This window comes from Anser brachyrhynchus, assembly GCF_964034855.1.
Source record: "Anser brachyrhynchus genome assembly, chromosome: 2".
NCBI lineage: Eukaryota > Metazoa > Chordata > Aves > Anseriformes > Anatidae > Anser > Anser brachyrhynchus.
In genome coordinates, this window is record NC_137695.1 from 105,215,053 (window position 1) to 105,287,141 (window position 72,089).

Here is a 72,089-nt window from a genome sequence, read left to right on the forward strand (position 1 = left end):
AAAAACAATGTGTTTTTCAAAACAACAAATTCTACCCAGGCAGCAGCTAATTGGAATTTAGGAAAAGATTATCAGCTTGTGAAGACTAATTCATAAAAATGAATACAACAAGGATGATACAAAGCCATTTGGAGTTCAGAGGTAAACAGCTGAGAGAGACAGTACCCTTTGGGTACAATATGTAAATTTTAATCTTACATTCTGGTGGAAGGGGATGGGGAGCAGGATGTGGCCTTCGCTATCCATGAGGAAATGGTTGACGACCTGCTACGGAGCTTGGATGTGCGCAAGTCGATGGGGCCGGATGGGATGCACCCGAGGGTACTGAAAGAACTGGCGGAGGAGCTGGCCAAGCCGCTTTCCATCATTTATCGGCAGTCCTGGCTATTGGGGGAGGTCCCAGTCGACTGGCGGCTAGCCAATGTGACGCCCATCTATAAGAAGGGCCGCAGGGCAAATCCGGGGAACTATAGGCCTGTCAGTTTGACCTCAGTGCCAGGAAAGCTCATGGAGCAGATTATCTTGAGGGTCATCACGCGGCACTTGCAGGGCAAGCAGGCGATCAGGCCCAGTCAGCATGGGTTTATGAAAGGCAGGTCCTGCTTGACGAACCTGATCTCCTTCTATGACAAAGTGACGCGCTTGGTGGATGAGGGAAAGGCTGTGGATGTGGTTTACCTTGACCTCAGTAAGGCTTTTGACACAGTTCCCCACAACATTCTCCTCAAGAAACTGGCTGCTCGGGGCTTGGACTGGCGTACGCTTCACTGGGTTAGAAACTGGCTGGATAGCCGGGCCCAGAGAGTTGTGGTGAATGGAGTCAAATCTGGTTGGAGGCTGGTCACTAGTGGTATCCCCCAGGGCTCGATACTGGGGCCGGTCCTCTTTAATATCTTTATCAATGATCTGGATGAGGGCGTCCAGTGCACCCTCAGTAAGTTTGCAGATGACACCAACCTAAGTGGGTGTGGCGATCTGCTCGAGGACAGGAAGGCTCTGCAGGAGGATCTGGATAGGCTGGAGCGATGGGCTGAGGTCAACTGTATGAAGTTCAACAAGGCCGAGTGCCGGGTCCTGCACCTGGGGCGCAACAACCCCAAGCAGAGCTACAGGCTGGGAGATGAGTGGCTGGAAAGCTGCCTGGCCGAGAAGGACCTGGGAGTATTGGTTGATAGTTGGCTGAATATGAGCCAGCAGTGTGCTCAGGTGGCCAAGAAGACCAACAGCATCCTGGCCTGTATAAGAAGCAGTGTGGCCAGCAGGTCTAGGGAAGTGATTGTCCCCCTGTACTCGGCTCTGGTGAGGCCGCACCTCGAGTACTGTGTTCAGTTTTGGGCCCCTCGCTACAGGAAGGACATGGACGTGCTCGAGCGAGTCCAGAGAAGGGCGACCAAGCTGGTGAGGGGTCTGGAGAACAAGTCTTACGAGGAGCGGCTGAAGGAGCTGGGATTGTTCAGCCTGGAGAAGAGGAGGCTCAGGGGCGACCTTATCACTCTCTACAGGTACCTTAAAGGAGGCCGTAGAGAGGTGGGGGTTGGTCTGTTCTCCTACGTGCCTGGTGACAGGACGAGGGGGAATGGGCGAAAGTTGCGACAGGGGAGTTTTAGGTTGGATGTTAGGAAGTACTTCTTTACCGAAAGGGTTATTAAGCATTGGAACGGGCTGCCCAGGGAGGTGGTGGAGTCACCATCCGTGGAGGTCTTTAAAAGACGTTTAGATGTAGAGCTTAGCGATATGGTTTAGTGGAGTACTCAGTGTTAGGTCGGAGGTTGGACTCTATGATCTTGAGGTCTCTTCCAACCTAGAAATCTGTGATACTGTGTGATACTGTGATTCTTTTTGTGCCAAGAGATATGCAGACTTTTGCTAGATACATGGAATGTATTAAATGGGAAGAACTAGATTCCAGTTTTCAGCAGTTTCCATTATCACCTTCATGAAGGAAAGCATGGTTTGTGAACAACATAGATTTCTTTCTTCTTACTCTGTGCATCTTCCCTTGTTTGAGAAATATCCAAGGCCAAATTACCCAGCAGCATAGACTAGCTGTTGTGGCAACCATAGCCTGTGCCCAGATGTCTGTGTCCAACATTTTGTGGCCATATGTATGTATCCAACAGAATGACTATACAAGTTTCTGGTGGTTGTTTCTTTTCCTCTCCATTGCTGTTGACAGGTAGTATGTAAGAGTTATGGGTTTTACTGGAGACCAAACTGGAGCCCTAAACAGAAGTAGAACAGTATTTATATAATACTCGTGTGCTATCCTTAAAAGAACCAAGGAAAGTACTCTGGCCCTGCTCATGAAGTACTGTCTAAGGGATCTAATCAGTGAAGGCTGAGGGAAGAAGTGCAGGCTATTACCCAGAAAAAGGTTTATCTCCAAGTCGTACTTCTCCAATAGTATGCTGAGTTTGGAAAGGTTCTTCCAGAACTTATTAAACCTGTAAAAGGTTATTCCTTTTTGCTGAATATATCATGAAGGTCTTTTCTAAATAACAGTAAGTGATTCTTTTTTCAAATTTGACAGCTAAGAAAAGCATATGATTTTAAAGCATTGAATCTCTTTTCTGCAACTCAGGGGGTTCTGGTACAGTGCGAACAGTTTTGAATACAAATGTGCAATAAACTGCCAATTATGAAAAGAATCCAATTAGCTTGTTCTTGAACACTGAATATTTGCTTTGCATACACATTCTTTATTATGCATTTGAAGAATAAGAAAAAGGTAATTGTGGAGATCACAGGAGGGAGGATTTTTTTCTTGCTTTCAAAAGCAAAGGAGATCCAAAAGCTTTGGGATATATTTGGTTCACAGTGATGGGGGTGGGGGAAAGAATGAAAAAGAGAAAGATAGTAGGAAAGCAATGCTATTATTAGAAATGTCTGAAAGGGCTGCTGGTTTTGATTTAGGTTTAGGATTAAGTTTATATTAGAATCCAAGTTATTTCTGCTCCTTGGTGGACCTGCAGAATTGGGAACAGAGCTAGGGTCCTTATTCAGATGTTGAAATTAATGTTTGTTTGTTCTTTGCTAGATGTGATCCTTGTTAGATGAAAATTACGATATTATGAAAAGCTAGTTTGAATATTCCCTTTTATTGATGCATGGTTTTGCACAAGAACATTATAAAACTTTTCCTCTTATAGTTTACCTGCAACATTCCTGTTCTCATCAGTTTCTTACCTAAGACCCACTTCTTTTTTAACACAGTGCATTGAATAACTTTCTATCAACGTTGCCTATTTCATTTCTTCTTTTATTTAGGTTTGTTTGAGAGGTCTTTCAGTAAAGCTGGACTTAATGTACATTCTGAAATCTACTGTAGGTATTTGGAGTAGCTTATGAGTAGTTTATGAAAAAGAGAGAGCAAAATTAAGCAGTCACATTACTTATTTGCATGCCTGGACCATTGATACTACTGTATCTGTCAATGCTCTTGCTTACTTTGTTGGGGAAATAGGAACCATTTACTTTATTTACCAGTGCTACTAAGCAAGCAACCACTAAAAACTCAATAGTGCTTGCACAAAAAAAAAAAAAAATAGAGAAAAACCACTGCTCTTAATGTCTTAATGTCTGACAACTTCAGTGGGAGAAAAGGGATATGTTGTTTATCCCAACTTTATATATACCTGTGTATTTTTTCTCTAAGTGAAGCCACAAATATTCTATCATCTCTGTTTTCAGTAAGACTTCTATGCCAAAACAACCTGTTTTTCTGCCTCCAGAGGGACTAGCTAAGCTCACTAAATTCTTTTAAGAGGTAATTAAGTTAGCATTAGGAGCATTAGGAGCTGCATGTAATACTGCGTTTACTCAGCTTCTATAAAATATTCATAGCAAGGAACTGACCATTTTTGATTTAATGGTATAGGGGCCAAACTTTCAAACTGAGCTCTAAAATTAGTGGCGGTAAATTTTAGTGCCTGCCTGCCTCTCTTTTCCAAACAGGAAAAAGCACACATGGTAGGAGAACTAAGCTGAATTCTGCTCTACACCTGGATAAATCCGTTTAACTCTGAATGATTCATTGTGATGCATGTCAATGTAGCTTTTGACCTGTGAAGCCGAGGAGTGAAAGGGAAGCATGCCCTGCTGTTAAAAGCAAGCTGTATCTGCCAGAGACAGACTCCCTTTCCTTGTTGCTTACCATCCTTGCGTGCAAATTAGGATGGTCATTTCTAACACAGTCCACACAGCCTGCAGAGCTGCAAGGCAGTTGAGATTCAAAACTACAATGATATAGTGTTTTAGAATGTGGCAAAAGGCAACAAGATGAAAACTCACAAACAAAAGCCACAGCGAATGAATTATACTCCTAAAAAATAAACTTAACTTGTTGCTTGACAGGTGAGTATGAAAATAAAACTGCCTCGTAGATCTGCCCAGTAACAGGACAGATAGGAATTCCATGCTGGTGTGTTCTCCAGATCCTGCTGGATTACTCAAAACTAGACCAGATATGCAGATTGAAGCATCTCTTGTATTATTTTGTAGGTGAATTAATAAATGCAGAGGGACAGGATTCCTCATTAGAGGTTAAGTTAGTGCCAGTGCAAATGGATGAACTGATAATAACAGCCATGAAAGCGATGAAAGAGTGATACAGGAATATCCATATCATTAGAGTGATACAGGAAATTAAAGGAAATGAGTGATATATGAAATTATATAGGAATAGGAAATGAACAGAAAAGAAAAAGATCTGATTGAAATCAAATATATTTTTCAAAATGTATTCTGTACATGCAAACTGTATGTAAAAATACAAAATTTATTTTTAATGTTGTAACATGATAGAATAAGATAACAAAGATAGATAAAGTTTTATAAATTCATTCATTTTTTAAGTACCTCATAGCAATGAAAAACAGAGGAAGGCAGCACAGTTATATACAGCAGTGTCAATATGATGTTAAGCATTATAAAGGAGATAAATAAGAGTCTTAAATGCAAATAAATATCCCCTTAAAAATAGTAAAGAGTTGTCAAATTCTTGCCTGAATTCTTCAAATTCTGCATGACAGTCAAAGCAGAAAGGTTTCTGGTTTACCAGAAACCATACTCTCATCTTTTTATTCTGCCTTCTACCTACTTGGTCACCGTGCTGATTTTTCTTTTTTCAACACACTTTATCATGGTTATTAAAGTCTGCCTTTAGCAGTTCTCTGCTGAATCTCAGTTCCCTCACCAGGGCCAGCATTCAGTGTAGGCAGCACACAGGCAGCACCTAGAAGTATGGTCCCCAGCCACTAGGCAGTACAAGCACCAATCAAGTATTTCCTTGCATTATTTTTCTGACCATAAGTTCTTAAATTCCATTTCCATCAGTTGTCTGTTTATTTAGCAATATAAGCTCAGTTAAAGGATTTGGTCCATTGTTTTTCCTTGGAAATTAAACCATTAGAAATTTTACCTGTAAAGGCTTTCTGTCCTCTTTGGTATATCTTTTATAAGCAAGTTCCGTAAGGCTAAAAACAAAACAGTACAATTGCTTAAGTACTTTTCACCCATACAAGTTTCATACAAAAGTTCTGTAGAGAGCTTCTACCCCTCTCCCTGCGTCTTTTATTTTACTGTTAAAACTGTGAAATCTGTTGTTGTCTGTTACAGGTGCACTTTCTAAAAAGGAGATCCTCTATAATCTCAATCATTTTTACCTAATGGCGTTTCACAATGTCAGGAGAATGTCTGACCCGTTATTATAAAATCAGACATTCAAAAAATGTAATAATCAGTCAATTTCTTCCAGGGAAAAATAGGATTTCTGTGGACAACAGCAGGATTTCTGTGGAGTATAAAATAACAATGAATAAATAAATAAAATATTTAAATATTAAAAAAAAAAAGCTTACAATTGTTTAGATTACAGAGGAGGCATACAAAGAAATGATACAGTCATACAGAATAAGCACTAGAAATAGAAAGGTAGATCAGAGCCTTCTTCAGAGATCAAAAAAAAAAAGATACATAGGTAGGTATATGTTTTTATGTACTATGCAGTTTAAACAGTAGAGCATTAAACATATATATGCAAAATAAGAATGTGAAAATGCATAGAGTTCGTGTGTTTGATTCAAATTCCCACTGAAAGCGATTAAAAATCTCTGAGTTTGAGTCATCAGTCACATTTAAGACCTTGCCTCCCTTCTCCTCTTCTTATTTCACCTATGTCAAAAAGCAAGCAAAAATTGCTACCTTTTCAAAGCTAATGATAAAGCCTCTTGAGAGCAAGTTTTTATCTAATTGCCATTTGAAGATTTGTGTTTCTTATGCTTAGATCTCTAGCATCAGCCTCTGTCATGGACAGAATACAGGACTGGTCTGATATAAGAGACAATTTTTTCCTAAAAATGCCTCTCTGGACCTGCTATCTACACATCTTTTGATGCAGCCCAGGATACAGTTGGCTTTCTGAGCTGCAAGTGCACACTGCTGATTCCTGTTCAGTTTTTCACCAAAACCCCCAAGTTTTTCTCCACAGGGCTGCTGAGAAAATTCTTTTCTCAGCTTGCATTCATGTTTGGGACTGCCCCAAGCCAAATGCAGGACCTTGCACTGGTCTTGTAGAACTTCATGAGATTCACATGGGCCCACCTCCTGAGCCTGTTCGTGTCCCTCTGGATGGCATCCTTTCTTTCCAGTGTGTCAACTGCACCACTCAGCTTGTGTCATCTGCAAACTTGCTGAGGGAATATATCATACAAGAACATAAAATGTCACTCCGTAGACAGGACTGGATCATGGAGATGAAGAAGTGCTTACCCTCAGGCTGAGGAAGATTACAGCAGTAATGACAATGGGGTACTGCTTTAACAAGGCACCCAATAAAATATTCAGTTCTTATTCATTGTCTAGGCATTTTTACGGCCATCACCGTAAAGATAGACACCATCTCTGTCTCTAAGGAGTAGACAAAACTTTAAAAAAATGCATTCCTTCTGAACAGGAATGAATTCTACAGGACTGCAGAGCTCCTTTTGATGTCCGAGTAGCAACACTGGATTCATTTCTCACTAAAAGGAAAATGCTAGAAGAGGGAAAACCTCCCATGTCAAGGAAACTAGGAGATCTACTCCAAACCTATATCTCCAAAATGCTTTTCCTGCTTCTGTCACCAGGACATTCAGAATACTGCAGAGTAGCCCAAGACCTCCAGTTTCTGAGTTAACGCTAAATCCTTTTGAGATGTCTGTTTTATCATGCTCATGCTACTTCCCTTCAGCTGGTTTTAGGGGTGGGTTTCCAAAGTGAAACCCTTAAAGCTTGCAGAAGATTAAACCTTTAAAGGTTTCCGTTTGTCCAGGATACAGTTGATACAGTTAATCACTACTGAAGAAAAAATTACCATATATAAAAATTTCCCTGCTCAAATGAAAGATTGCACCAAAGATTCATAGTAGCCTTTCTCGTCCCACGTTTTTTGAAATGTGGGGGGAGGACAGAAGCATGTGAAAGCAGCCTTAGGACTAGCAGCTTCAAAACAAAGACTTTCAGCAAAAATGTATACTGAATACAATTGCTATTATCTATGTATATTTCACCTTTATACACTTCTAATCTTTTGGGTGTTTTTTAGGCAGAACTGAATTCCATTCCATACTGCAACTTAAATACCCCCCACATAATGACATTCAATTCCTAGCAGTTTTCTTATTTGATTGCAATTAGCACAGACAAATGAATGTAAACAGGAGTGCTTTTAACAATAAAAGTAGGCTTTACATAATACACCACCTGAGAAGCTAGTAATGTGCAATTACACACAGAGAAAAATGTAATTTATTTGGAATAAATATCTGAGGTGTAAGATTAATCCTGTCAAAGAAAAAAATTGTCAACTAAATTGCACCTTTTTATGTGCTGCTGCCTTGAGACTGATATATTATATTAAAAAAAAAAAAAAAAGTAACAAAAAAAAACAATGTTGCTCAAATGACAAGAACTGCAAAATCCAGAGGGCCACAATTTCAGTGCTCACAACTGAGACAGTTCTTGAAATCTTGACTCTTGAAATCTGGCACTTAAACCGTAAAGGCTTGGGAAGATTTGTGGACTTTAGACCTGGACCAGAAGATGTAAAAATACATGGTACTACAGAAAGTTTAAACGGGAGTGTCAGTGATTGCACTGCCTTTAAGTACTTACATAAAATAGAAGCAAAACAAAGTTACTTCTATATGCATAAACAAAGAAAGGCAAGAAACTCAGATGCAACTGAATCATCTACACCGTTATTAATATTACTATAGTCTTTGGTAGACTTTGGACTGTGCAAATTAGTACTGTCCCAAATAGTTCTTAGGCATGATTTGGGTCAAAACTGCTTGCCAGGCATTGACCCTTGTTACAGGGTTAAAAATCTTTATTAATTATGTTAATTAGTGAAGGGGCATACTCTGTCAATCGATGTTAGAACCAGAGGACAGTTCTGCAACTACTTCATTTACTTGTGTACACACAGACTGACAGAGAAGACAGAAGAATGAAGCACTTCGGGAAGGGACTTAATTGACACCATGTGGTAAATCCTGAATGGGGATTCAAGCCACAACATATTCTGAGTTCAAATCAATCAGGGTCTAATCAGGGTCCTGTATCAGCCCCCAACACAGAGCACAAAACCTTCCAGCTTGCGTTAGTCAGGGCAGGAGGCAGCCTTGCCCGGCTGCCAGACCACACACAGCCACCCTCTCACTCCCGTTCCTCAAAAGGATAAGGCTCCCTCCACATCTCCGCCTCTGGTCTTGCTATCTGCAGGGCTGTTTCTCCCATTTTTTCCCCTTTTCATCTTTTTTTTCATCTTTTTGCTTAGGCTTTCCAGTGGCAGCGTAGGGTGCAACGGGTGTTAACATCAGTACAATCTATTAGTGCACAGTGGTTGATTTAAAAGGCTAATTTTCTTACCTTGTTTTCTCATAGTACAACAAATCATTCCCAAGATGTATAATTATTATTAATAATGCCATTAGTATTAGGAATCTCCTGGGCTAGCTGCCACTGTTTGAGCAAACACTGAATAAACATTAGCATGTCCTATCCAGAGTTTCCTACCAGCCCAGAGAGTTCAAATCTGTTAGCAGAAAATACAAAGCTTGAGTCAGTCCAGATTACCTTTAATCCATGCAAAAAATCTCACTGTGAAATACTGAGCATCTGTAACATTTTTAATGAGAGAAAATGGGATAACTTGGTCTGTCATTGAAATTAGATGGAAAAGTAAAATACATGTTTGCTTTCGATGCAATGAAAAAACATTTCACTTCAAGCTTCTTTACTGAAATATTCCAATACTGTACAGACATAAAAACTTCGGACTAAATAAGGTTTAATCTTTATTAAAGCTTTATCTTTATTTCAGTTTTTAAATGAAATAAGCTCGTAGAAATAAAGCTATGAAAAAAATTATATTTAGCAAATGTTTTCAGAGAAATAGGAATAACATTTGGTATTATCTGTAGATAAAAATGAATGCTCGGTTTAAAAGTAGCTTTTGAAGAAAGAAAAGAAAGAATGAGAATGATGATTTAGGCTTTTCTATTACACTGTTTTAAATTGATTTATGAAAAAATGGGCAAGAGTAATTAGTAAACCTTTTTTTCCTAAAAAAGAGATTTTCTTTTAAAAGTATGTCTTGAAACAGCAGGATATTACACAAACTGATCATCAGACTCACGCTTAACATTATAGCCTGGTAAATATGATTTTGCCATTGCTAATAAAGACCACATGTCTCTTAGTGACTTGATGCTTGCAAGGTCTTAGGACTTGTTTGGGCTAGTTTTGGACCTGAGAAAGTTAAATTTGTTTAGATGTGATAGCGATTGTCTATCAGACAAGTAACCCTTGCCTGAATTTGTTTTAGTTTAGGTTTAATCTACAGCAATAAAAAACAGAGATTCTGTGTGATTGTAACTAAGATTATAGAAGACAAGGTGGTGGGGAAGGGTGCAGATAGATGGCAGGAGGTACCAGACAGCAAACACTAATCACAGTGGTCACACCACAGTCATTACAGGAGGGCAGCCTTGTGAATTAGCTGCAACTGGTTTTAGAGAAAAGGAGATCAGAAAACAGATTAACTGGGAAACAGTGAAAATAGACAGCATGTAGGTGCCAGTGTTAAGAAAAAATAATAATAAAAAAAAAAATTAAAAAGTAGAGTTGAGACTGAGAAGAAAGAAAATCAATCCAGGAATATCATATTTATCCCTTAGACGTCAGGATGCTTCTAGCTCTTGGTAAAACATCCCTCCTGATCTTCCTGGGGAAGGCTGAAGCATCAGCCTTGGGACCCAGAGCAATGTTGGAAGGCAAGCATGACTTCAGCCAAATTGAAGGGTATGATGTTAGGAAGTTTTGGAATAACATTTTATGGTGTATTACTAATGATACCTTTCTGGTTTAATTTGGATTTTAAGTATTAGAAACATTATAACTGTTTTAATGATAACTCTGCATTCTATCTTGATTACGCTGCTAGGATTGTAGTTACACTAACATAATATCTCAGCTCCACATAATAGTTTTATTCATTTTTTCCCCTGCCCTGTTTGGAAATGGGGAGATCATTGTGCTGATGTGATTTCTGTTCCTGTTCCTGCTACATGTTGGTGTGACTTTTTTGTACAAATTGTATGAATATATGAAGATTTTCAGTGTAACAGTATCAAGATGGACTTGATATTGAATATATAAGATTGCTGAAAACTACTTTTGGAAAGTTACATGGGCTGTGAAACTGACAGAGAAACATGAGAAATATATACACTAAAAAGATCTCAAAAAAGAGATAATTTAGCTTCCACCGTTTTCCAATGAAGTAGTAGGAGACATAACTGGAAAATTATGTCCAACCTCAATCACTTGGTGATTCTGTAATATGCATAAACATCGAAGTGATAATCAGATCATGTTCATTAAAAGAAACAATGATGGAAATTCTTTATCACTGTTAATTGTGTATTTCTAGAGACAAAGACCAGTGGATATGTGATTGACAGGGCAAACTGTTCTTATATAAAATACCTGAAATAATATAACACAACAGCCACAATTTACCTATTTTATAACAGAGCTGATGACTGAGCTTGGCCCACAGTATCTCAAAACCAGTAAACAATGACACATATTGACTCACTCTATCTAAAAACATTATATTTATATTGCTCTTCTACAAGACCTGCCAAATGGACTGAACTGTAGTTCAGAACTGCAAACATATACTGATGCTTCAGTAAATCAGTGAATCATTTAACTGGAAATGCCTCAGGGACTACAGGTAAACTGAGTTTGATTTAACATTATAACCAGTGAAAAAAGGGGGAAACAGCAAATTAAATGAAAAATAAATAAATAGATAAATAAATAAATAAATAAGAATTGAAACCTGTGCTTACATTCAGCTTATTTCAGTTTGAAACCACGAAGGGAAAACAAACGAGTACAAGAAGCTTTCCTCTATCTCATCATATTATGCAAAGATCACATGTGGTCATAATCTTTGCACTTCTACGGCCAATTCAGAAATTTCTGAAGTTAGGTGGAGTCCCTGCAGTGGACAGAGCCAGTCTCTGTTTGCAGAATAATGAGGCTACAAAGGCACTAGCTACCCAGTCCCAGGCTTCTGTGTCGAGATCTTCCTCAGATTTCTCTGTACGGTCCTAGAATGTTGCTTTTGGACATACCTGAAAAATGTCTTATTTTCCTAGTAAATGCATATACTTCTCTGAAAATCTGTTTTTCATTAGAAAGCATGTTATGAATCTTTTAGTTGTCCTTTGTAAGAGAATGCAGCAGGTAAAGGTTATTCTGAATTTTATCCAAGCTCAACTAAGAAAAATCATTATGATGTCACTCAACAGTGTTGAATAAGCAAGTAAAAAGGCTCTATATATTTTCATTTTATTTAAGTGAATGCTTTTCAGGCATCACTTGAATCTCTGAAGTATTCTAGGACATACCGGAAAAGACTCTATACTCAATCAATTGCAAACACAAAAACATTGCCTGTGTTCTACCTTGTTCTACCTCTCATGATTTCTAACTTTTCAGTGGATTTCTGTCTTTTGGGTTCTGCACTCCTTTTGAGCTAACTTTGTGCTACACTGTTCCTGTTAAAAAGCTTGGGAAATTTTGCAATAATTTAAGAGGTTATTTTAAATTTCTGTAGAGTATCCCCAACCAGCAACAATGGAAGAGTCATTTTCATCCCAAGATTGGGGGCTATGACCAGGGGTTCTGCTCACAGCTTAGCCACAAATCTGTTGAGAAATACTGTGCTCCTTTGCAGTACTTTTCTTCCCCTACAGTCCCTCCAAGAGAAATGTCTTCCCTTATTTTGTGATACATGACATTGGACTTATCACAAAACTTTACACTTAGGAGACTTAAAACATATGTTCAGCTGGTGCAAATAAATTAAACTAAATCTGGGAAGTTTTGAGATTTTACATGAACTTAAAATTTAGTTGAAAATTAAACTTTAAGATGCCCACTACAGCTAAAGTCAGAAAGTGAGTCCATTGTGAGGCGAGTTCAGAATCAAAGACACCTAGGCCTGACATCAGTGTAGTTTGCAAGGATACCCTGCAGACACAAATATTCTCAGTGTGATAGCGACACATCAGTCAACTGAAATGGTAAGAAATCAAATAACAAACTACAGAGTTTTTCAGCTCCAACTGCTCAGCAGCTGCCTTAATGAAACCTCCAACTTGCAGTTCTCTCCAGAATGCAGAGAAATAACTAACTAACTAAATAATAAATAAATAATAAAAAATAAAAGGTAAAAAATAAAAAATAAAGAATAAAAAATAAAAGAGAGAGAGTATTTCACATAAATTTCCCAATTGAGTTGATATTACACTTGGGAAATAATATATATTAACATTATGTTACGAATATTGAATGTTTATAGCAACATGGTATATGCAGGAATGATATACAGGAAAATAATGCCTTTCAAGAATATTATTAAGGCTTTACCTAGGGACTCGGCACTTTTGAAAGATACTATAAAACTATAACTTCACATACAAGGACATGATCCCTGCCCCAAGCAACAGTTTACATTGAAAGAGAATTGATATGCAAAATGTGAGTGGAGGTAGAAAAAATCAGCATTAAACAAAAGATGAGCTAGTTGTGGGTGCTGTTATTCTAGTTCTTGAGAGGTCCTTACTGTCCCTTCTTTTTATCCTTAAACCATAAATATTGTTGGATAACTTTGTGCAGCAATGTGAAGTCCTGAGAAGAAAGCCTTAAAGAGAGGGTAGCATTAGTCTTCTGTATGGATTGCTATCTGATGAATCAAGATTAAGCTGGAAGAAGATGCTAAGATTTTTATCTGAAAGGCAATGGGTAGATAAGAAAGGAGTTTGGAGCCAAAATAGAAAGTTAGCATATTAAAGAAAGTAAATGCTCAGACAGAAACAGAGTAAAGAAAGTTCTTGAAAATTCACTTGACTTTGTTCTGCTGAAACAAAATGAAACAACTGTAGGATTCACAGTGGCTGTAGGACAGAAATAAGCTGGTTAAAATAATGCATAAGAAAATGTGCCTGGTGTCAGTGAAAGTTAGAGCCAGAAAGGTAATGAAAATAAAAAGGTCTTGAGACCTGGTAATGAGGGTTAGACTGTTTGGCTCACAGTACAGAAAGAAAATGATGAAGGCTAGTAATAGGGAAAAAATGTGCAGCTAGCACTCGTTACATGGTAGAAGGCATAGAGGAACTGTCAGCCCTTGTTTAGATCCAGTAACAAGAACTACATTGTTGACAATGGCAAAGAATTAATGTAGAATGAAAAGTATAGTTTCAAACTAGAAATAGATTAGGAAAGATATGGTCAGCTCATGGACTTCATTGAATGGAATAGGAAAATTCATCCTACCAACGATGCATCCCATGCTTGCAGCATTCAAGTTATTGTTCACCTTAGTTCTTAATCCATTTGTAGTATTATAGCATTCATTCAAAGGTGTATTTTCAAAAGTTTTGTTCACTTCTTCATTTCTCTGAAAACTTAGATAGAAACTTTGTTTATCAGTAAAAGAAAATAACATAAATGTGTTTTGTAATCTAATGTATTAAATCAGATGGCAAACTGTTAATCTTTCTTCTTTCATTGCTTTTTTACACTTGAAATCTACTTTAGGTTTTTAGAATTAATAACTTTAATAATTCAACGCCATTCACATAATATGTCAATGAATTCAAATATATATTTTGTCATCAGCTGGGGTAGGGGTTAAATTAGAGACCTAGTCTAAGTAATTAAATTAGTTCTCTACATCAGGAAGAAATTCCTCCAAACAAATATTGATCCACCATTAAAAAAGTGGTTGTGAACCAGTTATTTTAACAAAGGGCATATTATCAACTGTGCAAGTCTTCATAATTAGGAGACTACAATGCTTCTTTTTTAGAAACAATTGCCAAATTCAACAAAAAAAAAAGGAAGAGTTTAAATATTTCTCAGCCAAAAAAATCTTTATGAAAAAGTTCGTGACTAAGATCATTCCAAAATATACATCTCAGGTAGCAAAGATAAGACGTTAGAGAAGGTAAACACTATGAAAAAGAAGCATGAAGATGTTCATTCACCCACAATGAAGCTTGAAGAATGAATCTCTGAAGGCAATATTTCTCATGTCACTGAAAAACAGAATAAGCGAGGTCATGTTTTTCTCCAGTCTGTGGTCTGTAGCTCAAGAAGAAAGTCTCCTGCAGGAAATAATTGCAGCTGAATCACCAGTTTACCAAGCTGTTACCATCTTGACAGTGTTAATAATAAATTCCAAAATTTCTTATTCTTTCAAAGCACAAATTTTTATACATTAGTTGTTCTGTAAATTCCTGTTTTATGGGCTAGTTGTCTACCCATACTCTATACCTTTTGAAATACATATTTTTTAATAAATTTTGTCTGGATATAAACAATTTTTTTTTACTACCACTATTCAGCAAATGTAACTTTACCTGTTTTAGCAGGGCAACCATTTTAGAGTACTTAATGCCATGAGTGATATTATAAAAAAATCCTTGGAATTTAAGAGTGTAGGAGTAAACTTTTCTCTATAATCCATTAACTTTTAGTGAGAATTTAGAAAACTCATTTAATAATGATATATTACTCTGGATGTGGGTGTGAGTACATATGACAACTTGGAATTGGGGGGATTCAGATGTGCAATTCTACATGAAGAAAAGGAAAAACTGCTATGACGAATCACAGCGCGTTATGTCAGAGTGCTTTGAAGGCTTGATAAGTTGTTTTGTTCCTTATAGGCTTCAGCTCACTAATGACTGTGTTCCATAGATTACAGAAAGAGTAGTTCTACTTGTAGGGTTAAGATTTTGTGTCAGTTAATACTGTGTTAGGCTTTTTTGGAAGACGTATTCCCTGAATTTTCTCTTGAACTGAAATTTTCTAATAAATACAGGAGTGAAGATATTTGATGTCATAATTTCTATGGTAGCTCTAAAACTCCTAAGAATTTTTCTACAGAAGGGAAGAAAGTGATCATTTTCATATTACTGAAATGTGGTTGAGGTTGCTGCTTATCTTAGCACATAATATGTGCCCCACTTTGGAACATGATTACCTCATGAATAATGTTCAGATACCTTGGGATGTGTCACCAGAACAAAAATGCTAGTTCATTTGTCCAGCTGATGTAGCTTAGATGGGGTAAAAATGCAGGATGTTTGATGCTGGTGAAATTAAAGTCCTATAATTTCAAATGAGAGCTATGTAATGACATATTACTTGAACAATTGATCTGAAAAACAGTAACAGGAAGGTTCACACCTGAGCCTTCACCACATTAGCCAATTGATGCACCCTTTCTTCTCATGACTATATTAAACAAAAGAGAGAAAAAAAACAGTATTTCTGTAAATAAAGCAACAACATTTAAATCCTGTCAGCTTGTAATATTGCACAATACAACTTTGGGGAAGATAAAATTCCCAGTGGTATTGAACGTAGTAATACCATATTCAAATTAGCTAGACATAATTCTTACACGGATTAATAGGTAGGTAGGTAGATGAATAGATTTACTTTAGCTCAAGTTTGCTGTCATTTCAAAAGATAAAAGAGTCAAACTGACTTGAGCAAATACTTACAGCTATTTTGGAGTTACATAGGCTTTTTTTTCTTTTCTCTTTTTTAAGTAAAAGTGCTTTAATGATTGGCTTTCCCCTCATGTTTGAATTAATCAGTATACAATTGAGCCTATTCATGCAGATGAAGCTTGTGAAAGCTTCATAGTTACTAGGTGGATGAAAGTAGTATTTTCATGTTTTAATATTTATAAGTACTAAATGCACTACCAAGAAGACAAATTATAATACCCGATGAAAATACCTGATTTACATTCTATCGTATATTTCACAATACCTTCGTGCTGTCTATTTTGAAGATGTTATTGTTGTTGCGAGAGTATCTAAGAACTAAGTTCAAAACTTGGCACTCCATTAGACTGCGTATTGTGTATTTCTGTCACTCAGAGTTGCAATTTAGCACCTAATTTCTGCATTTATGTTATGTGACTGATAACAAAAAACAAGATAAGAAAAGGTAAATTTTCTTCACTGTAATCACAATTTGTAGACTTATATCTATTTTTCTAATGTTTTGTTATACCCTGAAAGGGAAATCTAGTAAAGCCAAGCCTTAAAATTTGTTCCTAAAGTGAGCAAGGAGCATTACCCTATGTTCATCCAATTTCTTAGCAGAACCAGAGCTAAGTGACTTTTAGTAATAAATAATCTATAAGAGCCCTGAGACATTGAAAAAGATTTGTCTTTCTCAATTTATGTCTCAGTTGACAAAAATCCCAGAATGTCCCACATTGAATATCCCTCCACATTGAATATCTCACCAGAATATCCCTCTTGCCCAGGGAAAATACAGAGCGCCACACAGGGAAACACTCCCAATGATCTTCCCATGTCAAAGGATTCTTCTGGCTGCTGATGTGGTTTTCAGTCCATGTTGCAAAAGTGCAAGCACTACTATTAATAGGAATGTATATAGAGTTGATAATGAATCGTTTTAAAAAAAAAAAATCTCTAATAACTACAGATAACATATTACGTAGCAAAGTCACAGCCTAAAAACACCATGCTTGTCATACTTTCTTTACAGAGGCATAATTTCTAAGCATGTAAATAGTGTCTCTTAAAACAGCATATAAGTATTTTGAGGGACGGCTTGACAATGAGGCAACGGGCTGAGTATTAAATGATTTTTGGTGCTATCAGGTTGGATAGTTGCATCTAAAAGAACAGGCCTGAGTGATGATTGCATTGCCTGAAAAACACAACTGAGATTCAAGCAAGATGAAGTGAATTGCCCATAACACTTCTACTAAAAGAAGCCAGCCAGGCATCTTGTAAAAAGATATCCGATGCTCCAGACTTACAAGAAGAACCACAACAACAAAGTTATCTTCTGCTGACCTTTCCTCCATAGAAGCATTAAAATTGCCACACTGCACAGGAAAGGAATCCAAAATTTCCTGGTTCTGATCTTCGTTCTCTCTCTAACATTGTCTCTTCATTCTCTCTCCTCATTTTCTCTCTGTTACCACTACAATACATCTACTTTTGTTGTTAGTATGTATATATATATATATATATATATATATGGTATTAGAGGCAGCTTCTGAATTCATTCAGAGCCAAACCATTAATTTACAGTAACCCCTGAGCAGCCTTAGGACAAAAGAGGCTTACTACCATGCGATGTACTGAAATGTCTTTTTTTTTTTTTTTATCTTCCTTGATTCTGTATCTCTACTTCTGCAGAAATCAGGCCTTAAACAGGTGTTTTCTTCAGAGTAAGAAAATGTAAATTGCCCATAAATTGCCATATTAATTAGCCTGGACAAATAAAGAAAGCGGAGTGGTGAAAGATGGTCCATCTTTAATCCTTTAATTTACAGCTAAATCCCTGATTTCCAGTTCAAGCAAAAAAATGCAAGAAACAGATGGCATAATCAGCAATAATATGGAGTATTAGTTGCAGCAAAGGAGCTAGGCAGTCTTAATCTTCATGGTCAGTGTTGTGTTCTGTGTTCTAGTTGTGTTCTCAGTGAATGAGTAGTATCTCCAAGCTACTGACGTGAAATTTGCTTTGCTTCCACATGCCATTATTTATGTATTGGCTGTATCATATACGTATAAAAATGTTTCTTTTCTCATGAGCAGAGAGAGAAGTAGGCACTGGTAAGGGGAACCTGGAGCAAAATATAGAGAAGAGAAAAAGAAGAGAGAAAAATAATTAGCAGAACGTTTGGAGCTAAACAGAGTGCTGGAATGATAAATTCATTGGAGAAGGGCTAGGCTTGATCATCTCAAGGTGAATGCACATTCACTCAATGTCAGCAGTCAACAGCAGAAGCTCTGGGAGAGCTTTGCGCCAAGGCAATACAAACTGAATAAAGGAATGGAAACTGTATCTGAGATTTAATCCGTGGCATAACAGTAAAAATGAGCTTGCTTCCCACGTCTGTTTCTGTTCTGTTATTTAGAAATATTGCTACAGTATTTCTAAATATATATAAATAAATAAATAAAATTTGAATGGAATGTGATTCACTTGGAAACTTCCGTATGCTTGTTGCAGATATTCATGAAATCAAAATATGCATCAACTAAAACATAGGAGTTAGTAAAATTGGCTATGTATTTATTTCAATTGTATCATATAATTAAAATAGCAAGATGCTGTTTGGAGAAAATCACTAACGTAAATCCCAGAAAGGCTAGAAATACTTTGCTTGGCTGATACTCCAAATATACTTACAGATGTACTTCACGACCCTGAAAACAAACAACTGCATTTGAACAGTTTCATTACATGACAGATAGATAACGGGATCTTTCCTTGAACAGATAAACTTTATAAAATTTATTCTTGAGGTGATCACAGTAAAAATTAAAAGCATCTTTAGAACTCATAAAATAACATCTCATGGAAATTGGCTTGCCTGAGACAAAATCCTGTGGGATCCAACAAATTCTTGTTTATTTGTTTTACAGAAAATGATGTCTTATCACATTTTCAGCAGTTTTCATTTAATTTTGTGAAGAGCCTCCCAGCCACAAGCTGTGAGGTAGTATACTCAGATAATTAGAGAAGCACTTTTACATCCATTTGATTTAAATGAAGTGACAGAAACTCTTTAAGATTGATGTGTTTGTCAACAAAAACAAATGAAGTGGGAAAGAGAGAGAGAGAGAGAGAGAGAGAGAGAGAGAGAGAGAATCTTGGCGGGGCTCAAGTGAAAACATGATTTGAGAGTACCTGTAGGATAATATTTCACTGTACATGTTAGGTTGCAAAGACTTGTTAAGTCTACATTTGCCCAGAGCAGAAGTGCCCAACACCCTCAAGAACAAGCTGGAGATACAGAATTAGCACTGCACAGTACTGCCATCACGGCAGGGATAACATTAGTAGGTCCTGCTGTTCACACAGAAATAACTTGGCCAGGCTGTAAAGCTTTGTTCTCCCATATTCCAGCATGCATTTCCATGTTTGTGTTCCAATGAGATTAATCAAATTATCACAATTCCATTATTTTTCTGAAAAAGAAAAAAAAAAAAAACATTTTTCAGCTTTTGCTTTTTCTCCATTGCTGTACTTGCACTTATTTTTGCCAGCAGCTGTACATCTGCAATTGTTATTGATGTTAATGCTGGACGTCTGCAACATAAATGAGAAAGAGTTTCTCAGAAGACCTAAGACGCCTTTGTGAAATACTAATCCACTATATTTTATACCTGTTTCATTTAAACTTGCTGGAAGGATAAATATTGCCCAGAGACATAGCCTGGTTTCTTCTCCTGCTAGTACAGCATTTCTAGCTATATCTTTGAAAAATATTCACAGAGAAGATTAATAGAATTTCCTGCTAGTCCTAGCTAAAGAAAGTATACCCCAAAATATATTGCATCCAAGATGCTGATTTCCATTTCTGTCACAGCAAAAGTACAGAATAGATCTGGATTTCCAGGGGATTTTTTCTTTTTTCTCTTTTTTTTTATTTTTATTTTATTTTTATTTTTTTAATAATGACAGATTTCCTCTTCTGTGTGTGAAATTAGTTCAGCTGTAGATGTCATTTTAGTGGAAGTCCTGCAGAGAGTGTTAATGTGATGTTAAATCACAGAGAATCTTTGTATGGAAAGGATGTGTTCATTTTATGTTGCTGAGCAGAACAGAAGTTTTTGATGAACATGTTTGATTCAATATTAATAAGAGCAGTCTGTGTCTTTGTCCCTTGAAGAGTAAGAAACTGGTCTTATTGTTGTACTGTGTGAAAAATTTTACTCATACCAATACCCTACACTCAAGATTTCTGATTGAGTAAGGCATTGTTCCTTTGAATAGGGCCAATCAGTTTTGCTGTTAAAGCTATATGAATGTACCTCAGGGGGAAACTACCCTCTGTAGACTCAGTTTGTACCTGACATGTTCTCTCGTTCTGTGAGATAATTTAATTATTCCGTAGAAAGGATTCCTTTAATGGGTACAAGCAGCTGCTCTATTAAACATATAACAATTCTAGTGTAACTATAAATCAGAGACTTTAAAGCATAAGTAAGCACTGTGTTCTTAAACAATAATATTTGAAATAATAAATATATAGATCAAAGAGAGAGCATAGACACTAATGGAAAATAATTTTCCTTTTTAAAAAAATAATAATTCTATGCTTGCAATTTTTAACAAAATTAAAAGCTTTTTTTGTTTCACAACACCACTCCTGAATATTTTTAGTTAACATTTTCATATTTATTATTTAGTTAACTTATTAAATATAGCTCCAAAATTGTTTTCCTATGGAATAAAAACACTACATCTGCAGATGAACCTCCCTAATTTCTACGGAAAGTAGGGTCTTTCTTCTTTTTTTGGGGGGGTGGGGAGGATGGGGAGAGGAAGGTGGGGGGGCAATATGCATACTGGGAAGGCTTTTCACTCCATTTTTTGTTCACATTTTAAATAAGCAACTTTGGCATCATTTTATTCCCACTTACAAAGAAATTAACTTCTTATTGTGTTCTTACATATATTTCCTGCACATAAAGATAATACCTTTTCCCACCATACAGATAACCTCTGTCATATCACCTTACCCTCTTAACATGAAATGTCATTTACTATGACATTTATAATATCAGCATTTCATTTCTCTGTCACTTCCAGTAAGTGCACGCAAACAGGGACAGCATCATAGCAGAGGGAGTCATAACAGGAACCTTGGTACTGAGATAAAGAATAAGTAACTTTAACTAGAAAAAATGCACGTTAGCTATTCTAATTAGCAACCAGCTAAAATTAACTAGAATAAAACGAATCCAGTGGAGTCCCTGGGGAGAGGTAGGACACAACAGCCCATCTGCCTCCTATTTCATCCCAAACCCCTGGCCCTTCCTCGTAGCCATATAGGGGGCCCACTCACCTCCTCGCACAGCACTGGCTCTGGTGCTGAGTGGGAGTTTTCTCAGTAGAGTCAGCCCCATAATGTGGCATAAATATATGCATTTTTAATCATCAAGTTTGTCTTCTGACAGCATGGTTAGCTGAAGCACTTTGGCACAGCAGAGTAGCGTCAGGACCAGTAGAAGGCATAAGGAGGCACTGAGGCCAGATGAGGGATTAATTAGCTCAGACTGCCAGGTATTATTTCACCGCTAAGTGCACTGCCTGCAGAACACACTCATACAGAGTTACCATCATTTCAGATGAATCATTCCCTGAAAATGAGCCACTGATAATCTGCTATGAACATGGAAAGTAAGTGCATTGTTAAGGGTACTGCTCTGGCTTCTGGCTGAGAAAACCTAAGCTTAATCCTTACATCTTCTCTCTCTGCCTCTGCTCTGTCTTAGGTCCTCCTGAAGAGATCTATGACAGCAATGTTAAGGTCGGTATCAATGAAATATGAATGGAATGAGTGGCATATAGGCACCAAAATTAATAGCAGAAAAAAAGAAATACAAAACAACACTGTGAGGATGATACAGATCCTCGGGCCCAGAGCATTAGTACCAGCAGCAAACTGAGGGCCTATCTTTTCTTGGCAGCCCATATGGCTTCACTCTGACAAGACCCTGTTACAAACTACCCTTAGTGGAAGACCCTAAGGCCAGCAGCAGGAGGGTGGCAGCAAGTTTGCAGCATGTCACACACCCTTCTTTTCCCTGTGCAATAGGAAAAGCAGCTGTGAGCTTACACTTGAAACTCACATTCCAAACAAGGAAACTAAAGAGGAAATGGGTAGTAACATAGCTTCAGATTTTTGGAAACCAAGACAAGCAATATTCTGAAGCAAAAGACCACCCTATAATAGCTAATGATTTCCGCAGGGTATATATAATAAATAAATAAATAAATAAATAAATAATAATAATAATAATAAATCTGTTCAAAAACTAGCTTGTCATCACCAATCAAAAGGAGCCCAAGGAACATAGTGAGGACTTAACAGCCAGTATCCCATCTTCCACAGCTGATCCAGGCCAGAGTGCTTCAACACAAATGTCTTGGGCCATGCAAGTATGCAGGTACGAGGGTGTGCAGGTTCAAAATTGTCATGGAGAGTTTATATATTCTGGCAATCCCCTTCTACAAGGTCTCACACCAAATCTTATTATATTAAAATCCCCAAAGATCCCAATTTCACAAAGAGGTAGAGAAGGTTCAGTGTGTTGAAAATGCTCTTGCTACACAGAGCCCTGCTATGGATTTACTGGTTGCCATGCCTAAGCTAGTCAATTTTAATTTCCAAAAGGATTGCTACAAGCAATATCTAACTCTGATATAATTGAGAAGACTCAAATGGCCTTAAAGGCTTTTGGGAAAAAAAGTTAGTAAATGAAATATGTCTTCAGTTTGGTTACGTATAAAACCCAAAAGTGTTACTCTATTTTTAGCAACACCCACCAATTCACTCACATTGTTGGAACTACATTGCTTCACTAGACTTTGCTCAAGCCATTTCTTCTGTTAATACTAGTACAACAGGCTCTTCATGTCACAAATGCCAACATAAGTTATCTCAGGAATAATAGCAGGGGGGTCCAATTCTCAGCTGTTGAGCCAGCAAGAGTGGAAGTGTTAGACTAAGTCACGCATAGAATGCTGAGGGTCTGTGCGTGCAGCACATTGACACGGCCAACACTGAAAGCAGAAGATGTGTGCTGTCCTTTCCAAGGGATGGGTGAAAGGCAACCCAGCCAAAGTGATTGCAACAGGAGACAGGAAGGGACCCTGTCTGTGTACTCACCATAGCTGGGCTTCAGCTCCATTAGGCAGACTTCAGTTGCAGAGTCAGACATTTCAGTTTCAGCGTTTGCAACACCAGTATTCATATAAGTGTCTCCATTTTCACTACAGTCAGTGGCTAGCCTAGTGTATCCTAGCATGCTGTTCAGCAGTCCACTGGCAGCTGTTTGTTACTGTGAACTAAATACCTCTTTAGGTCCCACTGTGAGGACTTAAGAGCCTTAGGGCAGGACCTAGCTGCCTCAACATGGGTGCTTGTACCGTCAGGTATGCTTATCATCCATGTAGAACTGATGGATGTGACACAGGGCCTGCAGCAGTCTGCTTTCTCCTGGACTCATACTGGGGGACTTGAAATAATGCTTTACACCACCACCTGGAGTAACACTAGGCACCTTTGTTTAGGTGATTGTTTCCCTTTTTCCCTTTCCCAAGCCTGAGATTGATCCTGATTCTTGCCAAACCTGCTCTATCTTATATTTTAAGGGCTATTCTGAAAACAGATACCAGTGGAATGAATAGTTTGTAGAGTTAGGATACATGCTACTGGTTCATAACTATTGATTGCTCACTAGGAACATCTTCAAAACAGTAAGGCACAGCAGCCATTGTCGAACATGTTTTTCCTCTCTCTTACAGCTACCTCTGCCTGGTAAGAGAATATTGAAAAATGCTAAGTTGTCTTTCAGACTTAAAGCAGAGTAACAGGTCTCGAACTTCAAAAAACTGCCTAGTCAGTTGACAGCTTCTGCCTCCTTAAGCCAGGAACAGCTGGAGAATGACAACCAGCAAGACCTTGCAATAAAGCAGTGATATCAAAGCTCAGCTTTTTTCCTAGGGGAAGGAAAAAGGCATCTAGGGACTTGGGCTAGCAGTTAATTTATTCTATCCCTCTCTTTTTTTTTTTTTTTCCACCTGATGGGTTGAATGGATAACATTCTTATGTAAAACAAAAGCCAAAACAATGCATTATAAATCATACTGAAAGTTCTTGCTTAGTTAGTAATTTCTGGCCAGGCAGTTGACATTGCAATAATTCCACAAGCATTTAATCATCAATTTATGGAATTAACAATATATTTAGAAATGATTGTAAGGTTTTCAGGATCAAGACCCAATGCAATTAGATTCAGCACTGTCTTGTGTAACTTCTGCCTGACACAGCCTTCAGTGCAGTGATAATAACTTATAGCAGGCATCTTCAGCAACCAGTGGAGCAGGATTTAGCAGTTCAGCTAACCAGCAGTAAAGTTCACAGGAAATGACAGGGATTAATTGGCACAACAAAGCTAGATATTTTTCAGGTGGGATATATGAGAGCTGCTTCCACATATCAACAGCACTTTGACAACCAGTGGTGCTTCCCAGGGAAAATTATTCCCCAATTCAGTCATTGCATATTTGGAAAAGGGAGATGGATATTTGCTGGATTCCCTTCTGTTTTTCTTCAGCTTCTTTAGTTCTTTCTGTTTTTATTTACTTATATTTTTCTTCATTTTTCTCTGGAACAAAGATCAGACCTCTGTGCCACTATAAAGTAATAGACAGAGCCTGAAATGTCTTTTTTTTTTTTCCTTATCTCTAATTCTGATGTTACCATAAATTGCCCCAATAGATCACTACATTGTTTAGGAGTTCATAAACCCTGATCTTAGTATTTAATCTAGTTTTCATCCATTGAAGTTTAACATTAAACACTCACTTCTGCTGCTTAATTGAGTCACAATGGGAGATAATGGATTTCTGTCTTGGATATGACAACTGTGGACAAGCATCTCTTCTTTATGATTATGTTGCTAGTTAGAAAACCTTCATATTTTTTAACATTTTCTTATAAATTATGGCTTTTAAGTGTTTCAAGGGGCTTGATGCTTTCCTATGAATTTTGAATCATTAATTAGTTTACCTTGAAACGTAGATTAAAAAAATGAATAATGGACTTTTTCTGGTGCCAAAACTATACGAACCCTAGCAAATTTCCCAATAATGATTTTACATTTTATAAACAGTCAAAAAAAAAAAAAAAGTGAAGGCTTTTATACAGGGCAGAATATAATGTACCCTGGCAAATTTAGCAATCATTACCATCTAAAGAAATATTTTAGCATCATACTGCATTAACAGGCAGAAGATGAAACAATATTCCTTTTCTCTTTACCCTGATATACACTTATGACACATACAAGTCCATTGACAAACTCTGAAATTAGTAGGCTCAAATTAATCCTTTGCAACATCAAGTAGCAGATAAATGATATGCCATCTGTCATTCTTTCAGAGGTTCTTTTTAGAGTATCATTGTTCAGGAATGAATCATAGAATGAATCATAGAATGGCTTGGGTTGCAAGGATCATCTAGTTTCAACGCCCCTGCCATAGGCAGCGATGCCACCAACTAGATGAGGTTGCCCAGGGCCTCATCTAAGCTGGTCTTGAACACCTCCAGGGATGGGGCATCCACAGCTTCTCTGGGCAACTTGTTCCAGTGCCTCACCATTATCTGAGTATCGAATTTCCTTCTAACCACTAATCTAAATTTCCCCTCTTTTAGTTTAAAACCATTCCCCCTTGTCCTATCATTATCCACCCGAGTAAAGAGTCTCTCTCCATCATTTTATAAGACCCTTTTAATTACTGAAAGGCTGTGATAAGGTCACACTGGAGTCTTCTCTTCTCCAGGCTGTACAGCCCCAGCTCTCTCAGCCTTTCTTCATAGGAGAGGTGCTCCAGCCCTCTGATCATCTTTGTGGCTCTCCTTCAGACCTGCTCTAACAGCTCCACCTCCTTCTTGCACTGGAAGCCCCAGACCTGGATGCAGGACTCCAGGTGGGGCCTCGAAAGGGCACAGTAGAGGGGAACAATCACCTCCCTCTCCCTGCTGGCCACTCCTATGTTGATGCAGCCCAGGATGCAGTTGGCCTTCTGGGCTGCAAGTGTGCGCTGCTGGCTCATGTCAAGCTTTTCATCCACCAGAACCCCCAAGTCCTTCTCCACAGGGCTGCTCTCAGTGAGTTCTTCTCCCAGTCTGTACTCAAGGCCAGGAATGCCCTGGCCCAGGTGCAGTACCCTGCATTTAGACTTGTAACCCCAGTGTTCTCTGAATGAGGTATTGTTTAGTCCTAGAGATTTCTGACTTCCCACTAGGTGGACTGAGCAAAGCTATATGGGAGCCAACACCACTTCACAGAGGAAAAAAAAAACACACAGAGAAAAACAAACTCCAAAATAACCTGATAGTTTTTGCCACTCAAAATAAGCTGCCTGGACAGAATGATGTCCATAATTAATGAGAGGCCAATTTTATATTATGTTTTCAGCTAAACAAAATACGTACAAACATCACCGTAATTTCAGAGGAGCACACCTCCCATTTTCCATATCCCAGAATAATTATATGAATAGGTTTGCAGGAGTAACATGGCTAGAAACAGTGTGTGGTATCCAGAGTTACAGAATTATTATATGGCAAAAGAACTAGTCCCATACAAAAAATAGAATCAGTGAAAGGGTGCATTTACAGGGTGCTGCAACAGTCTCTCCAAAGCAAAATAGTTCATTGTCCTGTGTTTGCACTTATTTTTTTCTATTTTTTTCTTTTATGAAAGGAAAAAGTAGAGTTACTATAAAAAAAAAAAAAAAAATTGTTCTGTTAGAACCCTAACCTGTCAAAACACAATTTCAACAGAGAATTTTCAACTCATGTTATTTTCCATATCACTCTGACTTTAATTGCAACAAAGGAAATTTAATTTACATATGAGGAAACACCTTCATCTTGCATTAGGGAAAAGCAACACTGAAAGGAAAGTTGGCACATATCCAGAAGCAAAGGTTTCTTACGAACCTCCTTAGAAGAGCACCTGTGTAAAACAAAATAGGTGCAAGTATTTCTGCCCTAAAGTCAGGGAATAGCCTAGCTTACCCCTATTTTCTGTAGTTTTATTGAGCTAATCAAACCAACTGCCAATGCAACTCAGAAGCCTTAATTCTAGCCTTAATACAGCAGACTTCACAAAAGATGGCTATGAAAGGCCTATGGCTATAAGAACTGTAAGAGACATATAATCTGTCATTCTCTTACAATACAGAATGAATGTAGTGTTAGGGCAAATTACAGAGGACTTATGCAAATGAAAAAGTCAGCAATTATCTAATTATATTAATTTGCTAGAGGATTGGTGTTCTCCATATTTAACTATTGTGACATTGCTTCAAAGAGCTTTTTTTCTTCTTTTGAACTATTTATATATGTTTACAAAGGCACTTTTTATGTATCACATCTAGACTACCAGATCTGAGAAAGGTCAGGAAAAAAAGGTGATTTTCATTATATTCCATGTACCTCTCAGGTATTCTGAACTGATTTACCATAATTACACTTAAAGGAAAAAAAAAAAAAAAAAAGACATTCTATAAACAAAGAAACAGCCTATGATTTTGATTAAAGGCAATCAATTCACCATAAGCTAATGACAGGTTTCAGCAGGTGAAAGAAGCAAACAGAAGAAGCAGTAGCTTTCTGTTTGTACATTCCACTTTGATTTCATTTGTGCTCCACAGCTGTAACTTCCATACCCTGATTTCAGCAGGATCCTACCCTGTGTATAATTGAATGTTTATAATGTATAAAACTAGAAAAGAGCAAGTCATTCCCCATCACTTAGAAACACGGATTTGTGTTGTTTGTTTTTTTAATTAAGCCTGGATATCTTTCTAAAATACAAGCTTTAACCTATCAAGGATAAACAGATCTTGTTTCAGGAATCATGGTGAATATGTCTGCACAACCTCTTGCAGACAGACTCAAGTCAGTTCTGCCTGTTCTTCCATTCAGCCAGATGTAAATCAACTGCAGACTGAGGCTATCAGCTTAAATCCAGCATCCAGCTAATACATCACTAGCTAATGCATCACTAATACGTCACTTCCAACTGAGAACCAGTTCTGAATGCAGACAGAAGGTGAGCTTGTTTCTGCCTACGATCTTATCTCACGTACCAGCTACAGCCTCATACAGGAGGTTGGACCATTGTGGCTTTCGGATTCTGAAGAGAAAATGGGATAGGAGAAGGTAAAAGTGACACGAAACAAAAACTTGGACTGAAAGCTAAAAGGGTGGCAACAAAAGGAAAAATTTCATTCAGTGTCGTGTCTCCTCTGTCCATGTTGCAGATACTGTAGCATTGCACACATTTCTTCCCCACCCCGCAACAACAGAAGGCAATCAAAGCTTGTCTCTTTAATCAACACATAAATCTGTTTAGATATTATGGTTTGATTAAACAAATACTGCAATTCCATGACACAATCCAGCAGGGAATCTGACATCTGTAACAAAAATCTGGTTGGCAAAGAACAAGAGTGTAGTGGAGGAGAAAGAAAACTGGTATTATCAGTAACTGCTCCCCATGCAGTAATTGTTCACATTTACTACAGCTCAGAGAAATTCCCCAGCTCACCAGATCTGCATAAGAACAACTAGTGTGTGAAATGTAAATCTCTTCCCTTTCTGAATCTTCCAGAGTTTACACATACAGTCTTCCATTAATGGTACTGTCACTCTGTGTCAAAGCAATTAATAGAGCAATCAAGCCCAAGAAACGCAGGAGGTAGTTTATGTCAGCAGAAATGCTTAAAAATCTCATTTCACACACCAAATGCTACATAAATGCATCTGAGTCTGTGAGAGGATAAAGTTATTGAAATTTACTATTTATTTCAGTTGCAATCCAGTCTTGCCACTGTGCACAAGTGCTACCAAAATGCTTGAGAAAAAATTTAGACACAAACTAAGTCAAAATAAGTCATTTAATGTAATAAAATAGTACACAACTGTTCATCAAAGTATCAACTCAGAAGTAAAAATTATTACACATTTGCAGGCTAGTACCTTGGGGAACTGTGGTTTTTGCAAAAGCAGGCATCAACAGAACATTAAAAAAAAATCCCTCAGAAATCCACCATCAAAAGTCTTTTTGCAGACAGTTAAGAATAATAGTAAAAACTCGCCCAACTTCATAAATGGGCATTGAAAATATCTAGAATAATTTTAAAGTAAATATTAATATTATTTGACAGCCTGAACCTTAAATAGAGACTTAGGGAATGATCAGAATAGTAATAAGCTTTTTCTTAACAATAATTTAAGTGAAATTTGTAAAACTGACTATAGTGGTAGAAGTAGTCAATTGAAATGTATTTATTTCACGTAAAGAGCCCAGTGCTGCAAACACTGTTCATGTAAACTAAACTTTTTCCCATACTTGAGGGGGAGGAAAAAAAAATCAGAATTGCTATACCAATGGAATTGCCCTGAGAAACCCAGAAGATTCATCCCAGCATGTGGTCATTACAAACTGTACCTGTAAAGTATCTGTTTTTCTATATCCTATTAAAAAGCTCCCAGAAGGTTTGGAAAACAAATTTTTAAAATACTGTGCAACTGTAGGTGGTTCCTAGAGGTGACTGCTGCAGAGCAATACCTGCTAGATTTGCATGTTGCTTAAGCAGTAGGTCTTGGAGAAATGCCCATTGCAAAAATGCCTGCAGAACACTCTGACTCTGGACTCTTCTCTGTGCTGAGTGGGATGAACACAGGTTCATATTCCCATTGAAATCAGTAGCTAAATACACTTATGAATATGGTGTTTATGGTTAACAGTGGTTGGAAGAATAGCTAGTAATTAATCTGGGTTGCAGTGGCCATGCATCCTGGCACCCTGCACAATACAGGCCATAGACCCGCTATGCATTAGTTGTTCCAAGTCCAATATTTGTGCTCAAACAAGAATTTTTGTTTTCAAATCCACTGTCCATATTTTTATCTTTAAAATAAATAAATAAATAAATAGGGTCTGAATATGTCCATCTTCAACTTTCAACATTTGTACCTTGGTGAGACGTTTAAAACCCTCTATTTTGAAGCTCCTACTTGGATTTTCCTATAGGCTGTGTTCAGATCACTCCTTAACTGTCTGTCTTGTAGTCAGAGTGAATGAACTAGCATCTGGTGTTACACTGTGCTAATAGGCTCAACTCTTTGTAGGTAAGGTAAAGTTAAAAAATATTTTGCACATAACTTTACAAGTTGCATATTTCAACATATACTTGACACATAAAACGGATTAGAAAGCAATGCCCATGTGTAGCATTGTGGATTGAATTTCAAAAATATTTGCAAAGCACTGGTGTATTCAGGCTTCTTGAGCAAGCTCTCCACCAGTGCTGGTGGGTATCTAATCCAAGGACAGTATGTGTTCTGCTTTTGTACAAGAACCTAACTGTTCCTGGAGGACAGTCTGCAGGTGTGACATATCTCCCTGTTTTTCAGTATAGTACTTGTAATGCCTTAGAGTTTGCATGCCCTTTACAATGCTGCTATTAAAAAGTAAGTTTATAAATAGAAAACAAAATGGCATAATGTATAGAAATCCTTTTTTTTTTCTTAAGACCCTTCATTCTGTTAACATAATGAATGGCTATTTCACTTCTTTTTTTCTAGCTATTTCTTTCTGAGCTTCCTGTATTTCCCCATTTAACACAGAAGCCTCTTAGTGGGAAAATATAATAGTTCCCTTGAATCCAGTTGTTAGCAAGTACCACTATTACACACAGATGGTTTTTTTTGTAGCTGTGCATAAGCATTTCCAGGAGCATGGATCTCTCAAAGATAGTAAAATGCAGTCACTCTTCTTTTTACTATATCATTATCCTAAAAGGTGATAATTAAAGTGATTTCAAAGTTCAGATTTAAATAACATTTTTATTAATTATGGACTGCTTATAATTGCCATATTTTGAAATATCTCATTAGCCTTATATTACATAAGCAAATTATTATGACTGCATTATCATTAATAACTAAATAGAAGTAATTTTCATAGTCTATACACTGAATATGTCAAACTGTAGAAATCTTTTTTTTTTTCTTTTACTTTCTGAACTATCCCATCTTTTCAGGCTTAAGGTAATTACACCCCTTCTTTCAGAATAAAAAGCCAGCTATTTTGAGCTCTGTTTAGAGCAAAAATAGCTGGTAAGTGACCCTGAACTATATAACAGAATAAGATGAAAAGTTAAAGCACACAAAGCTTGCTGAATAAAAACATTTTCTGATTAAAATGGGGAAGGAGGTAGCCTTCTTTAATTGTAATACATAACATTAGAGATGAAGAATTACAGTCAATGTGCAAGAATTCTGTATTAGCTCTCCAGATCAATGTGATCAATACAGATGTTTTCACTCTTTCATTTATGATTAGGAGTATATCAAACTGTTTCTAATTTAGCTTTTGCTTATAATACCAGTAGGAAAAATCTTTTCTCAGCTGATTTCTAAAAGATGTGTTCAATTCAACAACTTTAAGATCACAGTCAAAACTGTGCCAATGTTTCCCTACCATAATTGGTGTCTGTGGCATACCCATCTCATAGACACATCCTTGTTCCTACTGCCTACAAATCGTATCGCAATGAACAAACCAAGGAGAAAGCCCAAAGAGCTCTTATGTTTCTTTAGGGTGATTCAGTTGCACTGCCCATTGCTGGAAAAGAGAGGGAGGACGAGAATGGTCTGGTGTCCCTTTTGGATCAGGAACTGCCCCAAATGTGGATGCGTGTCTTGTCTGTTAGGGAATGGGTATGAGAGAATCTCTCCTGGAGCAAGGTGTCTCCAAAACCATGCTTCTTGATTCATGGAAAATTCAGGTAGTTTGGGGTACAAAAGAGAAATTAAATAAATTCCATTTCCAGAGCAGTTATTTCTGGAAGAACTGTGAGGTATCTGCATGTAAGGAGTTTGACTGGAGCAGGCTTCAGCAAAAGTTTTTCAGGGCAGTTTTTCTTTCTCACCCTGCCTTACAATCTGCCTAGAACCCCAACAAGCAAGTTAACAGAAGTTGTACAGACTGCTGTGGCCCTATGCAATGGCAGCCTTGATCAAGAATCATTCCTTGAGACATCCTCACCAACTGCAGCGATCATTCCTTTTACAGGATCCTCATCATCCTCTGTAGTTTATAGATAAATAAATACCTGTAAAAATTATGATTTTTTTTCATTTGCTACCCATAAATTGTTTTAGTATTGATGACTCATTACGTGTAACTGAGGGAGATTAAAAACCAAGAATCACCGCGTTTCCAATCTTAGGTTTCTTTGTTGCTTTTTAGTTACATTTGGAATGGAGTTCCAAGGGCTGACGAGAGACCATAAACAACAATATTCATTAAACCTCAACAATCTTGCATTTAAATGGAAGCAGCCCCTTAAGCAACAAAAAACACCAATGCCACCAAATCACATCAAAGTATCTGCTAGTTACAAGACCACTGCATACGAAGGTGAGACCCTTGACAAAAAATACACAGCAAGGAGGTCATTTGGCAAGAAAGAGACAAATCCAAAAGCAATCAGCTTTTTGCAAGAACGAGTGGGAGAATTAGAGATGAAAGGAAGGAAGGAAGGAAAAGAAAGAGTGCACAGAGATACAAAGATCCCACACTCCATAACTGGGCGTGACAGAAATTCAAAGACTACTCGAGTGGTAGGTGTGGAAGAGGCCAGAATATATTGCCCACATTACTGAGTGTCTAAAAGAGATCTATGCATCAGTATACAAACAAGGATATTTATATTAGAAACTATTTATAGACTCTATATTTGTTTAAGCTTCAGTTTTCTTTATTCCTGGATGTTTAAAAAGTACAAAATTCCTGGAGGTTCAAACAGCTATAAATATGAAACCCTTGCAAATGTTATGCTGAAGTTACAGAAGGTATTCAGAAATACAGAAGGTATTCCAAAACTCAGCAGAAATCCCAAATAAGAGGAAAGGCCTAACCTATGAGCTCTCAGAAAAAAAAAAAATATGTAATAATAATAATAAATAATATATATATACATTTTATATAGATAGACAGATAAAAAGATAAAAATAAAAAGGAACCCCAATGCATTGTAACCTCTTAAAAATAATAATAATCTCCTTGTCGAGCAGAGGAAGAGAATTTACCCAAGCTGAGACATCATCAAAAAGGAAAAAAAATGGCTATATTTTTCAATATGTTATTATCCTTGTCTTCCTTCCCCACCAACATCCAACTTGTCCTTCACAAGTGAAAAGAAGATCCATATTCTACACAATAAAAGCAGTTTGTCTTTCTCACAGGAATAACTCCCACAGGTGATAAACCTGCAGAACTCATGGTAAAAGAAAGCACTGAAGACTAGAAGATTATATGAACACCAAGGAAGACCAGACAACTCCATTAAAAAAAAGAAAAAAAAAAAAGGTCCTCTACTGAAGCTTACAAAATACCCAGAAGCGAAATCCTGTGAACTGAAACAATTGGAGTATTGCTCTTGGGGCATCCCCCAGCGTTTACTGCTACGAACAAAATATTTCACCAGCTGGACCTTTGGTTTGACCCGAGCTCACTGTGCCTATGTCCTTACATGCCCTCAAGGAGCTTGGTGCCACCTCTGAGGTGATTGGTCTCTGCCAGCCGATAGTCACCACCAGAAAAACCTGTGGTTGGTACTGAAAACTCCTATTTCATCATTATCCTCCCGTCCCCTTCCCGCTGTGCTCCCTGTTGTAGTCTTTGACGGGGAAGCAGCCCAATAAGCTCCAGAAGCTGGTGTGGTCTCATGCAAGTCCTTTTTAAATGAGCAACAGCAGGTTGCAGCGAAGCAGCCTTAAGGCTCAGGTGCCTGTGCAAGCCCAGTTTCCAGCACAATCCTGTGCAGCCTTTGCTGTTCATAGCAGCTGTGCTAATATTGATAGTCTAAAACTAGCCCTGAGGGGGATCTATTTCACTGTTAATGGGCCCTAAAAAGGGCTAAAAAGCTGCTGTGTGATTCACCCTTTTGCGCAACTCAAAGAAAAAAAATGAGTTAAGACCCTTTTTTTTTACCTCAAAGGCACTGTGCAGATAAACACATTGAAGATGACTGTGTGCAGGCACCGCAGCAGTAGATGCCAAGCTGATGTCTGCTTCTTCATTTGCTTTACATTGTCTTCTTCTATCACCTTCTTATCTTGAAGCTTTGTGCTACAAACCCATTCATTACTGGATTTGTTTTGTTATGTGAACACATTACAGAAATTAAACTATCTATACGAAATAGTAAAAGTCAAGCTTCCACAAGATCCACTGCTTCCACCTCCTGCCAAGACGAAATAGTAAAAGGCAAGCTTCCACAAGATCCACTGCTTCCACCTCCTGCCAAGACAACCACCCTCTGGCTTTGGACATAAATTGAGATTTTTTTAAAGGCGGGGGGGAGGGGGTGGGGGGGAGAGTCACTCCCTTCTTCTTTCTTTTATTGCTTACTGAGTCCAAATGACACTTGCAAAGATTAGTATGGATGCAAAAAAAAATCAATTTACTGATGCAAAGACTTTCAAGTATTTGCTCCAAGACTTAATTCTTATGCATGGCTGAGAATGACAAATAAATACAAATAAATATAAGAATCTTTTCAATTATACATAACAGATAACCAAACATTGCTTATGGGAAATGCGCTTAGTTGGAATAATAGACAGGTAGATAAGGTACAAACTAGATTGAGAGCAAAGTGTGAGTCGTTGTTGATTTTCTGTCACACTAAACTAATAAAGTATTCAATAAAAGCATACTATAGATTAATTAATAGTCAAAGGAAAAAAATAAAAATGCCTCAAGAAATGCTCTTTTCCTTCAGTTTCTATCCTGAGCTTAAACCAAAATCTCAGTATTAATGTCTTAAAAGAGAAAAAGCAATAGACAAATATGTTATGATAGTTATCTCTGTTGGGTTTTTTTGTTTGTTTTTTTTGGGTTTTTTTGCACATGAAATATGGTAAGTCATAGAATCATAGAATATCCCGAGTTGGAAGGGACCCATAAGGATCATCAAGTCCAACTCCTGCAGTATGTTACTTCAGATAGCAATCTTTCCACGCTAAACTGAATAAGAAAGGTATATAAAACAGCACCTAAAAAATTGCCTGTCTTTAACATTTCAGGGAATCTTCCCCTACTTACACAGGCACTGTATTAGAGGCATTTTAACACTGAGATGTTCATACTCCAAATTTCAGTCTTCCTCTCTCCAGTACAGTACCTCCCATTCAGCTTAACTCTATTGTCAAAGCTTCCAGCATAAAGATAAATCAGCATTTTAAATAACAAATGGCAATATAGGTGGTCAGGTTAATTCCAGCTACAAACCAGGTATTGTAGGGATGCTGTTTCAGCCTGACATGAAGTCTTCACATACACCATTACCAGCACTCTTCACAAAAGGAAAAGGAAGTAGGAAAAATAAAAGAAGAACTTCAACTGGCATTATCAAAGGATTACACTCTTCCCCCTTCACGCCTCCTTCTCAGTACCAGCAAAAGACAGGCTGCTGCTCTTGCCCCCACATGGTCCCACTGAGGGCCCTGGGGCTCCAGTTTTTCTGAGAAAGAAGAAAAGTGAAACAGCTGAAACAACATCTCAATCTCTGATTCATCAGCTAGAGTTTTCAATAAACTGACTAATGATTTTACTGTGTAAAGTCTTTTAGTAATACCTATCCCTGTCATTACACATATTCATCTGCATGTTTTCATTTCCTAGCTTAGAGACACTCAATAGAATATTCCCTTACATGAAACATATTTTTGTTAACCTTAGTGTGATGCATGTTTTGCAATTAAGCAATAAAATACAGCTTTTCATCAGACAACAAAAGATGTTTTCAATAATGGAAAATTGTATGGAAACCATTTATCAAATGCCTCCTCTAGGTTTTCTTTGGCTACAATTTCCCCCAGAAGTTCCATAAAGGGAGAAAGCAGGGAAAGCAAACAGTAATTAGGAGAGAAAAAAGGTAGGGTGAGCCTAGACAGCCAATCACACTTAGAACATATACTCTTTTTGATGACTTTTATTGGCACTTTTGCAATATTATTTTATTGATTTCTTCAAGAAATAATCTTGCAATATGACTAAATTCTCCTGGCATACTATTGATTGAATGTACTGAACATCCACAGAAAATACTTCATTCATCTTGCATACCAGTATTTGAGGAGTGGTGTCTGACCATTCCACTATCTGTGTGAAAACTGTCTTTCAATGCAGAAGCAATGCCAGCTTTACATTTTAAAGCTGTTCTAATCTTTCACATGAAATATTATACATAAGCAATATTATACATAAAACATTTACTACAATATAACACAAATATAAAAAATTCAAGTATTTAAAAAATTGGTATATGTTAACAGTAAAATAGACCACGCATCTGTAATTAACCCCTATGTGTGCTGAGTCTAATGCAGTCCATAATTATGTCATTGTCAGTTTTAACAAAATGTTATACAAAATTCCTTTTAGAAACATTGAAATGGACAAAAAAAAAAGAAAAACAAAAAGAAAAGTTATATTGCATGAATTTGCATTAATACACACAGGAGGCATTTGAAATGAAAATCCCTTTTTAGACACTTAGATCCACAGTGCACTCTTGTGACATTTGAGCTGACAAAATTAGCTGCCACTCTAAATGCAGGCTGACCCCAGGAGTGGACTGCTCTTTACCTCAGAGGGAGGTAAGAGGATCAGGAAACTAGGTCTCATTTTCAGTCTGAAGGAGAGCACGATCACATATCCACCCTTACCTCCTCTCACCTTCTTTTATTACTCTTTCCACCATGGAGATGGTGTTGTTCCCTCACCTTCAGGCTCCTGGTTCCCAACTTTGCCCTCTCCCATGCCTCATCAAGCAAGGGCACACAAGCTAGGAGGTCTCCTCCTTCTTTTACTCTCACTCCAGTACACTAAGTACAGCTACTTAGTGCAAGAAAATAACACCACCATATTTGATATTGCTGCATGTATTTATGATTAATGACAAATCAAGCTTCCCAGAGTGTTCAGCTGTGAGGTGCTGTGAACCAAGCAAGAGGTGATGGCTGGAGGCAGAAGTACACCAGTACTGCACCTCAGGCTTCTTTTTCTAACCCAAATTCATCCAAAAAATCCCTACTGGCATTTTAATACCACCTGTTATAAATAAACAAAATAAAACATGCTAACATCTGAAAAAAATTGGCTGAAATCTTTCCTGTTGAAGATTTGTTTGACCATATGGCACTGCCTCAGGGATAAATTCACTACCAGCGTGCCTCCAGAAATTCCCTAAAACTTAATGTTTTAAATGTAAAAATGTAAAAAAATATTTGCCAAGTCACGGAAAAAAAAGAACAAGTAACATCTTTTTGCAAATATTAGATTATCAACAATAAAAATGCAAATATTCACATATCCTTGATTTACAAGCCAATGACAATTAAGCTGTCTTCTGCTTAAGAAAAATCTGTTTTCCTGCTAATGTCTTCTCTAGCAATCTGTCCTCAAAAAGATTATTTTTTTTTCTGATGATGGAGTAACTTAATAGTTTCCTTTCCTCCAAAGCTCCAAGTGATAAGACATTTTGCATGGCATGCTGAGAATGTTGTAGAATGCCGTAGTTGATCTGTTGCCTTTCTACTGGATGGAAAAATTGTGTAGACTGTGGAAATAGCATTTGTGCATTTCTTTGCACATCTGAGGTCCCAGTTTTCATGTACTCCTCTTCCGGTCAGCATCACTGATGATGTCTTCTCCTTGAAAGCTCAGTTTATTGACAGAGCTATTAATTGCTACAATTTCTGTATCTCTTTGTCTCTTCACATGTGAAAACATTCTGTTTCCTTGTGTGCTCTCCAGAATTAAAACACAGTGGGATGAAAACAAACACATTATGAGTATTAAATTGGCTATAGTTTTGTAAGTGCGGAACTGATGAAATCATTGTGAGATGATTTTCAGGTGATGATGTCTTTAATTACTTTGCATTGTCAGCCTTCAAACTAGAACTGTCTGATTTCATAGCTCAATAGATAGAAATAATATATTTTATGGAGCGTGATAACACAGATTCATTTTTTATTACCTGAAATTCTAGCTGTTTTTATTGTAATTCATCATAGTACATTTGTTTTACATAATAATATTTTATAGGAAAAAACATTGAAAAACTCTTAACCCCTCTCTGATATGTTCTTTACTTTTTACACACTTTCCCAACACAAAACAAAACAGAATTAACATTAGAAAAATTGATCTTCCTAAAATCATAGTGTATTGTGTTAAGGTAGATGTTTTTTTAAGGAGTATTTCAATTTATTTCTCAACTCGGAGCCTCTGTGGATCTGATCCCCTCCCTAAATGCTCACAGTACCCTCCAGAATCAATCTCTGAATACAAACCTTACTATTATCATTAGTGCTTGTAGAAACATTCACTGTAAATTTAACCATAACATCATACATTTCTGCTGAGCAGCAGAGAGCCTATACAGACAGGTTAAAAGTACAGTAAATCCAGATTAATCTCTTTACTGCTGCAGCTTTGTACTCGATGTGCCTCCCGGAGGCTGAAAATATTATTAGCTGCAGCTGGAACCAAAGGCACAATGTTGTCTCTCGCACACCCATGACCCCAGCTCTGTTGGGCTGGTAGGAATACCATTCTCATTACATCTGAACACAGATATATGAAATATTAGTAGAGGCATACTACAGTGTTAGCATAATGTAATCTGAAGAAGACTTCTCTGAGAGCCTTCTGCTCTTCTAAAAAGCTTTACAATAATAACACAATCATAGGTTGTAGCATGTTCCCAATTCTTTTTAATAACCTGGTAAAACTCCAGAATACAATTAAATCAATGTAGAGCTGTCTTTGTTGACAGCAAGTACCTTCTGACTTTCTAGACTTAAAGTAAAAATTGAATTTCTGTATTGTACATGGCCATAAACATAATTATTATGAATTCTGACTCTTCACTTTCAAAGTGGACACGATCCAAACTAACTTGTTGCATAGGGCTGAGTGAAGAGGCTCTGTGCCTCCAGTGTGTATCTTTTCTCTGCAGCTGAAATAAAATGTAAGCACAAATTTACAGACTTTTTTTTTATTAGTTGTTTACTACACTTTATGTTGTCAACATTTTTGTGCATACAATACACTGCTAGATTGCATATTGAACTTTTAGTCTAGGAAAGAAATTCACAGCACAAGAAGAAGTGAAGACTTTCCACAGCTAACTTCCAAGGCACTAACAAGTGTCTTCAGGTGCAAATAGTGCAAAGAACCTGAATGTGGGCCACCTGACATGATACAGAATGAATGTTTTTGAAGCTGGTTCTCAGGAGCAAACAGCACAGGTGTGTTTGGAGGAAGCTATTCAAATGATAGGCAGAGCAGGGGAAAAGAAATCAAAGAAAATATTCTGTACTCCTGTTACACAGTTGTGTTGACTGTGTCTTATTCTTCCATGCCATGCACACTTTCACTAATAATTTTCTTCATGTATCACAATTGCACTCAATAGGTCTAAATGTTCTAAAGAAATGGAATATAAAAAGCAAAGATGAAAACTGTGTGCCATTGAGGGTGGAAAATGGGAGTGAGGTTTTTCTTTCTTCCTCCTTGGAAAAATGGAAGATGCTGGAGTACGGTGATGTATTCTATTTGTTAAAGTTTTTGGTTTCGTTTGGTTTGGTTTGTTTTTCTTCATGTTCCCTCCCCTTGGATGTGATGCTAAAGTTTTTCACCTCCAATTTTTATGTGCTAGGGACCCACATGACTCTCACTGAAGCTGTCAGACTGCCAATTACAGACAGGTTGAATTTTCACCAGTCCTGCACAGAGGTGAATGAAAACCTCTGTTCCTAAGAATGAATTTACCTTTTCTATAAGCTTTGAGCTTTTGTTCACTTCCCTGGCAGCAATCAAATTTTTGTTTATACTGTTAAGAATGTGATTCTGCTTTTGGGCATTGCTATCTCCAATCTCTATTTAATAGATCCAAATATGAAGTCTTTCCCTAAGGAAAAAATGGAATAGTAACTTACTTATGTTAATCTCCCCACAACCAGTTTGTTTCAGTAGCAGGGACTGCCACCTCTTTAGGAAATATTGTTAAAGCTCAGTACTTTTTTTTTTTACCTTTATGACCTCAGTTACAGTTCTCTGTCATGATCTCTTAATTTTGTCCAGTCTGGCACAGCTGGATGTGGGTGCTTTCAAGCAACACTTTCTCTACCTTGTTAACTTGTCATCTGTGCTACCAGTCATGTCTTTGGTAGAGGTCTTAGACTGAAAAGCAAACACAGTGACAATCTTCTTGATTTTTTTTTTTTTGTATAAAAATTCTCTGAGAAAGTGGATGATTTATTTTTAAATGACCCTAATTCAAGGTTATGCCAATGAGATAACTGTCTTTCGCTTTGATTTAGATGTTCCAGGCTTTCCTTTACGCAAATACTATGTTGGCTTCATTTCCTTTATAAGTAATCTTGCTCCCAGCATTACCAGCACACTGGCTCTCAAGTTGTTTCACAAGCAGGTAAGTGGGAGCTTACTAAATCTACTAAATCTATCTAAAACTCAGGAAGCCTGCTTGGATAAAGTAATGAAAGATGCGATATTATTCATTTAATGAAGTTCCATATTTGTAATGATCCCTAACATCATTCATTTTGCAATATTATTCTCTAACATAAAATTTCAGAAGTGGTTTTCTTTTTTTTTTTTTTCTCTTTTGTGAAGCTTGAGTAAGATTTTCCTCTTTACAACTTGAGGTTAAGCTATACAGTAGGAAAGCTTCCATTGGCATGTTTCTTATCTTTTGGATACTGCTTTTCCCCAATTCAACTCATTTTTTTCACTGCATCAACCAGAAGTCACACATCTCTTTCTAACTGGTCATCAATGAGTCTTCTTGGATCTGGACTGGAAATAACACAAGGAGTGCTACTCCTGCCAGTTACTGCTTTCCAACATTCACTCTGCTGCAGCAAGACCAAATTCTGTTTTCACTTAGTCTCGTGCAGATATTGAGCAATTCCAACAATCTACCTGATATTATTACAGATTTTCAGCACTATAACTGACAGAAGACTGAACTTCAGTGCACTCTGACTGCCAAAACTCTTAGATACTTAACCCTGTGTTAGTCTGCAGCACGCAGCTGAGGAAGGCAGAGCATAGCATAAGGAGCTTTGAAGGAAAACCTGGGCAGAGTAAATATTTAACACACATTATTGCAGATATCTGAGTTAACAGTTATTCTTCTGCTATCCTTGTTAATTTTTTTTTTAGACTATAAGCAGAAGCCAAATGACACCACACATACACACTTATATACACTTAGTTCTGTGATACCTGTGCAGAAATGGAAATACTTGTTTACCACAGCACCATTCCCATGGAGCTCCAGATCCTAATGCATGGAAAAGACAAGCAAGAATGACCTAATCAGGGACATATTTCTGAACTTCTCACACCTTTCCAGAAGTGGTTTCAGATAACAGCACTCCTTTTTCAATGAGACTTTGCAACTTCTCCTATGGGCAGAAGTAGCCATCAACAGTGGATGCCAACACACAATCAGACTGAAGCTTCATGTGGCCACTGCTCCAAAACAATCAGATTTTTGTGGGCTTGCAGAACTGGGAGTTGACTCTCCCCATATTTGTTTTCTTATCCATTACTTCTCCCTCCCAAAGAGACAAGCATGAAGACAGCTCTTAAAAGCAGCATCTCAAAGAGATATTTTCTGCACCCTGCACCCATCATACAGGTTTCCCAGAGAAAGTAATCACCTGTTGAATTCATTTTTAATCACTGTCTTTTCATTATTTTTACTTTTTAGCACAAAGAGATGTAAGTATATTAGTTCTGTGGCAAGATAAAAAGCACAACAGTATTTTTAAGTAGCTCCCAGGAAAGAAGCTCTTGTTTCTTTTGTGCATTTTCTCTCAATAAGACATACATGGGTTTACAAGATAGTGTGCTTAAACAGGAGTGAATGCAGTGTAAATTCACACTCTTGTATTCTGTCATTTAAAAATACAAAATATTTTTCTGTAGTTCCATCTATTTTAATCATTGTTTTATTTGCAACTACTGGAGCATTCACAGACAGAGAAAAAAGATGGATGGCTCCTAAAAAACACCTTGGAGAGCAGCTCTCTGTAGAGCAGAAACACAGAACTTCTCTTTCAAGAAATGGTTAATGCTTCGTTGTACAGGAGATTTCCTTCACACTTGTTGATAACAACATCTCTGTGATGACACTATTACTGACAAACTTAATGATTTACTGGAAAGAGTAAGAACAGAGCAATGGCCTCAGAAATGTCACTTGAAGGCCTCTTGATTGATCTTTACAATGATCCCAGAGAACTATTTGTCCTGCATTTAAATTCACTATTATTTTTCATTCCTTGTAGAAAGTTACAGTTATACATAGGCTTAAAATTCATTTATTCAAGAAGTAAATAAGAAAGAATAGTCTAATAAAAGCAGTTGGTAACGTCTGAAGCACAGTAACTAATGCTTCAGAGAGAAACATGAATCAGCCTACTACAATCTTAATAAAGAAACATTCGGTTGGTGTAGATCATTGTAACTTGTCACCATGTCACTCCAGTGGATTGAGACTGATGTACTAGAGTGAAGGATGTGATCCAATGGTACAAGTACATCATTTCCAAAGCAATTACCTGCACCAGAAGCATCAAGGTTTTTTCGTTTTTGTTTTTTCCATAGGTAGATTATGTTGCTACAAATTATGATAGACGTATTTTTTTCTTTCTTTTAAAGAAAACAAAAAAAATAAAACAATTTTTAAATTAACAATTTTAAAAAGGATTCATGGAGAGTAGGACTCCATGTGTTTCCAAAAAATAAACTCTCATGATCACGTCTACTGTCCAGCTGCACAGATGGAGAAACCTTCACTGAATTTCATTCACTTCTCTTCTAGCTGTGTATTAAATGACTTGTACATGTTCCTCTCCCAGCACAGCATGTTGTGTGTCCTGATGGGAAGGCCCCTCCGAAGTGCAAGTACTGGACAAGGAAACAAAACAACAGTCACTAATGTATTCAAGCATTTACAACCTTGATTTTGTACAAGTTTTATTTTTTCTCTCATTTGTTTACTCATTCTCAATAAATGGCCCATACACTTGATAGGAGGAAGGTTATTTCAACTAATGACTTTGTGGGCATTCTGCATTTATGCCTCATGGCAAAGAAAATATTTTTATATAACCACCAACATTTTATATATATTTTTTTAATTCTAGATATTTGAGATAATAGCATTGCTTACAGTCTCAGCAATTGTATGTGAAAAATTACAGTGCCTAAAGGAGTTAATCAATTAGGAAACATTTCCTGACTTTTCAGCTTTAATCTACTTTTCCCACTGTCATTTTAATGGTCTTTCTCATTTCCCTCATAAATATATTAAATAATTCCTTTTTTCTCTCTGCTACTGCAAATATTTTAAACATATTGAGATCTCAGTCCATCTTTTTTTAAGCATTTTTATTTTTCTTGTTTACAGCATTTTTGCTGAAATACCCAGGGCTTGCATAATGTTTTGAATGAGGCTGCATGCATTGTATGGAGAGAAATAGTCCTGGCCAATACAGTGTTTGAATAGCCTAGATGCATTTGTTGTTGTTGACAGCAAAGTTGTGGCATATCGTATATACCTAAAAGATTAAATATGAATGGGGAAATCTGTGTTGCCTGAAGTGACATTTCTCTTTATTCAGAAAAAAAAAACATATAGCTGTATTATTTTAAAGCTGATCATATGGGGAAAAGGAAAAGATGTATCAGTAAGAATTAAACATGTCTTTTAGATTTACTTCATCTGTATTCTTTGCAAGGCCTTCAGTCTGTCCAGTTTCCGATCCAGTCAGAAAATTCCTTTGTACAGTTTTGAAAGTCAGGAAAATACAAATTATATAGAATTCTGTTCAGCATATACGTACATATCTGACATTTAAAATTCCAACGAGAGTGATTTGCAGCCTAATTTCACTCTAGAAATTCTGCTTATAAGCAAGCCCCAGTTATAACTGTATAAGAAACATTTTGCTAGTAATTAGTCCAGTTAGCATACATGTGACTTTAGGTACAACATTTTTTCTGTATTTAGTTTGTATGTGTGTACATTTCCTTTTTATTGTATCATTGTTGTCTCTTATGTTTATCAGTGTGAAGTTGTTTCTATGAAAGTACTTGACATTGAAATCATATGGAACATACTCCTTATTCTGATGCAGTAAATCTCCAAGACACATAACAAACATTTATCTAGGTCTGATGCCAGTTCATGAAAATGAAGTTAGGCTGCATATAGTGTCCTGGGAACACATGAGAAAGCAAGACTAGCTGTAATCAGCCATTAATATCTATTTTGTTGAACACTAGAGGGAGATCAAAGCAAAAGAATAAATGATCTAACAGCCTGTGGTTGTTGATTGGACTTGTTCATAAAATTTCAGCTGATGATAAGATGAAACACCAGGTATCATCTTATCTTAATTTTTCACTGTAGTTTTCTTGTGTCCTTATTTAATATTGTTTTACCTAGAATGTAATTTGGAAAAAAAAAAAGCCTTAGAAGAAAAAAGACTGTGCTTATATCAATATCTCAATTAATATATTCTGTATAAAATAAATTTTTCATAAGAGACATATATTTCAATAAGAAGATTGAGATTTTAGCAGCTGCAAGATGAAACATAAGCACACAGTCCGTTTGTCTTACTCTCTGAACACACAGGACTTTGTTCTTGTATGTGCCTGCAGCAGCAAGCAGGGGAAAATTATTTTTCTACCTTCGTCAGAGAGAGTTCTTCCTGTCAGACCTAAAGGTAAGCAACTAAGTCTGCTCACATTCAGAACAGGATGGAAATTGATGCTGTCACTCTTTCGCAATCATAACTTCTGTTTTGTCCAGTGTTTGCTGAACAAATCTTGTAACATAAAATGTCTTTTAAAATGCAGATATTTATTAGTTTTGTGTAAAAGAAAGTTATCAAACACACACTTTTCTACTCTCCCCGTTACTGCTGGGAAATACCAAGACTTTCCATAGGATTCCCAAAGGAAGGGCCCGTAGGGCGTTGAATAATTTCCTTAAAGGAAGGATCTGGTTTATCAGGCCCTAGCAGAGGAGAAACTCTGGCATCTGAGCTTCAAAACCAAGGAACTATTCATGCTGCAGCCTGCGCAAAACCTGTTATGCTGCTAGGGATGCCTGAGCTAGATGCAGACAGCAAGGGACTGGTTATGTTTATGTTTATGTTGGGACTGGTAACTGCAAAAAAGAGTTCAGAGTGGGTTAGGTCACCTGAGTATTGTCACTGAGCACCACACTCCTCCTACTGCTCCACCTCCTACACATGGTAATACACATGTATACACACCAAGAAATGCTATTGTTATTTAGAGAAGAAAAGGTTTGTCTAGGCTCGAGGGAGATGACAGAAGTGACAGGCAGGAGCAGAGAAATGGGGAGGTGGGAAGGGAGAGGTGGAACTCGGCCTTTCATCACAGCAAGCTGCTATGGTGGCTCAGGGCTTGCTGTGAAACCATAACCACTCAACGTCACCAGTCATCTCTTCTCCATACAGAAAAGAAAGGATGCTCCGTGTTTTGCTTCACAGCTCAGTTCAAAAAGAACAATATTTATCCATTATTAATAACAAAACTGTGAAGCCACCCACAAGCTTCTTGTTTACAGTGCTCCTTACGTGTGACATCTGGGAGAGAAAAGTTTGCCTCTGCTGCTGCACCGTAGCACCAACGCATCACATATTCTCTGTAGGTTTGGAAGCTCATGTAGGCCAGGCACTCACAGGAAGAACTGTGCTGCCATTAAAGTTAATCAGCAGTTTCTCAGATGTTTCCTGCACACCTTGGGCCTGTCCAATAAATACTAAAACCCAGGCCATGTGAGGAAACTATTTCTTTCAAGAGTTTAAAAATAATAGAAATTGTAGCTGAGAATGTTTACATATGATCTACTGCTGTTTCATCAAGCAGACATAGGGTTGATTTTTGTGTTTTGTTTGTTTGTTTGTTTGTTTGTTTTTGTTTTTTCTTTTATGCAGGCTATGCTGAGATACTTTAATCATGGTCACCTAGAAGTCAGTAAAATACTTTAAATGCTTTGAAGCAGCCAGCAACCCTTTCTTCAACTATGGCCAGAAAAGCTATTAGACCATTTAATCATAGAATCATTAAGGTTGGAAAAGACCTCCAAGATCATCTGGCCCAAATAGAGCAGAGCCTTTAGGAATCAGCAAGCATCGTAGCATAATTTCTCTGGCACAGTTAACTTTAAACATTTGTAAAGAACGATGCGATGTTCCTTGTTGCAAAAGGAATGACAGAGTCGGACTCTGTGTGCTGTTCTTTTTCACTTACGTCCTGTTCAGGGCTAAGCACACCTGGCAGACAAAAGGAAATACCCATTAGAAAGTGTAGGGAACAGCTTGTCCTCGTGGCTTGCCTTCTGATATTAGGCACAGTCCCCTTCATCACCATGAAAGCCATTGCTTACCTAATGAATGAAACAAAGCAAACAAACAAACAAGTTGTTCTTTCATTTGCTTTAAATACTACATCTCCACATCAATGTTTTTAAGTGGCATGTTACCATCTTTAATGCATTGTACATATGAAAAAGCTGGAAACAAGCAAAAAGGTAGATATCCATAGATTTTTTTCAAAAGTATTTTGATATAAATTTGTAATGGCTTGAATTGAAGTCACTGAAAACGTATATGGCTCCCATCCATGGACAAGCACATGACTTGTGCTGTCATTTTCAGAAAAAGAAAGCAACACCAGGCAGCGTAACCAGCCACACACTCCTTGTCCAACCACCTCCACAAGGGATTCATGTTCCACTATGACCAAGTTCTAGAAGGAGAACCATGCTGAACAGATTTCCAGGTGCCCTGATGCCCAAGGTACTTTTACTTAAGCCAATGAGAGTTTAAACACCAGACAGCTTTCAGTATGAAATGCTTGAGATAAAGACATCAGTAGACAGTTGTTAACACCTTATTTTTATTTTTTTTTCATTGAGAAAAGACCATATTATTTTAAGTGAGAAAAAAAAAAAAACAGGTATCTCTGTAAATACTGAATGAATTGTGAGGTATACTTTATGTACTGTGTCTGAAACACACCACACTTGTTCTTCTACATTCCTAATAAACGACTTAAGAAAAAAAAAAAAAAGTCAACACAGAAACATGGGGAATTAATACATTTCATGGTTCTAGAAACGAATCATTGCATCTACATAATTGGCCAGTTATCTAAGCTGCATTGTGGAGTTCAAAAGCTGGAGAATACTCAATACCCTTTCAATTTTCAGTTGCCACCATCTGTTTAGAGAGCAAATACAGATGGGGTCTCTCCAATAAGGAGAGCTATGGTTTTCTAGTAACGAATAGAGAGCAAAGAAACCTGTGAAATGATATAGTATTTAAAGTATGCAATATCTTCTCATTATGGTTCACAGCTGAAATTATGCTTATTGTTATTACTGCTGACCAGACCAGTTTACTTAACATGTTGAGATTGAAGTAAATGCTTTGAAGGAAGTGCTTTATTTATTTATTCAATGAATAACTGTTTATACAATGAAAACAAAATCAAAATCAACTGCAGACCTGGTTACTTCCAGACCTTTCAGGTGCTAAGTCAATGTATTTCTACTGCACAGAAAATTGAATTTTTGTTATCGATAGGCACTGGGCAAACAGGAAAGAATTATGCATTGTGCCCAAGGCTAATCCTGTACAGTGCTGAGACTGCCCAACATCCACTGAGGCTTTCTCAGCATTGTCATAAGTTGAAGTACTGGCGCTGGCTCCTAGCTGTGCAATATATACAGTGCAAGCATGCTTTGCAAGTGTCAGAGTGTTGTAAAGAGCTAAGCCATAATCACAGTGAATGAATATAATTGACAGGTAATCCAAACTATTTGTTTCCTATGTTTCTACAATACTGTCAGAATATTTTCCAGTCCTGGCTTCTAGTCCTTCAGTTCCCTGCTTCATGTTGCTTTAGGTAACTACAAACTAAATAAAAATTGCTGGTAATATTATAGATGTATAAATCTTAGTAACTTCACTATTGTTGCCGGCTCACTGACCATTAGCCTAGCTCAGAAGACAGCTACTTTCTAGATAAAAAATGTTTCTGACTATCCAATATGACTGAGCTGTTGAATTCTCCCTCCAGGACCCAATTTAAGCATGTGAAGAAAAGGCCTGAGGTTTTTGTTGGTTTTGTGATACTTATCATTCAATTTGCAAATGTGTTTCAAACTTAAAGGGCCTTTTTTATATTTATCGCTTTTTATTCTTTAATGCTTTTGCTACAGTCAGGGAAAATTATTATTAGATTGTGAATGACCTCAAGAAAGGGAAAATCCACATAGTTCAGCCACTGATGGGGGAAAAAGATTATCGTATAAGTATAGCACTCTTTTATTCTTAAATTGCTGTGTCCTATTTTTAACAATTCTGACATATAAGCACTAGCTGTGAAAGGTTGATTCTGCAGATACCTGCAAAAGATAAACCTGAGCTCTACCAGAGACTGATGATGGTGAATGAAATGAATCCTCTCTCTGGACAATACAATGATGTGGCAAACTGACAAGGCATTGACAGTGGAGAGGAAGTCTGTTGCATCCAAGCAGTCTCTGGTAGTGCAACCAACACAGGAAGGTGAACTATTTTCACCTGATGACCATTCGTAGTTTGGTGTGAAATGACCATGGCTCTAATTTCAGCTGCCTGTAGAAATACACATCCAAGCACCAAGATATTCCTGCGTCTTCCTTTTTTGTCAGCTTTTAGGACACGCTGAGGTTACCAATCATGTTTACAACAGCTTTACATCCTGTATGTACTCTGTCTATCCCATGCTGCTCAGAAGTGTTAAACTACTTCACACACTGTCTGGTAGATTTGTAGCGGCAAATGAATCCCATAAATATGCGACTTACTACAGAGGTATGATCAAAATATGCATTGTGTAGATCAAGCACTGGATTTACTATTCATGTACAACACTGTATATACATTGATATTTCTGTCTGGGAAGTCTCAGACAGAAACAGTGTGACTATTTACTGCACTGAAGCATCAGACAAGGAGATAATTGGTAACATCCTTCATGGAGTCCTAATAAAATAGTCTGCAATAGCCACGTATGCATGCTGGCATGAGAATCTCTAAAAGAGGAATGTCTTTTCCTGGCCTTCTGTTAATTGCCTGAAAACAACATTCAGTTGTTTGTAATGTAATCATTCAGTTTGGTGTAACTGCCCACAAGCCTTTACAAGATCTCTTCTCTAACCAACTGCTACGCTCAACATCGAGTTATTGTAAAATTAACAATTTTTCTATTTGTAAAAAGCAGCAAATATAATATATCATGCCATTCATAATGTCTTAAGGTTTCAGTGAAGGAGCCATAATGATTATCAGGCAGGTAATTTCAGCAATATAATGTACCAGTAAAGTAGCATTACTGAAAAAGTGTTCCGTGAGAATATGGGCGTAACAAAAGCATTTTTGCCAACTGACTTTCCTGTTCAAATCCCATTGAAATGAAACTGTGTTTGAAGTGTCCATGTTGACTTTCTATTAAGAGTGAAAACTAAGTTGTTAAACAAATTTCTAGATTAGAAAACATAAAACTTAACTAGGACAGTAGCTGTAGGTGAGAATAGGAAAATCATACCAATACAAAGACATTGCTGCGTCTCTTGCACATGATGACAGATATTGACCTAATTGTCTGTGGAAATGTCCACATGTGCTTCAGTAAAACGCACTTAATGTATTCCACTACAGAGCTTTTGTTTTCAAATAAGTATGGGCATTCACTTGAATGCTTTCTTTTAAGAGAGCTAATAGTTTCCTTCAATTGAGTTCGTATTTTCTGGTGGTCCAGGTCTCAGCACTCTTCACCACATGTGAAGCGGCCTTGCTGGCAATCTCAGCAGATGATATTAGCAAACCCAGGTCACAAGCCTGTTTTCCCTTAAAATGTGGCTAAACACAGTCATCTGTATTAGAGCTGATCACATTCAAGCAGCAGTTCAGCTGTGCCATTTACAGATAGGCACCAACACTTAAAGAGAACGTTGCATACAAAGTAGTTAAAACTTTTGACTTCATCCTTTGAAAGAGTAATAAAGGACATCATGGCATTTAGCAACCCTGACTGTGAATAGATGTCCAAATGCATTTCAAGACTTATAGTTATGAAAGTGCCAAATACTTAAAGGAGGGAGAATATACCAGGTCTTAAAAAGGGAGACACTCCGAATGTCCAAACTGTATCTGTGTTTCACAAATGGCTTCATAAATAAAAATTACAAGAAAAGTTTTTTTGTCTATGGGTAATATCTGAGCCAAATTAATATCGTATGCATTTACAACTTAATGAATAGCTTAAAAAGCCTCATCTTTTGGAAAGATTCCCATAGGCTTTCACATAAGTTAGATCAGGATCACTATAGAGAAAAAAAAAAAAGTCATCTCAATAAAACATTTGGTCTTTTAGATAGTTGTAAATACAGCCAAGAAAAGATTTTGCTTTAAATACGTTCAAATCCAAGGAATATTTCAATTTGCAGGAAAAGGCAGCTTCTCACTGCTATCTAACATGCTTCTGAAAAAAAATCAATATTTACAAATGTTCACATCTAAATTAAGGGCATTTTGTTTCACTATCAGCAGTGTGGTGGTAAATATGTTAATGCTCTGGACAACAGCTTATCTTGGCATTAGTCTCATTCGTATCTAATAATACTGCAAATCTTGTGAGAAATGCCAGACTTTCTCAAAACAAACAGCTGGCCAGTAAAGACTGCCAAATTCTTGAAGTCTGTGAAATCAGTTTCAGTAAACATGGGATGTTCGTTAGTAAAGAAAACTACACTATACTATATTTTTTAAAACTTATTTGAAGCTAACAGAGAATTTACACTTTGTTTTCCCCCAAGGCACTGCAAAGCTTGGAGCCACTCATTTTATCCAAATCAACTTTGCCTCGCTCAGATGATGATATATGTTCATTCCACTGCAATAGCTGACATTTCAAATGCTTTTTTTCGACATGGCAATTTTCTTCTTGATATTTATGCTTCTATGTGTTTTATTGTAGGAGAAATAAAAAAAATATTTCAGTTAACTCTTCAAATTGCTCCAGTTGAAGGAGAAAGCCTTCATCAAAAGAAGGATGGTCTGACTGACAGGTCAGCTTCAGAGTAAAGCCAAGCCTGAGAAACAACAATCCAGAATCTTTCCACAAACAGAAGAAATGAGCACTGAAAGACCTTCCAATCTAATCAAACACCTAGGGCAGACAAGTATTCCTTCCCTTGAAAATATAAGTGATTTTTCCTTAAATGTCACTGACTGTACCCAGGTCGTGGTGCCAGAGGAAGTTTTTTTTACTGTTGCTGCTGCTGGCATATTGGAAAATCTGCTTGTCCTTATTGCTGTCATTAGAAATAAGAATTTGCACTTGCCCATGTACTTCTTCATTTGTAGTTTAGCCATTTCAGACATGTTAGGTAGCTTGTACAAAACTCTGGAGAACATCTTTATTATCTTGTGCAAAATGGGGTACCTGACTCGTCGTGGGGACTTTGAGAAAAAGCTGGATGATGCCATGGATTCCATGTTCATTCTGTCTTTACTGGGGTCAATTTTCAGCTTGTTAGCTATTGCAGCAGACAGATATATCACTATTTTCTATGCTTTGCGATACCATAATATCATGACACTACGAAGGGCTTTGATCATCTTGGCAATCATTTGGACATTCTGTGCTGGCAGTAGCATTGCCATTGCCCTCTTCTCCTATGAAGCAGCTACAGTTATTCCCTTCACTATCCTATTTCCTTTAATGATGTTTTTTATACTGTGCCTCTATGTACATATGTTCCTCCTTGCTCGATCTCATGCTAAAAAGATCGCCTCATTGCCCACCAGTGCAGTCCATCAGAGAACTAACATGAAAGGAGCCATTACACTGACTATTTTCCTTGGAGTCTTCCTTTGCTGTTGGGCCCCCTTTGTTCTTCACATCCTCTTAGCAAGGTTTTGCCCACATAACCCTTACTGTGCCTGCTACATGTCCATATTCCATGTGAATGGGACCCTCATAATGTGCAATGCAATCATTGACCCTATGATTTTTGCATTCCGAAGCCCAGAATTACGGAGTACATTTAGGAAGATGTTCTGCTGTGCCAGGTATAACTGGAACTGGTAGACACTAAACAACAACAACAACAAAAATACAGAAGCACACTCACTGGAGCACTGTGCAATGCAAATTCACAGTTAAAAATACTAAAAGTGATGCCCAAAGTAATATTATGCTTGGAGAATGCTGCCAGTGATTTCAAGAGGTCTACTGAAGAATACCTATGAGTTAAGTATGCACATAAGTCTTTGCCAACCAAACACCCAGAAATATTACTGATTAATTCTGCTCATAATTTTCATGCAACAGTCTAAAAATAACTGTAACAACTATCTTTTGTCATTTCAGAAAAATTCAAATATAAATCTTCTGCAAGTATTGTGTAACCCAAGAGATTAATTTATGCCAACTCATTTTGTATCAGTAATTTCAATTTAAGGTGTATACTACTCTAAAATTCTGTTGTTTAAATCACAAATAAATGAATACTTGTTTCTGAACTTCACGTTTATATAAAAGTCTACGATAAAGCAGAAAATATGGACATGTGTATAGACTTTGTTGGCAAAGTGAACTCATTACTTTGTTCTTTAACATCTATTCTCCTTAAAATCATGCAATTAGTATGCTCTAAGTGTCAAAAAAAAAAAATTTGGAGTGTGATTCCACATGAACTTATTTTGGTTTAAAAGTTATTCTTAGTGACTGAAGAGTTTTTTCCAACATAAAATCGTTCTGGTAGGAAAGAATTTTGAAAAGGTTTTGAATTTTAAAACACCAAGGCCAGGTCTGGACTAGCAAAGAGAATTGCTGGCCATGCCAGCTCCCCACTAGAAGTCCCTAGGCCAGCTTCCTTTAATAAAATAATAGGTTTCACAGACAGTAAAAGAACTTTGATAAAGCCATAGTTTTCTAAACATGCCACAACAAGGAATTCAAAAAGTAAAATACCAGACAGACAATTCAAAGACCTCCAAGGAAGTCAGCCACCTGGATGAGGAACCAGCTAGCCAATCTGGAAGGATGCTACAAAACAGTTTGTAATTTGCAAAATCCTAGTGAGAAAATTTTGAGTTGTCCTTGCCAAAACAATACTAAACTTGAAAAACTGTAAGGCAGAATAGCTTTCACAGCAAAATATCCTAAAGCAGTCCAGAGCATATGGTAAGGAATTAACCTCAGATTAATTCCATAGAGTTATTCAGCTGTGCCAGAAACAGAATATTTAGTAAGAGACAGCCATGAAACTGAGGAAGCCAAAGCATGGCTTGAACAGGAAGGAGAGGAAAAGAGAAAATCTATTAGAATTCATAGATAAATAGAAGAATTTACTCTTCTGATACACTAATAAAAACAGGAATTTCAAGATATATGGAATATGGACCAAAGTACAAGTATTCAGGGAGACTTAAGATCACAGATAAAGATGTAAGAAAGGAACCAATATACCTGAAAGCCTCTCCAGAACTAAGCAAAGAAAATATCTTAAATGAGATAAGGTATACTAAAATGAAAAATAAATAAATAAATAAAATAAACCTATATATTTATTACAGAAAATCATTTGTCAATAAAATGCAAGTTCAGAAAGAAGTTCAAATATAGTCAAATTTTATTCTAATAAGAAATTATTTTATTTCCATCAAAAGCAGAACAAATGTATATCTGCACAGCAAGAAATGACTGTTAGAACTGAAAATAATAAAAATAAATAAAATAGCATACAATTAAAAAAAAGAAAATTCAAAAGGCACATAAGAATTTTCTCTCTCAGTTTGCACTAATTCTGTTGAAATGGAGTATTCATTTGAAAATATTTCATTTCTGGGGAAGCAGAATCAGAAAAAGCATAAAATAGTCCTGAATAAAAAAAAAAGTTCCTTAGGTAGATTTTCCTTTTTAAGTCTATCAGTCCTTGTTGCATGTCAGCATATGAGTAAATCTCCATATGTTACTTCCTAATTGGCTGTAAATTTGGCTTGCATTTTATCAGTTGAGCAGTCTCTAAGAAAATAGTTTCTCTGTTTCACATCTTGGTATCTCTATATACTTCCCTGTGTTGGTCTTTGAACAGATTCTTTAAGCCATGTTTTGTGAAGCCTTCATTGTCTTGTACTGAAGATGCTCTTGAAACTCTGATAATATTAATGTATAACAGTGAACACTTCTTAGGTTATGTGATTTTTCCTTCATCTGCCCAGTGTTAATTTACAAGTAAGTATTTGGGAACCAGAACTGTACCTTAACTTTGGGAGAAATAAGTACATCTTGGATCCCACCTAAGCCTAGAAGGAACAACTCTGGTGCATGGAAGATCTTGTCTCTTCAAATAAGTAGTACTACAACCGATGTTTCATACAGAAGTGCCCAGAGAACTTCTCATGCCTGTGGCAACAAAACTTTTCCCGGTCACTTACTGCAAAACCAGAAGCTCCTCCTCTGTTTCTGTTGTTTTGTTTTGAACTGAACTTTATGTTCAGGAACAAAGTGAACAAATCTGATAAAGGCACCCAGGGGAATTAATTCCACTGAAGCAGTTGGTACGCCAGTGAGGGACAGACTTGCATAGCAGTTTAATTTTGTTCACAAAAGAGCAAGACAAATATAGTTTAACAACTGTAAGAAAAATCATGCTTTCTTGAATTATGATCCTGGGCAAGACTTTCAGAAAAATAGGCATCTTGAACTCTTGTTAGCAGAATATTATTTCATTTTTTCAAAAATATTTAAGTACTTGAAAAAGAAGTTTGCATTGAAGTGCAGAGCACCATCAGAGGCTAACAATACTTATTTATAATATTTGTTTATAATAAGAGTTACGAGGCCAATGTTAGCCTTCTCTTTTTTAAAATCCCAAGCATGAAACTTCACAATCAGTCAGTTAAAATTACAGGTGAGGGGAAAACAAACAAACAAACAAACAAAAAACTTAAAGTATCTATTTATTGCAAGACCTAATATTGCTTGTAATAGTACTGAATTGTGATTATGTTCATAACCTTCCTAACTTAGTTGGTCTTTTGGATTCGTTTTAGCCTTGTAGGCTTGGAAATAACTATTTCAGTATTACACATCTACATTTCAAACTAATGCTTTCTTAAAAAGTCTTTTTGAGTCAGTTTCAACTAAACTCTTCAAACAATACACCTATTCAAACAGTTTATTCCCCAAGGAGGCATATTTCATTCTGTCAAGGTAATTACAGCAGATAGCCATCTATGAAGACATTATATGTTCATCATTCAATAGCACTTTGATACAGCTTTTTTTGAAGTGTCACTTTTACAGAAGACGCAATGCCATTGTGAACTTCTGATTCAAAGAGGATGTCTTACTATGTAATTCTGGAAAAATCAGCAGGACTATTTAAAAAAAAAAAACTTTTCATATCCACTTGAAAGTAGCTTTTTTATGCTTGCAAATCCCCTCATATTACTGCTATAACACTAAGATCACATTTTTGAACTGTCACCCATAGTCTAATGACTATTAGCTTTCAAGTAATTCTGGCTAAACCAGCTGGAGTACGTGTCTAGTGAGTAATAACAATTATCTATTTCTTTCCATAGCTATTTATATATGAAGACCATGAGATGGGTTTGTCACACAACTTTGCATTGCTTCAGCAGCACCTTCACACTATCATTTATTACAACTTAAGCCCTTCAAACGTTCTGCCCAAACCTCATATGAACCATCTCAATAAAAACTAAATAAAAATAATAATAAAAAAAGCTACTCAGAAACCATTTGCTAATAGGAGGAGTTACTCTACTGCCAACTTTACATCCACTGACACCCTGATTGAGGTTGGAGCAGATAGAGAACCTGGCCTGGGCAGAGACCTGTATTGACAATTTGGCTGTAATGTCAGATGTGTGTTTTACGCAGATAAACAAACAAGTCTTTTATCAGTGTTGGTGTACAGAAGGGTTTCCAGAACAAAAACACAGGGCCCCTGACCCACATGCCCAGGCCTGGGACCTCGCATCAGCCCCAGGGCCATCAGCTGCTGCCCCAGCAATGCTGCAGCAGGGCCAGGCTCCAGCTCCCCACACCCCTGCCCTGCTTGGTGGTGGCCCCTGCCTAGCAAGGCCCAGCCGCAGGCCCATGGCCAGGCCTGTCCTCGGCCCTGCCCGGTGCCCAGGGCTAGGTCTACCCCAGTGCCCCCTGCTGCCCCAGTGCCCCCAGCTGCCCTGCTCTTGATGGGACAGTGGTACTGAGACTGGCTGCCAGAACCTGGCCTGAGGGACCTGGGAGAGCCCCAAGCCCTCATTGGACCCTGACTAAGCTCTTAGTTGCAAAAAAAAACACAGTTAGTAAGTCATTTGTACATTTACAGATCTTGCCTGCCCTGACCTCATCCACCCTAACACCACACGCAGTTTGGCAAGATCCAGCACACCCGAGGCATGAGCCACTCCCACAGAGGAGCCTCTGCAGCATGGTGTGAGAGCATTCAGCTCCACAGGGAGCCTTGGTGCCAGGGTAATGCTGAGTAGTTCAATACAATCTCTAAATACAGAAAGAAATATCTCCTCAGCTCCTTTGAAATCCTATTGCACCAGTTATTCTAGTTAATTGTCCCTTCCTGACAACTTAAATTTGGAATCACTTTTTGGTGGCATTAGAAGTCTAGGATAGATGTCTTCCAAATTAGCTTCACAGTTCCCGACACTGCTACAGCTATTCACTTTCAAATTAATTGATATTACCCACTGTACTAAGTATGCATTCAAGTTTTCACTTGAATTTTAAAGAATGATTTACAGACTCTGCTTCACTGGTGTACTGTTTCAGACTAACAGTCTACAGCCTTACATATTCATTTACCTGAGAAATGAAACCACAGCCAAGCAATTCGGGTAATCACATCATCTGGTCCAACAGCTAAATCTGTCTCAACTGCCAGTCTGTTCAAACAGGAATAAAGAAAGAGATAATAAAAAGCTCTTCATCCTGACACAGAGCAGTTCATGTCAAAGAGCAAGCCAAGAAGAACTGATGGAGACCTCAGGTCTCTCATCTGTGCTTAGCTTCCTCTCAGATTACAGCAGAGCCTTCGAAAGAGGGGGAAATTTGGTTGAAAAGAAGCTACTGCTCCTGGATGATAAGGCAGATGAAAGAAACACAGCCTTGCAAGTGAGAGCTGGCTGGTTAATAAGGGGTTGAAATTGGCAGCGCTTCCTATTAGAGGAGTTGGCACCAGGGTTTGTTAGAAGTCTGGGAATAGGCCCAAGAAATAGAGTCATTGAGAAATACTCCTTTTTTAAAAAATAATGGAGTTAAATGAACTGTATCAGTTGTTCAGTATTTTTCTGTACATAGGGGTCTTTACTGAAGGCTTTTTCTGGGGGACTCAGGAGTATATGGAGAATGAGAAAGCTCATTGGGCAGAGAAGACCTTGGTCCCTGGCCTCCCATGCTGTGATTGTTGCCAGCAAAGTCAGGGCCAGGCTAGGAGGGGACAGGGCAGTTCAGATACTGGTAGGGAGAAAGAATGACTAGGATTGGGTGGGACAGCATGGAACAGAGAAAGAAATGGGTGGAGAGGACATGCTCATCTTGCAATGCCTGGGAAAAACCCTAGGCACCAGTACGTGCTGGGGGCTACCCAGATGGAAAGCAGCTCTGAAGAAAAGGACCTGGGGCTTTGCTTGACACCAAGCTGAATACAGGCTCTCCGTGTAACCTTATCTCAAAGAAAACTAATTCTATTCTGGGCTCCATTAGGCAAAGTATTGCCAGCAGATCAAGGGAAATGATCCTTCCCCTCCATTCAGCACTGGTGTACTATGTCCATTTCCGGGCTCCCCTGTACATGAGAGACATGGACATACTGGAGAGAGTCCAACAAAGGGCCATGAAGACAATTCAATTCCTGGAGCATCTCTCCCATGAGGAAAGGCTGAGAGAGCTGTGATTGTTTAGCCTGGAGAAGAGGAAGCTCAGGGCATTCTCAACAACATATAAATATGTGAAGTGAGAGTGCAAAGTGGATAGAGCCCAGCTCTTTTCAGTGGTGCCCAGTAAAGAGGCAATGGGCACAAACTGAAACACAGGAGGCTGTGCAGAGAGGTTTTGAAGTTTCCCTCCTTGGAGGTGTTGAAAAGCTGCCTGGACATAGTCCTGGCAACCACCTCAGTGACAACCCACCATAGGGCACAGCAGTCAAGACAGTGGTGCCCTGGGGAAAGCCTGTGAAAGAATGGGCAAAATGCTGCACAGCCATGAGGGATGAGGAAAAAGAATGAGAAACAGCCCTGCAGACAGCAAGGTCAGAAAAGAACGAGGCAGAGGAGGTGCTTCTGTGAGGAGGACCTCACACCAGAGCAGCTGGGTGTGCCCTGGAAGAAGCTGCAGCCTCCCACACAGGAGCAGGTTTAACCTGAATGACTGGAGTCCATGGAGAGGATTCATGGTGAAGCAGGGGAAAAGCAGCAGAGAGGAACTGTTATGGACTGACTGCATCCTCTTTTCTCCATTACTACTGCACTGCTTGAGGCAGGGGGAGGAGGCAGAGGAGTTGGGAATGAAGGAGTGAAGCTGAGGCTGGGATGAAGGAGTGGAGGGTTGTTTTAGTTTTGTCTTTGTTTCTAACCATCCTACTATGTTTTAATTGTCAATAAAAATTGAATCAATTCTCCCCAAGTCAAGTCTGGTTTGCATATGGTGGTAATTGGTAAGTGATCTCCCTGTCTTTCTGTCAACCCATGAACTTTTTTCATCTTATTTCCCCCACACACCACATCCTGTTGAGGAGGGGGACAGAGAGAGTGGCTGCATGGGTGTCTGTCAGCAGGCCAAGGTCAACTCACCACAATCAATTAATCCTACAAATGAGGATTAATGTTCTAGTCTAGAAATCAGATGCAGTAGGACTACAAGAGAAGGGGGAAAACCACAGGTGAATAAAATGGCCTGTGGTAAACTAGTTCAGTGAACTTGCACCAGCTTTCTTAGAAATCTCAACCTGAAGCATCCTTAGAGCTCTTACACTGACATGAAAATGCTAATTAGGCTAACTGACAAATAAATCACAGATGATGATGTTATTCTGTGTTCTGTGTATAAGCTTTCATTTGATCATCCACTTACCTGAAAACATTGGGATAAACTCAAAAAATCTCTCATCCCAGTTTATGAGAGTAAATTTTGCAGGTACACATGGTTTTGTGTGCTGAGCACCATCTGCCAGCTTTCTGCCATCAGATGTTGAAAACTGGAGGAAAACTCCTCTGACTGTTTGAAGGCGATTTGAATTAAACAGAAGGGTGGTAGTAAAATGTCCTTAGAGGTTACCACTTTATAGTGCCAAATATCTTGAACACTCAAGAATAACTCTTTATACCAAAAATAGATAGCAGTATCTTTTTATAACAAAATAATTCATGACAGTTGCTTACAAGTGTTCAAAATGATCTACACTTTTATTGCTGGTTTAACTGTTGTTTAAACTCAAAACCTGTAATATTTCTGGAACCAACCTCAGTCTTGGCATGTCAAAGACAAGATCTTCAAGCAGTACTCACACAAGATATAGAAAAGAGGCAGAACTGACATATCTTGTGAAGCAGTTATTTCTGCTTGGTATATTAATGCCAGAACTGCAGTACCACATGGCAAGTAGAGCACTTGCCTCGGAAATCCCAGTGAAGAGGTGGCTAATAGTGAAAAATTATCTTGAGGATCATCCACTGCTACTGCTGCCAAGGAGGAAGGACCTCAGTGGTGGCAACAATTAGATGGAGTGCCTGGTGCCTGGAAGGAATTGGCAAGGCTGGAACTGATTTACCTAGATCTCTTGGCTCTTCCCAATGTCATGCCACAAAGGAGTTGAAGGTATCTTCACAGATATACAGACAGCTTTCTTTATATTGCTTTCTTCACCAAGGTTTTTTCAACTCAGCCACAGAAAATTTCTGTGTCAGTCCTGCATCCATTTGACTTAGTGACCAAAGACTTAGAGAGCATTTCCTGTGTTATCAATTGGGATAGTTCCCTGTTAGTCTTCAAGAGGCATTTGGATAATCCACTTAATAACATGCTTTAACTTTTGGTTAGCCCAGAAGTGGTCAGGCAGTTGGATTTGATGATTTTTCTAGGTCCCTTCCAACTTTTTTCAGGAGCTCTGTGACTCTAGGCTGCTGATGTGCTTCACTTCAGGAAAAAAAAAAAAAAAAAAACAGCAAAGGAGTTCCCCAGGAAGGCTAAACTACAAGTCCCTCAGGTAAAAGAGAGACCAAAATCCATCTTTATGTACTTTTAGAGGGGTGGTTTAAACATTAGGCTATTACATGAAGACCATAGTCTTACAACCAAGACAATGACAGCATTTTACAAGAATGATATCTATTACACAGTACCTTCAAAAAGGAAGGGGTTGATCACTTGCTCCTGCAAGGGAAATTCAGTATGTGGTTCCATACCTCACAAGCTGATTTGAGTCCTCCCTTATCGCTGTGGTCAATACTTCTACCCCATTTTGAGACACCTGCTCAAACCTATACCTAAGCAGTGCTCTGGATTCCAGTCCAGAAAAGAGTACAAAAAAACTACATAGCCCCAGTACCCACCTGCAATCTCACCTGCAAAACAAATTTCTGAAAAGTGTGAGCAATCATGATTCCCCCTTATTACAAGAAAGATCTGGTTCTGAACCAGTTAGAAAGTAGCTTAGTTTTGTAAAGAGGCTCTGTCCATTACACTAAGTCTGTAACAGAGAATTTATCCCCTGGAAAAGTCAGATAAACTTAACTTTACTGAATGATCTCATAATGCCTGCAGTTAGCATCCTAAATGCACAGAGTTTCAGTCCTGAAAGAAAGTGATAGGAAATGAGGGAAAAACAAAAGATCTTCTGATTTAAGTAAGTCTGCTCTACCAGCCCTTCTGGCTATCCTGATGACAAAGCCTCCCCAACAAGGAATATGCTTTACCAACTGTCAATGTTGTGAAACAAATGCCTAGAAGAAGAGTCAGAAATGGCATCTGGTGGTTCAGAAGTGCATCTGTTCTGTTAATGATACTTTCAAATCAGTATTTTTGTGTCACAGATGAAGCTGTATGGAAATGAAAGTGTTGTTTTTAAATCACTTTAATTCTTCTCACACTGATTTCCAGCTGAGACACACTTTATTTATTTATTTATTTTGTCCATTGGCAAATCTCTTCAATAAATATCTGTGCAGCTCTGCTTAATAAGTTCTGGAGATATACAATTGAGCTGTTCTGTGCACCTGAGCAGTTACCAACTTTTCCTCAGCAGACTGTAAGACAGAGTGTCCTGCCTATGATCTCATGTGCCCAAAGCAGGTTCTAAAAGTGGGTAAAAGAAGCCATGCTCACCAAAATGCACAAGCCCCTGCAGCAAAGCATGGCAGCTACTGATCAGTAGGCAGCTAGAGTTGAGTGAGTGACAAAGTGACAAAGAGCACCTGCAAAGAGCAAGTGAGTGACAAAGAGCAATAGCATAAGAGTTGCCTGCAAATGTAACCTTAGAGAAAGTAAAGGCAAAGAAACCAGCTGATGCATTTTAATAGTGCATTCTAGCAACAGTAGAAATGGTATTATGATTATCAAGAAAAAAAATGTCAAGCACCACTGTGCCAAGGCCCCATGGGTTGTGAAAGGGCTCCTTTGCACAGTATTTGCATAGTATTCAAGTAATAAGAAATGAGAATGGAGTAAAGATAAAATATTAGGAATTAAATTTAAAACAGAATATAATTCAGTAGTGGTAAAAGAGGATAATAATTCCAACATTTCTGCTTAAAGCCTAGCAATCTATGAATTATGAAATGCACACTTATTTTTGAGATGTTTAGCTTTTGAAGGACATTCTAATATATATTGCAGCTTGCATTTTCTGTAATCCTTTTTATCCCTCAACATTAGAGACATTTTGCTGCCCTTTAAAAATCATTATTTCAAGAATCATAGTGTACGCTTTCAATACCTGCTCTTTGCTGTTAAATCTTCACTCCTTTACTTGTGGCCCACTCAGCACTTTTTTTCAACCAGCTGCAAGATGAAGCCTTAGTATTACTCTTTTAGACTAGTTACCTCAGAGTATTTTCTTATATGACATTACTTGAGTTTATTGCAATAGTAGGAGATACAGGGAAAGTCCCATGATTCAGTAACACAGAAACACACTGAGGAGCATGGAGGCCATATTTTGACCATGTGAAGGAAATGTTCTCATAACAGGAGTAAAAGCTCCCTCATGCTTTCCTCCATAACAGCCAAGGTGGGCCAGACTAATAGTAATATCTGCAAGGATATACCAGGAATAGCTGCAGAACAGTTCATCCTATCCTCACCATTGTAGCTGAAGGACCCCAAGAACTAGAAACTCAGTGCTATCAACATATGCACCCACCAGCTCTCTACAACTGAAAATTTGTTCTATAAGTGAATTAAAAGACAAGATCCTGATTAGCTGGACAGGAAAGACTGTATCAGGTTATCTGCCAGAATGCAACCAGCCTCCATTTCAAGAAGGGGGGAGAGAAAACAGGAGGCCAGCCACCAGCCAGTATTGCAGGGAGTGAAGAAAACACCTGTGAGTCAAAACGCAGACAGAGTTCATCCCTGCAGGAAAGAAACTAAAGGTAGAAAAATCTCCCTACAACAAACGCAGCAGTGAGTTAATTGGTTTTAGTACTTTGTGGTGTAAACTGACCTCTGTGTGGGTGTTTATGGGATTTTGGTCCTTGTTTAAACCACAGGAGCCTTCAAATAAGATTGTTCTTTTTCTTAACTCTGGCTTTGACTCTTTTGTTTTTATCAAAGAGATATAACAAGAGTAGTGGATTTACTGTGTGGAATTTAACAGCCTGTATACTAGCTTCCCTAAGGAAATACTAGCATCCCTTCAGTGGAGAACTGCGGTAGCAAAACACAAGAACAACTCATCTAATGGCTGTCTACCACTAGCTAGGCCACAATGGTCTACACTAGGCAGAGAGCTCTCTCTAGAAAGTCTGTAACCACCCAGACTGACTGCCCGCTCAAAAATGCAGCAGTTCAGGTTTCTGGATGCAGGGAGTGTCTGAGCCTGTTGCTGCCATCTGAGGGAGGCAGAGGTACTGTGTGTGTGAGGTGCGAGCAGGTGGATGACCTGGTCCGCCTGGTGGCAGAGCTCAAGGAGGAGGTGGAGAGGTTGAGGGCCATCAGGGAGTGTGAGCGGGAGATAGACTGGTGGAGCAACTCCCTGCAGGGCCTGAAGGAGAGGTACCGGGGTGAGACACCCCAAATGGGGATGGACCCCCTGCCCTATCGCTGTCAGGCAGAGGGAGGGGACCTAGGAGTTGAGGAGGAATGGAGACAGGTCCCTGCTCGACCTTGCAGGCAACGCCCCCCCCACTGGCCCCACCTTCCCAGGTGCCCTTACACAACAGAGTTGAGGCCCTGGAGCTTGAGAGACCGGTGGGTGAGGATGAGGTAGATAGTCTACCCAGGAGGATGCCTAGGGCGATGAGGTCGACTCCACGCCTCAAGACTGCCTCCACCAAGAAAGACAGAAGGGTAATCGTTGTAGGCGACTCCCTTCTCAGGGGAACAGAGGGCCCTATTTGTCGGCCTGACCTTACCCGTAGGGAAGTCTGCTGCCTCCCTGGGGCCAGGGTCAGGGATGTTGCCAGAAAGCTTCCCAACCTGGTTCGCCTCTCTGACTACTGCCCTCTTTTGATAGTCCAGGCTGGCAGTGATGATCTTGAAGAGAGAAGCCTGAAGGCTATCAAACGGGACTTTAGGGGACTGGGACGGTTAGTGGATGGAGCGGGAGTACAGGTGATGTTTTTGTCCATCCCTACAGTGGCAGGGAGGGGTACAGAGAGGACACGGAAAGCCCACCTGATAAACACGTGGCTCAGAGGCTGGTGCCAACACAGAAATTTCGGGTTTTTTGACCATGGGGCGCTTTACTCGGCACCTGGCCTGATGGCCGCAGACGGGTCCCACCTATCTCTAAGGGGAAAACGGATCCTAGCCCAGGAGCTGGCAGGGCTCATTGAGAGGGCTTTAAACTAGGTGAGAAGAGGGACGGGGCTGAAATAAGGCTTGTTAGAGCTGTGCCAGGGGGAACAATGGCAAGGCCAGGGGAGAAGGCAATGGCCCAACTGAAGTGCATCTACACTAATGCATGCAGCATGGGTAACAAACAAGAGGAGCTGGAAGCCATCATGCAGCAGGCAGGCTATGACTTGGTTGCCATCACGGAAACGTGGTGGGACCACTCGCATGGCTGGAGTGTTGCAATGTCTGGCTATAGGCTCTTCAGAAGGGACAGGCAGCACAGAAGAGGTGGTGGTGTGGCTCTCTATATTAGAGAGTGTTTCGATGTTGTGGAACTTGAGGCTGGGAATGATAAGGTTGAGTCCCTATGGGTTAGGATCAGTGGGAAGGCCAACAAGATCCTGGTGGGGGTCTGTTGTAGATCGCCAAACCTGGATGAGGAGACCAATGAGGAGTTCTAGAGGCAGCTGGCAGAAGTTGCAAAATCATCAGCACTTGTTCTCGTGGGGGACTTCAACTTCCCAGACATGCCCTGGAAGCACAACACAGCCCAGAGAAAGCAGTCTAGGAGGTTTCTGGAGAGCGTGGAAGATAGCTTCCTGACGCAGCTGGTTAGAGAGCCTACCAGGGGAGGTGCCCCGCTAGGCCTTCTCTTCACAAACCAAGAAGGACTGGTGGGAAATGTGGTGGTCGGGAGCTGTCTTGGGCAGAGTGACCACGAAATGGTAGAGTTCTCTATTCTTGGCAAAGTCAGGAAGGGGACCAGTAAAACCGCTGTCTTGGACTTCCAGAGGGCTGACTTTGAGCTGTTCAGGACACTGGTTGGCAGAGTCCCTTGGGAGGAGGTTCTGAAGGGCAGAGGAGCCCAGGAAGGCTGGGCACTCTTCAAGAAGGAAATCTTAATGGCTCAGGAGCGGTCTGTCCCCATGTGCCCAAAGACAAGCCAGTGCAGAAGAAGACCGGCCTGGCTGAAGAGAGATGTGGCTTGAGCTTAGGAGAAAAAAGAGGGTTTATAATCTTTGGAAAAGAGGGCGGGCCACTCAGGAGGACTATAAGGATGTTGCGAGGCTGTGCAGGGACAAAATTAGAAACGCCAAAACTCATCTGGAGCTCAATCTGGCTACTGCCTTTAAAGATAACAAAAAATGTTTTTATAAATACATCAACACAAAAAGGAGGACTAAGGAGAATCTCTATCCTTTACTGGATGCAGGGGGAAACTTAGTTACCAGAGACGAGGAAAAGCCTGAGGTGCTTAATGCCTTCTTTACCTCAGTCTTTAGCGGCAAAACCAGTTGTTCTCTGGATACCCAGTACCCTGAGCTGGTGAAAGGGGATGGGGAGCAGAATGTGGCCCTCACAATCCACGAGGAAATGGTTGGCAACCCGCTACAGCACTTGGATGTATGTAAATCGATGGGGCCGAATGGAATCCACCTGAGGGTACTGAGAGAACTGGCAGAGGAGCTGGCCAAGCCGCTTTCCATCATTCATCAGCAGTCCTGGCTATCAAGGGAGGTCCCAGTCGACTGGCGGCTAGCCAATATGACACCCATCTACAAGAAGGGCCAGAGGGTAGACCGGGGTAACTATAGGCCTGTTAGTTTGACCTCAGTGCCAGGGAAGCTCATGGAGCAGATTATCTTGAGTGTCATCACGGGGCATTTACAGGGCAACCAGGCAATCAGACCCAGTCAGCATGGGTTTATGAAAGGCAGGTCCTGCTTGATGAACCTGATCTCCTTCTATGACAAAGTGACACGCTTAGTGGATGAGGGAAAGGCTGTGGATGTGGTCTACCTTGATTTCAGTAAGTCTTTTGACACTGTTTCCCACAACATTCTCCTCAAGAAACTGGCTGCTCATGGCTTGGACTGGCGTACGCTTCGTTGGGTTAAAAACTGGCTGGATGGCCGGGCCCAAAGAGTTGTGGTGAATGGAGTCAAATCCAGTTGGAGGCCGGTCACTAGTGGCGTCCCCCAGGGCTCAGTACTGGGGCCAGTTCTCTTTAATATCTTTATCAATGATCTGGATGAGGGGATTGAGAGCACCCTCAGTAAGTTTGCAGATGACACCAAGTTAGGTGTATGTGTCGATCTGCTCGAGGGTAGGAAGGCTCAGCAGCAGGATCTGGATAGGCTGGACCAATGGGCTGAGGCCAGCTGTATGAAGTTCAACAAGGCCAAGTGCCGGGTCCTGCATCTGGGGCACAACAACCCCAAGCAGCGCTACAGGCTGGGAGAGGAGTGGTTGGAAAGCTTCCTGGCAGAGAAGGACCTGGGAGTATTGGTTGATAGTCAGCTGAATATGAGCCAGCAGTGTGCTCAGGTGGCCAAGAAGGCCAACAGCATCCTGGCTTGTATAAGAAGCAGTGTGGCCAGCAGGTCTAGGGAAGTGATTGTCCCCCTGTACTCGGCTCTGGTGAGGCCGCACCTTGAGTACTGTGTTCAGTTTTGGGCCCCTCACTACAAGAAGGACATGGAGGTGCTCGAGAGAGTCCAGAGAAGGGCAACAAAGCTGGTGAGGGGTCTGGAGAACAAGTCTTACGAGGAGCGGCTGAGGGAGCTGGGATTGTTCAGCCTGGAGAAGAGGAGGCTCAGGGGCGACCTTATCGCTCTCTACAGGTACCTTAAAGGAGGCTGTAGCGAGGTAGGGATTGGTCTATTCTCCCACGTGCCTGGTGGCAGGACGAGGGGGAATGGGCTAAAGTTGCCTCCTAAAGGAGGTTTAGGTTGGATATTAGGAAAAACTTCTTTACCGAAAGGGTTGTTAGGCATTGGAATGGGCTGCCCAGGGAAGTGGTTGAGTCACCATCCCTGGAGGTCTTTAAAAGACGTTTAGATGTTGAGCTTAGTGATATGGTTTAGTGGAGAACTTGCTAGTGTTAGGTCAGAGGTTGGACTAGGTGATCTTGGAGGTCTCTTTCAACCTAGACGATTCTGTGATTCTGTGATTCTGTGATAATGTCGAGAGTAAAGAACACATACTTTAAATAAACTTTCAAATATATGTTTCCATGGCAGCAAATTAGCTATAATATATGAAAGGACTGTATCCACACTTCAGCCATCGTGTCCTCCCCTTTCCCTGGCCACATCTTGCTGTCTGCATTCTAAATGTCTGTGTACATGTCCAAGATTCAGATGTTTGTCCCCAGCTGACTTAAAGTTCATGAATTATCTTTCACATGTTCTACAGACCATTTGACAAGTACTGCATTACCAGAACCAGTTTCATATGCTTGAAATAGAATTTTGCTCACTCCTGAGGCTGAGTAGGGCAACACCTGAGAAAAACAGTCTAAGAAAAAGGGATTCATCCACACACCAGAAACTTTTCTTAAAGCAAACATCAAGGAGAAGAAATGAATGTAGAGCCTGTATTAAGATGTGAAGAAAAGGGAAATTTATAATCCATCAGGATAAGAGGAAGAACTGACAAGGACCACGTCTCTTCTCCTGATGCACAACTTGGTTAAGTCTATCCTTAGCTTTCCAACCCATGACCTTTGGATCTGTATACAGACGCTTGTTATTCAGTGCCCTTTTTGTTCTAGGAAAAATGGCTTTCCCAACTATAGTTCCCAGCTGGTTGCACAAGTTTCCTATAAAAGAATTGAACTATTACAGCAGTATGGCGTTATGTCCCTTATGACAGGTCAAAAGTTGCTGTGCCAAAGGGGGTGAATGAGAAGAGGCAGAAGGATACAATCCCAAGCAGAACCTGCTCTGAACAGAGGCTCTCAAAGGAACCTGTTACAGAGAGCAATTCTCATGCCTTCATTCAAAGAGAGTGAGCTGTCTCTGCCCTGAAAACAAGTGAAAGGAAATCTTGGGTGACGTCAGCGTAGAATCATATGCATATCATAGCATATCAGTAGTCATCACACAGATTTTTCTCCATGAGACTGACAGAGTTTTTAAACCTAACATTCTTTGTTATCAACAGTCTGTACATATTTGTGATGCATGATGAAATTCTACAGATCTGTTTGTACATGAGGGAAAAATAGGAATATAAACAATAGGCACCCTAAAATTTTGATCAGGTGGTTCAAGTGTTTGACAGCCTGTTAGCATTTCACTCATTAACATACAGCACTTGTCAGATGTGTAAAGAAAAGAATATACAAATAGATAATAATGTTATATCCTTATTTTGCTCTTTAGCCACTTCAGAAGCAAAGTTAGCCACTCAGTGCAAAAGTCTCTGAGATGGAAGCTGTCTGACAAGAAAAAAATATATATTTTGTGGGGAAGGACAAACAGAAACAGTCCAAATTAATGAGGCCAATATGATCAAAGCACAAAGAAATGACTATTCTGACTAACAAGTATACATGAAGGGGTGGTGGTTTCCAATCAGGATGGGAATTTCATATTCTTGTTTTTAATATACAATAGAGGAAAAACAAAACCAGAATTACTGTTGCCACCTACAGCATAGATGAGGTCTAAAACCTTAATGATAGAGGGAAACCTCTAAAAATCTGAAGAAGTACTGATTCAAATGGAGGGGAAAATGTGGAATTGTAGAGTCAGATGCTTCTTACCACTAACTGTAACTATAGCTTTTTTTACAGGGACTCAGTGAATGTAACGAACAATATTACTAAAGAAGATGGCTTTCATGTTAGTGCCAGAGAACTGCAGTCTAAGGAAAGGGCCAAAATTTCTCAAAATGGAAGTATAAAGCTATGTCTTTTATTTCCCACCTCATTTTGGTAGATTTTTTTATCTGTCAGACTGTAAGTGAATTGACACTTCTATTCATCTCTTGAACAGACAGGACAGTTTCACAGTCAGTTACTGTAGTCACTGATTTTGGCAGCATTGGCTTCTCTGGATGGAAAAAGCACCTGTTTTGCAGTTGAAGGTAAGCACAGTATAATTTTATGCATTCAGCCATGTCAGGAGTTGTTGACTTAAAGCCAAGGGAATGATTACTGAAAGAAACCTCTAGAATATCTTGCAGACAATTTGCTATTTTGCCTGACCTCTGAAAGATCCACTGATCAAAAACTTGTACATCTTACAGAGAAAAAAAAAATAAGCAATTACATTAATTAACCAAGGAACAATAATAGAATCTCTATTAAAGGGAGGAACGTATTCTAAATTCTTCTTAAACACACATCCCAGAATGGCTTCTTAACAGATGCATAACATCTAGGGGAGATCTCACCTAGGGAAGCAGCCTTCTTTATCTTTCACAGAAAGATTTATTAAATCTACCTAAATCAAAGGCCACAGCAAAACAGTAAGTTTTTCACTTCCTTTTTGCCATGTCAACTGAAGAAAAACCTATTTCTCTACCTAATGATCTCAGATTGAACCTAAGTATTTACATAATTATTATCACCATGGCAGCTATATCCATAGTATTTTTCTTCACTTTCCCAGCCACTGTAGCTTTTGTTTTGACAAACAGTGTTCATAAAAATAAAAATTGTTCAAAACCAGCTTTGTGTCTTCTATATGATTTTACCTGTTTCCCAGCTAATTAAAACAGCATTCTGAAAGGAAATTAATTTTCTTTCAAAAAATACCCACTGATTTTATTTTACAAAGCTTATGGTAAAGCTAAAATGTTTCAAGCAGAACCAGTCCAAAACCTGCACTTTCTTCAGGAGCTAAAAAGCTGTACATGTTACTTGAGACAATAAATGGAACAAGGGAAGGACATTTTGATAATGTGAAGGCAGCTATCTTGGGGACAAAGGTTGGTAACTGCAGTCCTTTCCATCGCTAGTAGTTGCATAACTAAAGATTTTGAAAGAGAGTAGGAAAAAAAAGAAACAACACCTAATGTTACTGCCAAAAAAGGAAGAAAGAAAAAAAAAAAAAGCCTAAAATTGCAGAGAGACAGAGTGAATAGTTACTAATTAGTCCCTTACCCAGATGGAGATAAATATCTGTATTTCAGGGAAACAGGTTACAGCTTCTTTTTATTATTATTATAATTACAGTGACTAATTGAGGATTCACGCACAGAGTGTTTGTAGGCAATAGAATAAATACATGCAGTGAGCTCCAGAGAGATGACGGCAAAGGAAAAATAGTAAGCAGGCAGCTGGGAATGTCATGTATTTCACCCTAGCAGAGTGTTTGGCATGGTACCTTGCCGCTGGCTGATGACCAATTTTCTCATTAGAAGATTTGTTTTGTTTAGGCACAACAGCATAAGTAAAGGTAATGTATTGTGCTTTCAGGTCCTGTTTGCCTTCCCATTTCTTCCCACTCCTAAAGATTTTAAAGGGACATATTCTTTCAGCACAAGTGGGATTTCAAAGTGCAGACCTATGCTCCCACTCAGCAATCACTCCACCTTTGATGCCTGAAGTTACTCTTCTGCCACTGGGAAATTAAGCCATGGATGGATGGATGGATGGATGGATGGATGGATGGATGGGTGTTGTGACCCCAACCCAAATGAACAGTACATCCCAGACAGTACCTATTCCTCTAACTTTTACTTTTGGACTACCAGTGATATTTTCTCCCAGTAAAACCAAGCTTTCTGACCTTCGCAAACACTTGCTCAATGGGGGACAGGAAACTGTGTGCAGTTGATAGATGGCTCCTTTCTTTCTCCATGGACAGACTTGTCAGTGCGGTGGATCTACCTAACACAGCTCGAATGTTCCCATATGAGTCCACTCTTTCTTATCCACACAAAGCCAAGCTCAGAGTAGAGCCCAGAGTAAGAATAATCTATAGTATCTTAATTTGTAGTGCCATTTCTACTTGCTGGTTTGAATCTTCTAGATGAGTGACTTACATGGTATAATCTTCCTGTGTCCTCTAGATCATAAGGAACTTACATCACCAATAGCTATCCATGCAGTAGCTGTCCATATGCACTCACATGCGAAATGACATGGGCCACAGGTGCAAATTTAGTCATTCTGTTTCAACCACATTCTGATTGATAGATGTTCTTATGTAGTATCTCAGCACATAAAACCAGAATTCCTTGCTTACAACACCTGATCAATATGTGGAAAAAGTTATAACACTCTCCCATCTACAGGGACGCAGGGAAGAAAACAGCATGCTGGGACAGAGCTATGCTAAGATAGGAAAACCCTTCCCAGGCAGACTTCCTCTCCCAGTTTGTCATGTGCCAGTGTCTGACTGTATCATTTCAAGTTTTGCATGTCTAGGAGGAGTTAATCCACCATATTGACCTCCAGAACTTACAACTTTCAAACTTTCTAATATAAATTGATTATTAGCTCTGTGTTCTTTTAAACTGCTCTAAGCAGTTTTGCACTTTTTGAAAGCTGAGGTGCCTGTCAAGGCTTCCTAGGGATCAGAAGAAGAATCCTGATATTGTCTCTCCCGGGACTGATGGAAAGTGGAACACAAACTTCTCTCACCTGCAGCTGAAGCACAGGCTTGCTCCTCCCATCCATTTCCTTTTTCCCAGACAAGTTAATACAGGTTGATACTATCTGTTGCTGGATTCTGCCACAATTGCTAACCTTAGAAATCTCTGTCCATGTCAACTGAGGTCTCAATGATTTTACTTCACTGGCAGGCTTAGAAGCCCTGCTTTTTTCCCCGTCTCATGAGATGAGAGACATGGTATGTAAGAAGT

The 72,089-nt window shown here is 38.6% G+C and overlaps 1 protein-coding gene and 1 long non-coding RNA gene across 9 annotated transcripts; one reads left to right on the plus strand and one right to left on the minus strand.

Annotated features, from left to right (window-relative positions):
- Positions 1–16,197: 16,197 nt before the first annotated feature.
- Positions 16,198–36,098, minus strand: LOC308189055. The gene is made up of 3 exons (XR_013945987.1): positions 35,532–36,098; positions 34,230–34,367; positions 16,198–18,253 (listed from the first exon to the last, which is right to left on the minus strand). It is a non-coding gene; the product is annotated as an uncharacterized lncRNA (long non-coding RNA).
- An 876-nt stretch (positions 36,099–36,974) lies between these two features.
- Positions 36,975–52,841, plus strand: MC2R (melanocortin 2 receptor). Of its 8 annotated transcripts, XM_080578697.1 has the most exons (5): positions 36,975–39,855; positions 40,637–40,746; positions 44,992–45,082; positions 47,048–47,188; positions 51,417–51,568. In XM_080578697.1, exons 1-4 carry the CDS (start codon positions 39,678–39,680, stop codon positions 47,140–47,142), a joined length of 474 nt encoding a protein of 157 aa, XP_080434823.1. In that variant the 5' UTR covers positions 36,975–39,677; the 3' UTR covers positions 47,143–47,188; positions 51,417–51,568. The 8 variants fall into 8 exon arrangements, with proteins under 8 accessions (XP_080434823.1, XP_080434817.1, XP_080434822.1 ...); XM_080578691.1 differs by having other exon boundaries at positions 36,975–40,746; positions 51,417–52,841; XM_080578696.1 differs by lacking the exon at positions 47,048–47,188.
- The last annotated feature ends 19,248 nt before the right edge of the window (positions 52,842–72,089 follow it).

Bases quoted from the DNA above. Each gene is read 5' to 3' on its own strand.
- MC2R (XM_080578691.1), top strand. From the start codon at position 51,573: ATGAGCACTGAAAGACCTTCCAATCTAATCAAACACCTAGGGCAGACA.